The sequence below is a fragment of the Gambusia affinis genome, linkage group LG06, assembly GCF_019740435.1.
Source record: "Gambusia affinis linkage group LG06, SWU_Gaff_1.0, whole genome shotgun sequence".
Taxonomy (NCBI): Eukaryota; Metazoa; Chordata; class Actinopteri; order Cyprinodontiformes; family Poeciliidae; genus Gambusia; species Gambusia affinis.
In genome coordinates, this window is record NC_057873.1 from 22066897 (window position 1) to 22118104 (window position 51208).

Consider the following 51208-nt stretch of genomic DNA (forward strand, 5'->3'; position numbering starts at 1 on the left):
TATCTTGGTATTATCCGACTTTAACCGCATGAATAAAAACACGTCTGGGAAATTATTTGAGTCCAATACTTGTTGCGATGAAGATCTTAAATTGACTGTGCAAAAAGACACGTTTAAATTTAAACCTGAATTAAGTGTAAGACTTCTTCCTCAAATAGATTACACTTGTTTTGTTGGCCTTGACGTGACGCCTGTATTACTGGAATGTAATTTCACATTACATCACACAACCTCCTTCCAGACCAACGTGAACTTTCTCTCCCATCTCCTATTTCTCATGCAGCTGTTTGATAACCACACAGAAACTCTGCCCTTTCGCCCTTTTTGTCCGCTTCAACGCGTCGGTGACATAACTCGCCACCACGGAGTTATAAAAGAGAAACTGACATCTTAAACATATTTCTGCAAGCAGATTTGAGTCAAGAATAATGAATTCTGCTCAATCTGTGTGGATGTATTTTAATCAGGGCCTCAGACGTATTGCATCACATTACAAGAGCTTGGGGAGCACTTAATCCGTGAGACAATGTACAAAGTGGACCAAGGCCCGCTGGTTGGATCCCTTCGCGACCCGCAGGTCGGCTTAATATGTTTAATGTTCATCTGTAATCCTGCCCCCAGGGCTGAGCTCAAGTCATTGCTCTGGTAATTACCCAAGGTGTACCAGAAAGCTCCGTCATCAGCTTCGAGACATCAAAACTGACTGCAGCAGGGCTCTTTCATGTGGAGTCAAAGTTCACTTGTTACCTAAATGTTTCCCAGAAGTTGCGCAACCGAGTGTTTGTAGGCCTGAAAGGTTCAACGACTACTTGAGATTTTGCAGCTACTCCCGACTTGGTGGCATTCTTTGGAAAGCCGAAGCGGCATTCTGTGACAGCTCTCTCTGTTAAAGTCCTGCACCATCACTTTGAGCATACCTGAACGTCTGTTAAACAAATTTTTTTACCTTGGGCTATTTTGAATGTTAGCTACTTACTGAAGGAAGAGTTACAAATCTCATGAACAGTGATTTGCCTGCATTTGAATCAACCCAAATGGGGAAATGGTTACTACCCAAGCAGACAAAGAATATTAGTACCCCTTTTAACCATATGTTGCAAATCTTACAGATTTTAACCAAAATAAGTAGGATTTCTTGGTCTCTAATTTGTCTTTTATATACAGTGTCAAAGGAGTAGGAAAGACATCACAAGTCAAACAAATCACCGAAAAAACAAAAACAAAGGAAAAACACCAAAATCTACAATTGCATGTCTTCATCAAAAGTAAATATAAAGGTCTTTTGGCCTTTTCTACTGTAAATCAACAGAAAATGTACCTTGGATTGATATAAACCCAAATATACACCAGTTTACTACACTTTTGCCAGTATATCCAAGGGGACATAATATATTTGAGTCATATAATCATACATTTAACATGTTGTTTTGATTCAATATGTTGTGTTTATTTTATTTTATTTTTTCTAGACCTGCTTTGGTTGAATCGCAAATTCACAATATCTGATGATGGAAAGTACAAATGTTTTTTTTTTTTTTTATGTCAAATCTGAAACATTCTCTTAATGTTTCTTTTTCACAGGTTCCCTGTTTGTTGCCTCCATGGCTGACTGATAGAGATATTTTAACAGACAATAACCTTCCAGCAGACAGGCAGGAATTACAGTCGATCACAGAAGCCGTAAAGTTTAACCACAGGATACTTCACAGATGGCAGCTTCGTCAAGACACAACAATGGGGGATTCTTGCTAAAATATTGCTGGAAAGTGGAGCCATCCAGACTATGACAATTAAACCACTTGGCAATACTCCTACTTTAGTTTTATCCACTTTGAAGCTGGACAAAGTACTCATCTGCAGCCTGCCAGACAAAAGCTCTCTTTTGGTTGTCTAACCTATTATTTGGACTTATAAACAGGAGCAAGAGCCGACTGTCATTCTCTGAAAATTGTTGTATATTGTGGTGGAGACACACAGTTATGAAAAGAAGAAAATGTCTATTTTAGGGAGTTATAATCATCTGAATTGGCATAGTTAGAGGTCTTGATGCCACTGAAATACTCGAGGTTAAATCTTTGAAGTCAGATAAGTTTGATCAAATGTAAATTTATATATTTCTTAAGAGAAAACATTTCACTTACACCCTACACTATTGTGAATTTAGCAGCAATAGTGAACAGCATTATTCTTTTTGTTCCTCACATCATTTCATTGACCAGTGATTGTGAATTATGGACATGTCCGCTTTTGCATCTTTTCAATGTCCTTGCTAAAATGTGTAATCTTGACCAAATTACCAAAGACTCATCGGGAATGAGTCACAAATCAGTTCTCAACACGTATCTGAGTTCAGAAGTACAGCTTTCCACCGCTGTGAAAAGGTCATTTAGGAAATAATTTATACTCAAATACTATCAAAGCATGCAGAGCTCATGCTACGCCGCAGACAAAATCAAACGATGCCAAAAAATTAAAAATGATGCCAAATTAAATCATGCAAATTTTAAAAGGTGTTCTCTAAAGCGTCCATAGTGTACCCCTCCATTCTTCTCAATGACCATGAACTTTGAGAGATTAGTTTATTGTTTTGAGGCTTTTTTTTTTTTGTCTAAATGTGTTCATGATGTCAAAAATGTTGATGCTGCACACAAGATTTGGAGATTTGCCCTTTAACTCATGTTGTCATATTTGTGAAATCAAAGTTGTGTTGGAACTGTTTTCTTGGAGAGGAAAAAGAGATTATGCCTTTATAAGAAAATGCAACATTTTTAATTTATTTGATATTTATTTCATATGTGATACTTTCATTCGCTCTTTTATTTCATTTGCAAGGCCTGGATATCTCTGAACACTTAATTGAATAAAACAAATATCCTGATATTGTTGAAAAGGTTGAGTTGTGGAAATTATTGCAATAGATGTGCTCTCATCATGAACTAAATCAACACTGTGAAGCAACGCTTACCTGCTCTGAGTTGGAGATATTTCAGGAAAACACAGTAAATTAAAAAGGCTTTACAGAAAGCGAGTTACTTTAGACTCAACATGTAAGATTATAATTACATAATTTGATAAAAAATAGGCCAGTATCTAATTTGAATCGAAACTCTTGTTTCCTGTAAACGAGCCCCACTCCAGTTCTGATCCATCGGTTAAAGACAAATGGGACTCTGTCGCTGATCAAACATTAAAAACACAACAGAGATAATCATTGACTACAGGAGCTGTCATGGCAGCCACCGGAGGATAATATTAGGACCTGTTGCAGCCACAGTTCCTGGCAGACTCCGCCCCGACTAGACTAGCAGCTGACGTCCAGGAAAGCTCTGCAAACTTGCACTTTCAGATTGTACAATGACCTTTGACCCAAAGCTATTCCCGAGAACACAAAGAAAGAACACATTATTGTTACTACTTTACATCACTGTGAGGGAGTTGAGGATGAATGCTACTTTGAGTTGTGTTGCACATTTTAATGGTTTGTGTTTTCTGCCCAAGGTAGGAGCTAATCTCATTGTTGTTCTCTCGTGTAATGAAACTGTACCGTATGCTAAATAGGTTTGTCATAACTTAGTGCAAAAGACAACTTCTTTATTTTTGATGTGTTCCTGCCTATTGCTTCAAGTCATCTGGTTACTACATTTAAATAAACCACATTTTCAGCATGGATGTAAGTCGGCAAGACCAAAAATAATCCAGATGTCTTTGTGCTACGTGGCTTTGCAAACACATTAAATCCAGGTCAGGCAGGAATGCAGCGAGGCTGCAAAAGTTAAAGTTGAAGCCTGTGAGGCTGTTTATGGAAATGGGTCAGCGTTCGCACTGGCTGGATTTAAAGTTTTTTTTTTGTTTGTTGTCCCATGAGGCGAGGGGGAACTGTAATCCAGTAAAATGCAAGGAACACAATATAGAAGCAGCACAAATGGCCCAGCTTAATGAAAAAGTAAGGCTCTTACACCTCATGTCAGTTTCTTTTTATTGTATTTAACCAGGAAGTCACCATTGAGATCAAGAATTTCTTCTGGCAAAACATTCAATAACAATGGAGGATGTCTTCCTCTTTTGGGATTACAGCAGAGCGTTGTGATAGATACACGTTTCAGGCGTATGCTGGTGGTGTCTGAAGCATTAGAGTGTGTGTTCGGTCACCTTTTCTAGCAAAAGAACACGCACTAGTGTTTTTTGGATTAGCACACGCAGTTCATCTTACTCATGTTTGTCAGAGACAAGATGTTAATACTTGACCCACCGAGGTTTTTAGTCTCATTTCTAAATAATTTATTAGTTTACCTTTACACACACACACACTTTTCAAACATAACTTGACCTTGAGCAGGTTCTGCACCGCATGTTGCCACGGCGACCTTAAAACATCGGCATAAACATCTATTCATTTAACCTTCTACAAACATTTACTTTAGCAGCGGGCATACGCCCACCCATCAACTCCTGCAAAGACACTTCCAATAAGGAAGCAAAAAGGAAAAAAACCCAACAAAAAACAAGATGATATATTTCACATTTTATTTGGTTCCACTCATTCAGCTTTAACCTCTCTAGTATCAGACGGGAACTCATTCCATTTAGAGTCGTACAGCACGGCCTGTGAATGAGTCACTTGCTGTCTACATCCACACAGTTTTATTACACACATGGCAAATACTATCTACGCAACACTCTCAAGGATGTAAGTTTTTCGTGTGTCGAGGTTGTTCAGTTGTTGTTAGCCTGGAGGGAACAGATAAATAGACACAACAGATCGGATGGGCTTCTGAAAAATAAGAAGCGAACCAAGAATCAGTCTCTTTGGTCATTTTACCTCATTTATTCGATTTCGAAAGAGGAAACTTAGCTTACAATGAAAACACGCAGTGATCTTCTAAATCAGACTTGCTTTGCAGTGAACATGACTCTGTTCTTGAAATTGCATCCAACGGCTGGTCTCCAGACCACTGCATGGCCAGCTGTCGGTCATCTTTGTGAATTGCATACAAGTGCAAATTACCTATAGATTTCTGCGGTTGTGTAACAGGAACGAATTACATTAAAAACAAGCTCAGTAAACTTTTTCAGTCAGATTACAGAACTGGAGCTTTCAAAAATCTAAAATGAGTCATCTGTTGCACGTTGCCTGGATAACCGTCATTGGTTAGATTTTAAATAGAGTTGTAATTTTGAGTTCTTGAGGCATTAATGTACAAAGTTTACACAACAGATCTCTTAAAAAAAAAGGCACGATGTCTGCATCAGCATCTTAAATTATAACTGTCTATGTTCAATTTCATAGTATAAAATGAATTTTTAAAAAATCTGTCTATTTTTATAAAATGTACACTAATAATAAGTTTGATTGTAATCTGATACACATTAGCTATCCGGATATTTGAAGGAAAACAACAAACCGACTTGTTTGTGATTTACCAGACTAAACAATTGCATTTTAAACTTGGTTCCATTAGCTGAACAGTTCACATTGACCCATTTAACTTCTTGTTTTATGGTCATTTGGAAATCATCCCATAAAAAGCCACGGTGTCTGAAACAGGGTGGACAACACATAAAAACACAAATGATCTCATAAAAAAGGAACTAAATTACAGAAAAACAAAAAAAGAAGAAAATGAGGAGCATAATTATCATCGCCACCTTATCATTAGCTTCCCTCCAAGTCACATTTCTTTGAATAAGTCCAGTATACAAACTCCATGTGATGTTGGCACTGTTACTTTTGGTTGACTGCTGGTTATTTTTAGTTTTTTTTTCTTTTCTTTTTTCTCGGCGAAATGAAACCATCCGCAACCTACAGAGTTCAGCTCAGCACCGTCTGCTCCTGTCCTTCGGACCAGCTCGTCCATTCGAATGCGTCCGGATCGTCCTTACATTCAACAGTCTCTCTTTAGAAACCACAGCAGATCCAGTTTCGTGTCAAAAAACTAAACAAACAACAACAACAACAACAAAAAAACCTCCATCACTCGCCCTTCCTACTGGACGCACACGTACTTCTTCCACCACGACTTGGACAGCGTCTTCATTTTATCGGCGGTGCTGCGGACCTTCCTCTCCCGGCGTGCCCTCCTGTCGGAGTGCCGCAGCCCCACGGAGATCGCCGCGTCGAACACCTCCTTTAGGTTCTTCTGAGTCAGCGCCGAGCACTCCACGTACATGACGGCGCCCATTTTTTCCGCGAGCGCTCTGGCGTCCTCTTCTGCCACGGGCCTCTCTCTCCGCCGCGCCAGCTCGATCAGCACTTTGACGTCCTGCCGCAGGTCGCACTGCGTGCCTACGAGGAGGATCGGGGTGAGGGGGCAGCGGCGGCGGATCTCGGGGACCCACTTCTCCCAGACGTTCTGGAATGAAGCAGGGCTGACCACGCTGAAGCAGAGCAGCAGGGCGTCGGTGCGACTGTAACAGAAGTGGCGGAGTTTGTCAAACTCATCCTGTTGGACACACAGAGAGAAAAAGAAAGAGGAAATGAGTAATGTTTTGAGATCTCAATGTGGAATAAAAATATTTCTTGTCAGACCAAGACGTCCACATGTGCTATACACATGCAACTTAGTCTGGTAAAATTAATCTAAACTACACTGCAGGACCCAGATTAAGAAGGTGAGTGCTTAAAGTATCACACGCTTTTACTTGCTTTTAAGAAAGAATGGAAGTAGTTCTTGCTAGCGTAACTAGCCAATCGTGAACTGCTAATGAAGCTAATGTTAGCATTTGCTTCAATAGTTTTTTGGTTGTTTTTTTTTTTTTTTAAATGCTCTGTTTTGTATTTATTTAAAACAGAAACTCATGACACATTCACTCCATTTCTTCAAATAAAAAACCACTACGTTAGATCAAGAAAACTTAATTTACGGACCAGTCAGACACAGACTGACTAAACTGATGACATATTTATAACGCCTTCATTTGTGAAACTAAAAAGATTCGCCACTTTTATATTATTTGTCAGGCAGCCTTTTGGGTTCTCGCTGTGACAAAGTGAGGGAAAAGGTACGAAACATTTGCTAACGGAGTGAGAGAGCGGTCACCACAGGCTAACTGCTACCGGGTCTAAAGCTAGCATTTGCTTAGCAGCTTCCAATTGTGGTCGGACTAAAGGTCTATTTCCGTTTTTGAACCCGCTTGTACTGCGGTTAAAATTTAATTAATTTCATACTGACACTACATCAAACCCTCTCATCTGCAAACAGACAGAATTTCAGTTTTTTATTTTTATTTTTGTTACAAGTACCAATTTTCTTTAAAGATTTTATATAAAAAATATATTTGAAAGCGTTAGATAAAAGTTTTACAGAGAGAATTTAAATACCTATGACTGAAGTTTTTTTGTCTCCCCTATTCTGACCACACACAGCTGTGATTAAAACACACAGTACAGAGAATGAGGAATTGTGCCAATGGCTGTGCTAAAACAGACTGTCTGAACGGTGTTTATAATGTGGTAATTTACAGTATAGACAAGTCGTACCCATTCATTTAACTCATCTGCAGTAAATCTCCTATGTTAACACATTGGAGCTTTGACAGACACGGCCCTCCCACAGTCATGAGCTCAAGGATTAAAGTTGGCAGAAACCTGAAGCAAAACCGCTTCCTTCTTTGGGGTTTAACCCTCGCCTTCCCTGGACTAACTCTTGGACCTCTAAAGTCTAAAAAAGGCACTCTCTCTGGTCTAAAAAACCTCAACTTTTCAAAGATGAACAGAGTGAAGCAGCAAACAAGCAAGACGTGGTAAAGATATCACTGAGTGTGGAGCAGCTATGATCATCACCCTGGCTCCCCCTTTCATCTCTGTTCTTTCTGGCAGATTCTCCCCTATTGCATCAGTTCAGCAGTTGTTGGGACGATTTTTATCTAGCTATGTTTGCCCAAGCTTGTCCGTATGGGTGTGAAGTGGAAACACAGAGTACAGCTTGCAGCGAACTGCAAGGTTTTACACATATATAGGGTTTATCGAAAGGTGCTGTTCCAAAAGTCAAAACCCTTTAGGATGCGGGGATAGAACCAGGGCGCCTTTTTTGCTTTTATTGAATGTCAAACATTGCTGCTTCCACAGCAGGGTGCCACACTCTTGAGCTGGATTATTAAGTAAGCCCCTAGCATCCACCATGAAAATAATACTGGATTAATACATAAATAATAAATATATGTATCTGGCAAATTGTTTCCCTATCGTGTCTGTTAGAGAACTGGACAACTGCAATAAATATACGACAAACGCTGCTCTTGTTTACAGAAAATAGCAAAACTACATTTGAGTGGTACTGGAAATCCACGAAGATGACATCTTTGCTACACGTGAATATGTCTGATTTAAAACAGCAAATCCTGACACGGGAAAGCTGGAAGAGGCAAAAACTCTTCTCTCAGATTGAGCTTAATCCATTAAGACTAAATGCAGCGTACACTGTCAGACCAGATGCTCTGCTTGCATGCCAAAGCTTGGACCTGCTTGATCAGTTTCAGACCACGGTCAACACTTGTGTGTAGAGTCAAAATATCACACAGATTTGAGGTGAAGCCTTGAAATTTGGAGATTTAAAATGTATTCTAATACACACACCTGGCTCAGGAGATTAAACCAAAGCGGGATGAAAATTTCACAGTACTTTTTTGGAGGCTAAAATTTTCCATTTTTTGGTTCAATGTAGGTCGCTGAATTTCTCGCTCAAGTCTCCTTTCTTCTTCCACTTTATGTTGGTTAAATTTTATTTTTTGGTACAAGATGAACATCAGTTGAACAACTAGTTCAATCCACTTTTTGAGTTTATCCATTTGGTTCGGCATTTTCCTTGTTCACAAACTTTGTTTATTAAGTACACTTTTTCTTGTTTTCAAAAAAATTTAATTGGAAGGTAATCGTAGGGGGAAGTCTTGAATCCCCACGGGGAGAGGTCCCAATATTTTAATTAGATTGGCCTCCCTCTTCGTTTTAAATCAACACAATAAATAATGCGATATTAATTGTATTAATCGTAATACTAATAGTATAAAATATCAATAATGTTGTAGCTTGCTTTTCCTTTTTCAATAAATTAGCTCAAGGGTGAAACTATTGGTTCTCGAACTTTATATTAAGATTTTATATATATATATTTCTCACCCTCCCCTCTTTCTTTTAAAATATGTCTTTCTTTAGAAAAATTTCTGAAACAACACTTTCTTAATAGTAGAAATGAACAGAGTTAGTAATAATAACAGTTAATAAAAGATTAGTAGTAAATGTCAATCGGTTGTATCTAAAGAAATCAAACAATCCAAGTTAATGAATTAGTAATATGATACAACGTGTTGACAAAATCACGGTTAATCAGTATTATATATGTTACATGCAGTGGAGGCTGCATGTGGGAGTTCCCCCCCAATAGGTTGCTGCTGAGCTCCGGCGGGTTAAGCAGGCCCAGCTGGTTTCACTCTGCCTCCTGATCAGCAGAGTATAAGGCTAGCTGGGAAACTGAGGTTCAGGGCCTCTTGGCCAATTGGGCAGCATGTGTGCTGCAGCTTTGTGATGCCTGTGTTGGAGGATTTTTCTGCTGGAAACCCTGGTTTTGTTGTCATTCTCCCTCTTATTTTTCCTTTTAGGGTCTCTTTCTTTCACCTTTGAGATGTCTTCCCATCCCCCTTAAACAATAAACCTTTAACCTTACCCTCCTTGTTTTATCTCCTCATTTTAGACTGCCTAGGGATGTAACAATATACAACAATAAAAGATATGTATCGTGAAGAGTTTATTGTGAACTTTATCAAGAAGGAGTTTCTTACACAAGGATTAATAGCAGAATATTATTCAACAGAGATAGAAAATTATTCAAAAGAGATAAAAAATTAAACAATTAAACACATTCCTTTCAGGTTTATCTTCTAAAAAATTGTATAGTGAAGTCACATAAATAACAAGGAATATTTCATTCATATATTACAGGGTAATAGAAAAGACATTTTTAGTAATTTTTCTTCAATGAAACAACCATAGGTAAACCAACAAACAGTCACAGTAAACATGGAAAAATGGGGGAGAAAGAAGAGTTTATGACCGTTTTAATGGGTTTAATGGTCGTTATTAAAAAAAAAAAAAAAACTAATTATTTTTAGTTCAAGTCTTTTTGTAGAAGAATCTTTCCAATTTACCTATTTTGATTGTATTTTAATAGCGTATTTAACAACGGTTCAGCGGGACCGTGCCGGTGTTAAACCGTAACTAAGTGTCTAAATTTTTAGAATCCGCTCTTCAGTGGTGTACCGCTGGATCAACGGGTGTTTCTGCCGGGGATAACACCATACACCCTCACCAGCGGCTGCAAATCTTGACTTAAACAACCATATTTGAAGTACTACTCAGCATGTCTATGCTAATAACAATGCGAGATATAATGAAGTGGAGTCTAGATTTCTTATAAAACCGCAATAGCGAGGTGTGTAACACAAACTTCTGCAATTAGATGCTAACAATTAGCCAGGCGCTGTATTCTGATATCACGTACTAACCGTTACGATTTTGTCTCGTATTCTGTCGACGTTTCACTTCTTTTCCCAAGTCGCACAGTTTTGTGGACGTGAAGCATTTTTCAGTGCTGATGTAAGAAAGTGTAGTCAAGCCAGAATAAGGAAAACTCAGCTAACTGGGTCAATGAAACAACTCCAACAAGAAATGCTTTCTTTCATACTTCAAAAAAAAGAGCTGCTCACTACGTTACATGGTGTCAAGTGCCACATCTAAAGTTAATAATATAGCTTAAGTGGTTGGAGCAACTAGGCGATGATTTGCAAGACAAACTGTAGTCTTTTAGATGATAAAACTTTCATTTGTTTCAATCAAGGGAGACAAAGATACATCAAATGGACAAACAGCTAACTAACATTAATATAATATGCTACTCATTTGTAGCACTTAAACGCTTGTGGACTTATGCCTTATCAAAGATGATGCCATATGCATCGGTGGGTGAACAGTTCTCACCTGTCCTGCAGTGTCACACAGCTGTAGTCTCACTGGGCTCCCGTCCACCTGAACCACGGCTGTAGACAGAAAGACAACAAATGTCAAAACTAAAAGTGCATGTAGAATTACAACCTTAAATGCAGTAAGAGTTTGTTCTGGGGTCAATAATATGGAGTTCAAATTTCTTGACAACACCTGGTGATACTTATTGGCAGTGACGTAAGTAACAAGTTAGTTGGTAACGCCTTACTGTTGTGGGACCACTTCAGTAACGAGTAATCTAACGCGTTGCTATTTCAAATCCAGTAGTCAGACTATCGAAATCACTTTGCGTTACTATCATCTTTTGTAATTAAATTTTATTTCCTCTACGCGCCTTGGGGAGTAACCGCCGTTTCAAAACAGGAACTATTTTTAGTTTCGCTCGCCAAGTCCGATTGTTATAAGCAGCTTTGAGCTTGTTTTTTTCTAAAGTCGCTTGCAGATTTAATGAGTCTCGTGTTGCAGTTTTTGGGCTTGGAAATAAGCAGACATAAACCCCAGAATTTGTCTGACATCCAGTTAGTTTTAGTTTCTCCCTGTCCATCATTTCCCGGATGATTCGTCCCGCTGTCTTTGTTAATGTCAAGTTAATGTATTACCTCTGAATGATGTCGAGCTTTGCTTTGCGCTCCAGAAAACTGCAAACATCAAGACTAATATGAACAGCGCAATAAACGTGAAAACAGCCACGAATGAACGTGTCCGTAAAGTTGTGCAACTAAAAGTCTTTATGATTATTAATATTAAGATAAGTGACACAACTCTGTGCAGCCATCTGAGTAGTGGAGCGGCAGGATGAGCGCTGTGCGCTGCGCTCTGACACCAACCGCAGGGCCGTAACGTCCTGGGAGAAACGGGGGGCCTTCCAGTAGAATAGTGGAACACACAAAAACACACACAAATTACTCAAGTTTTTTTGTACTGTTGTAACCATTATACAATCTCCCCTTCAATTCAACCTTAAAAAGTAGATATACATTGTTGATGTTACAATAATAAAATAACTTGCAATTAAGTATTGGTAAAGATCAATGTAATTTTCGCGGGTGGCGGTGCGTTGTTGTCAGCCGCTGCTGAAAGTTACTAAACAAGTTGCTTTTAATGTAACTTAGTTACTTTCCAAATCAAGTAATCAGTAATCTAACTAAGTTACTTTTTCAAGGAGTAATTAGTAATCTGATTAAAGTTACTTTTTCAAAGAAACTATGCCAACACTGCTTATTGGGACATTGATGAAAGTAGCAGTATATAAAATGTGATGAGTGTTTTTGGCAATATATCTGGTAACCCGAAGCGTCAGAGCTCCATAATGCAAACATATACCTGATCATGGCCTTGGGAAGCAGAACCATACTCCTTAACAGTACAACACATGCACTTGGTCATATTTTCAAATAGATTTATATGGGGATACTCCAATGAAAGCCAAAAGTAGGAAAAATTATTTGCACAACAGCGCGAACGATCCCAGTGAGCCTTGTTCTTTGCAGTAGCCTCTCTACTTAGGCTGACTACAAAAAGACAATAAAGTAGATTTTCCTTATCTAGTAACTTTCTCTTTAAATAGGCCTAATTTTCAGATTTGGGGGGAAAAAAAGAAGTGGATGAGTCACCTCACAGCCAGTTTCATCACAGGATCTTTTTGTTCTTTTCAGCCGACTGAACACACAGCAAAGCAGCGGGCACATGGAAACGTTTCCAGCACGCCTGCAGTATGTGTGGTCGGCCATGCCACTTGATCAAAAAACGTTTTGCTGACACATTTAATGCACCGGGGCAGCTATTGCAGCTTTCACAGAAGTGAAGAGAAAACAGTTGGCGGACATGAAAGAAGGAAAACGAGGGAGGGAGTCCCACTGGGTAATCATTTTCTAATATCCAACATATGATACTCTTGATTTTCTGGAGAAAACAAAACAAAACAAAAAAAATAATAAAATAAACTCCTCCCTCTCTCCCACCTGCGGCGTTGCGTAACTGCTCAGAAGGTCAGTTTTCCAAGACGGCGTGAGTTCGTGCTGAATCTGGGCGCTGGGGAAGTGACATCACTGCTAAGGCCCCCTCACCCCAGACAGCACAATCGCTCTCTGTCAGTTAAAAGGCGAAAGACAATCTCTGCCTCAGAGCCGTTGCAACAGATGTGCCCATTCCAGTGTAGAGAAGAGGGCTCACGGGTCAAGGCCGACAACAATAGGCAGAGTTGTGCAATTCGAAACCCCTGAACCAGAGACACTTTCTGTTCTCTGAGGCGGGATTGAGCCAGCACTTGTCTAAGGGCGGCGTGTGTTCTCACTCGGTGATTGCATGGGCTTGGTTAGAGCCAAGCTGTTAATTTATCTCCTCGCTCTGAGAATAAACTGGGTTTGGAGGGAGGAAAAAAATGATCATAATAAAAAAGTACTCGGAACAGTTGTTTTGCAGAAATGTCACTGATTTCTGCAAAAAAAAAAAGAAAAATTCTTAAATTTATATACACAAATTTCAGTGTATATAATTTAAGTACTACTTTAATGTAACTGCAGCAGAAAATATTTTTGGGGTACGCATCAACCAGCTTTGCACAACTAGACTGAAGCAATTCCCACAGTCTATTTTGCATGAAGGCAAAGCTCAGTCAGGATGAATTAAGAACTTCTGGGAAGATTTTTTTTTATTTTTACAAGGGATTTTAAATGTGGACTTTGACTAGGCTGTATGTTTATGGTCATCATTACACAGCTGGAAAATGTACCTCTGTCTTTAGGCCACCTTTCACTACCACCCTGTTAGTTCCATGCATCTCATCGACACAGACTATTTGTCCCAGCACTAGAAAAGCATCTCCACGGCATGGTGCTGCCACCACCATGTTTCACTACAGAGACGGTGTGTTCTCTGCAATTTGCAGTGTTTTAAGGTTAAATTTTATAGTAATAATAATAATTAAAAATTTTTTTCCAAGTCCCACACATTGATGATGTGATTGTCAGAAAGCAAAAGGATAAGGGGGGAAAAAAGAGTTTGTTTCCATGACAGCGCTGATTTCAGGTGTAGGACAAATGTTTCCAAGCACAAACAATGCCTGCAGGGGCTAGTTCAGTCAGCCTGGAAAATGGAGGCGAGCCAAATGGAAACCTGGCCACATCAGGGAGGATACCTCTTGAGTTCTTACCTCCGATGGAGGACAGATAACAGGAAGAGCAAATACATCCATCACGCCAAGGAAGAATATGAGGAAACAGGAGGATTTGGGTGCGGTTGGGGAGAATCTGTGCACCCAAGCAAGAGCAGCCACTGAAACTGACTTTATTCTAAGGTGCAAAATTTAATATGTTAAAAGTGTTTCATCAGTTCAGTTCTACGTCAACCGTATATTGCTGTTTCAGCCGAGACAGGACAATGAAAATATGAACATAAAGCTTTCTCTTACCCGAAAAGTTATCAAAAGCAGTCGGGACGTATTTGGTCGGGTATCCATTGGTCGTGTAGCTGACCACCAGGCTGGTCTTCCCCACCGCTCCGTCTCCGAGGAGGACGCACTTCAGCAGCCGCTCCTGTCCCGACCCCTGTCCCGACCGGGCGGGTTGGGGTTTGTGCGGCGGCACCGGAGGGGCCATAGTCCGTCCGTAATCCATTGCGTCTGCAGGTGACATTCAATGTCCCGGCGATTCACCGCGATCTCATCCACAGCTCGAGACAGAAAACACCCAGCATGGGAGCCAATTTCTGTCCTCCCAAAAACAGAGCCGGGAGTCGCTTCTGATCGGGACTCAGGGCGTCAAAAAAAAAAAAAAAAAAAAAAAAAAAGCTCCCCAGTCTTCCAGCGCGCTGTCAGATGAGCCACTGAGACGGCAGGACGCCGAACCATCACCGCGACAATCTCACGCTCCGCAGCTCTCAGCAGCAGGGCGGGTCGCCTGCTCTTTTTGTGGCGAGTAATCTGACTAATCCCACCCACTAGGGCCGGGCCCAGGGCGAGGGGGGCCCGAAGCACAAGTTCATTTGGGAGCCCACCTGCAGTTAGCACTTTTAACCACAAGCCACCAGTTTTTTTGTTTTGTTTTGCACAATATGAACAACTTGTGTTGGAGTTCCTCTAACACGCGTCTGCATCACTGTTTGACAATCATATTGGCTTTATTTATTAAATTAAAAAAAGAAACAGTTTCCGGAAACTATTTTATGCCCACAGAGTCTTATGATTATATCTTATTAATGTCTAAAAATTTAGCAGGCTTTGAGCCCCCCTGTCATCTTAGTGGCTCTAAGTAGCAGTTTAGTTTGCTTATAACACAGGCAGGCTCTGCTACCTACCTTACCTTTTTTCCACTTTAAAACTTTTCCTAACTTATCTGAGTAGTTTGTCTCAAGTAGTTAAACTACAAGCTAGCAACACAACTGATGTGAGGTCACTGTTTTATCCGGAGCGGGCATGTCCAGACTAGTCTTCAGCGACATGCTACAAACCACCTGGATGTTAATTTTCAACATGTCATATGAACTGAAACCTTATCCTGACTCAGACTCCCTGCCCTATTTTAAAGCATCTGAGACTGTATAAAAAAAAAAACTGCCTATCGACTAACTGATAGACGGATCTAAACGGACTGGCCCTCTGATTGGGTCTTTTCAAACCCTGCCATGTAGCTCAGGTGATCATGTTTCACCTCCTCAGATCTCAACAGACAGAGAGGTTGAGTTTAGAAGTAAAACGTTTGGACCTTTGCTGCCACCTGGTGGGTACAACATGTACATTGCCCTTTTAGCAGTTTTCAAATTCACATTACACTTACAGCTCTTCTGTCAGATTATTTGTCACAAAACTGCAGTGTGGTGGCAAGTAACCATCAAGACCTCTGCAAATCTTTTAGTTCCCCATTCATATTAAAAGTTAAAGGGCTCTGAATGAAACATTGCATCCTCCCATTCATCACTCCAAAATGCTTGTGAGACTATAGAGACTGAGGAGCATTGTGCTAACCTGTTTAAGTAAATCATTTGTAACATAATTGGGACTTCTCACAGTTAAATAAACGAAAATGAAGCCGGTTTTAAAATTGACAGGTCTCAGTTTGTAATCCGAGAAGTTCAACTAGAACTGGAATAGAACAAGGTTGATTGGGTTTATTTTGCACCCACATATAAAGAGGAGGAGCATGTAAGGATGAGCATATGTTACAGGGCTCAGTGTTTACATGATGCTTGAATATCAAAATATCTGTATTTATGGGATTTTTCTAAAATGCACAAAATGCAGCTTACACAGTAAACGTCAGATATGTGGTTCTGTTCTGGGTGGTCTTTGCCACTGGCCCTTTATCCTCAGGAATTCTGTATCTGCACATAAAAAAGCTGGGAGGTCCAAGAAAAGTGCCACACCTGCAAATTTAATCTACTTTAAACTGTCACTGTGATGAGCGATTGTTGTATTTCGGCTAAAACGGGTCTGACTGAAGCGCAGGTTTGTTCAATTATGTGACACATCAAACAGTTTCTTCTGAGGATTTCCCCTTATGTAACATCTGAAAAAGTCAGACAAAGAGAGAGTTTTATGTGTTTATTCTTCAAAGCATAAAAGTCTGGTGATCCAGAATACAAAATAATTGGTGTACAACTACAATGCATACCATCATTGGTTTTAAAAGGACTAAATGTCACTTCAGGTTTGGACTTACAACCCTGTATCCAGAGGGGTTGAGATGCTGGGTGAAACGTAAATAACAGAGCACAAGATGAAGACAATATTTGCAATATTCCTACAATATTGCAAATTGTAGGAATAGATCAAGTGACTGAACCAGGACGTATTAGAGTTGCTTTCGGAGAAATGCTGATTTTAATTCCAGAAACACAAACATGTTTATAGGCATAATCGCAGGAAAACCATTCTCAGTAAACTTGGCTTGTACTAGTTATACTGTATGTGCAGGAGCTGATATTAATTCATCCAGAGAAAAATGTTAGGAAAGCGGAAAACCAATGTTTAATGCTAATATCTAAAAAGCTAGCAAAAGAGGCATATAGTGGGGCAATATGGTAGAGGCTGGATTTGATCATATTATAACTACACTTTATTATGTAATTTGTTGAGATTTTATGTGACAGACCAATGCAAAGCAGTCTATGATTTGAGAAAGAAAACAAACAGCATCATAAAGACCAAGGAGCACAGCAGGCCGGTCAGGGACCAAAGTGAAGAGGAGCTACAAGCAGGTTTAGCTTACAAAATAACCTTTGCACTTTTCTCTTACGATGCACTATTTAGCTCAGAGACTGAAAAATGTAAAGAGGATGGCATGACTGCAAAACCAGCAAAACATGGAGGATCACTTTCACTGGCAGGTCAGACAAGGAGAAAATTAATCAGAAGCAGCCATGACAACTTTGGACCTCAGCTCTGGAAAATCTGTTAACGGAAAAGTTATCCTTGCTACCTTCACCCTTAAGACGGAAGCTGCTGAGAGTTGATAACGGGTAAATACAGAAGAATCTCAGTAAATGTCATGTTAATACTGCAAAACACTGTGCTGCTGGGGCAGATGTTCACCTTCTGACTCCAAACATACAGCCAGGGCCACAATAAAATGGTTCAGATTAAAAAATAGCCACACGTTAGGATGGCCCAGAAAACATTCAAACCTAAATCCATCCATCCATTTTCTGTTCACCCTTGTCGTCCCTAATGGGGTCAGGAGGGTTGCTGGTGTTTATCTCCAGCTACGTTCCAGGCGAGAGGCGGGTTCACCCTGGTCAGGTTGCCAGTCTGTCGCAGGGCAACACAGAGACATACAGGACACACAACCATTCACACACACACTCACACCTAGGGAGAATTTAGAGAGACCAATTAACCTGACAGTCATGTTTTTGGACTGTGGGAGGAAGCCGGAGAACCCGGAGAGAACCCACCATGCACAGGGAGAACATGCAAACTCCATGCAGAAAGACCCCGGGCTGGGAATCGAACCCAGGACCTTCTTGCTGCAAGGCAACAGCTCTACCAACTGCGCCACTGTGCAGCCCATCAAACCTACATCCAGTGGAGAATTTGTAGCAAACAGATGTTCACAGACACTCTATCCAATCAAACTGAGCTTGAGTTGGTCTATTTCATAAAATCCCAATCAAACATTGAAGTTTCTGATTGCAGCATGGCAAAAATGTGAATAGGTCCAGTGGATATATATGATTTTGCAAGGCGCCATACATCTAGACGCCATTGCAGAGTAACACATTGAGCACATTTTGGAATAATGCTGTAATGATCCTAACTCTAAGCCAAAAACACAAAGGGAGAGATGTGTTTTCAACTAGTCAGGGTCATTTATAGGCATCAGCATGTCTGAGGCTTACAGGCCATCATGCTGGAGTTTACATCTCCTAACATGTCTTTGCTTCTCTTGAGGATGCATGAGCTGGGCAACAGTAAGGCATAGGAGTAACGTTACGCTTTGAAGCATTAGCTGAAAGAAAGTTTGGATTTATATAGCTGAGCATCCTGAATACTTTTGAGATTCCTGAAACTGATTTTGTTACAATTCCGTTTAAGATCCCGCGTACACGCGCATATATAATAAGGTAATCGCACAAAACAGCATTCTGTGTGAGGTGATGGTCAGAGACACGGTCGCTGTAAGTATTGTGATGATATCATGCACCTGCAGTCAGAAAGGCACCTGTATGTCGCTTACTCAGTTTTTTCAGAGTTCATCTATAGCTGGAGAAGAGCACAATAAGAGCACTGGGAGGACTGTTTAAAATCTTAAACCTTTCACTAAACACACAGCAACTAAAACGTCACATCAGAACTTATGAGCACATGATTTTGCTTCCACTTCAGGTGCATCGCATTAAGCAAAATTATTGCAAATCTCTTCTATCTTTCTGCTATTTTTCTGCGCTTATAAAGGGCGAAGCAAAAACCAAAGTCCCAGAAGTGTAAAGGAAAGCGAATGACAGCTGGGGTGACAACAAAAAGAACATTTTAGAAAATAAAGAAGAAATTTGTTTTAATTGGGGCCAACAGATTCATATTCGGTAAAATTTGTCAGAGCAGACGCACACATTCAAAACAATACGCTGGCATTCATGCAGATTAACAGTCGTGAGGATGAAAATGTATCTGAAAGAAGAAGAAGAAGTAGATGTGGTCATTTTATGCTGCCATGATGATCCCTGTTTTTGTCCTCTCATATACGTTAAATCACCTGATGACCGAGTCGGGGTGAGAAATTCCTACTCACAATCTTTAGCACATTAGTACAACAGCTCTAACTGATATGCTCATCGGTTCTCCTATATAACGCTAAAATGATGTTTCCAAAAATGATGTTACCAGATTGTTTTCACCCAGAATCCACTAACTCTTACGTCACCTTAAGAGCATCTGAGAGCCATCCTCCAACCTCTGGAAATGAGACACAGTCTTAGTACACAGAACATCATTGCTCTTTTCTTCAGGTTCCCAGTTTCTGCAGCGCCATCTGCTGGAGGTCTAAGGGACAGACTACTGAGTAAGACATTGAGTGGCAACCTGCAACTCTGGTAGTTTCTCCTAGAGCCGCTGTCCATGAGATTTCACTGGGTTTTAGGCTTGGCACCACCAGGAGTTGTATCAGGAGGAGGGCCGCCGCCTTGGGCAAGTCTTCTTAGACTGAGAGAGAGAGGACGGGTTAGTGCTCCCGGAATCACAGCCTGCTTAAAAAACACAATACTGCAACTTTAGCTCTAGAGACTGACGTAAAAATGGCTCCCCTACAGAGCCGTGTTCTGGTCACATTTACATTTTCAAGAGCAACAAAGTAAATGTGATATCTGATAAAGATATCCTATGCAAAGGCAAACTACAACTTTAAAACGAGAATATTAGGTGGAAAAATTAATTCTTCTTTTGTTAAATCACTAATTTGCTGTGATTAACCTAATTCTGCTTGGGGGAAAAAAACAACTCAGTTATTTTACTAGCATGTCTGGATAATACCAGAATCAAGAAATTACTTAACTAGAACCTGCCTTGTAAAAAGGAAACACATGCTTCTGATCTGGAGACATTCAAGAAGATTAGAAATAACATAATTGATTTCTATCAATTTGGAAATTGTTACAAAGCCATTTCTAGCTGTTTGGGACTCCAGTGAACATGATCAGAGCAATTATACAGGTACAGAGAAAGCATGGCTTAGCGCTAAACACTATTTAAAAATGATATCCAATGATTTCCACAAATGAAACAAGCAGCTGATCAAAATGCACGCAGATGTCTTCACATTTCCCTCAAAAACCCTTGTTATTCACCCCGACGTCTGGAAAGGTATTCTATGGACTGATGAGAAAAATTATGTAAGTATGAACAATATCACTAAGTCTATATATTGGTTTATTTACAAACATTCAATAAAATAAAGCAAAACATCTAAAGTTCAAGTACATTTGTGGGAAATCCTGCCCTCTCTCCCCAATTTAAAAAACAAACTAAACAAGTGTGTATTTAAGCTTTACTGTGAACTACGGTCATAAGACAACAGTTGTGTGGCTGTGCTAGAAGCAACAGAGTGTCAAAAGATGGCGCCATACTCACAAGTCCTTCATGCTGTCAATTTGGGCCTGAATTTTTCCAATAAAGCCATCCACTTGCTCCTATAAACACACACAAAAAAATATGAATCTGTTGTGTTGAAACTCATATTTATGTTGTTGTATGAAAAAATGTATTACCTGCCGTCTCTCATAGAAAAGGGGCAAAGAAAAGAGAGCAATCACACCTGAGAGGAAAGGAAGAAACAGTTCATGCGTGAGCCACAGGGTTTACTGATGCATTTTATGTCTCTAGTGAGGATTTCAGTTTCTTACTGATGATGAGGATGGTAAGGCCATTGCAAAGGCCTCCCAGATATGTGACAAGGTACATCAGAAACAGGAACTAGAGATTTAAGAAAGATAAAACAGAATAAAAATAAATAAATGAAGACATTTTATTCAACTTCCATCAAAGACATGCAAACAGGTTTAGCTAACATTTATTCAAACTGACTTCTAGTTTTAGAACGTCATCCAACTTTCTCCAGTCTAGCCTGGTTCAGTATCTTCCATAATGCTACGTTCACAGTATCTAATGGCTGCCGGTTTCTCAGTCTTGGTTACAGGATCCGGTTCATCGGATATGGGACACCCCCGTCTAAAATGGAAAAAGGGCTCCATCTTATCCCGGGGGTCTCTGTGTGCTGACTGGTGTGTGTCATTTAGCATACCAGCAGGGTCACAGCTGGCCAGGAGGTTCTGGGATTAAGGGGCTCAGCCAACTCACATGGGTTGTCATTTGCTATAAATATTTCTATTCTGTCCAAAATTAATGACGAAAATTAGAAAATGAGGTGTTCACTTTCTACCACACTAAAGGTGAATGTAAAAGGGACCATTTTTGTCATATTTGAGAGCCAGAACTCTTAAAATGTCTGTTTGAAGATGTATGGACAATAAAACATCTCAACATGCAAGTACAGCTAAAAACAGTTTGTTTTTTTTCTCCAGAAATTAAAAGAAGTAGTTAACAAGATTACATTAAATAAAAGCTTAAAATACTTCATCCTTTGTGAAATAAATCTATATATTAAAGATCTTTTGTTTATTGAAATGTGGCAAAAAAACATTTTTTTTAATTTTTCTACAATATGAAATTTATTTAAGCTGTACATGTGAATAAAAAACATTATTCTCGTGCTAAAACCCCACATTTTAATTTTGTGCTTTTTGTGAAACACCAGTGTCTTTGTAAGTGTAAAACATGAACAGGTTACATGGAGAATGTTATCAGATTTTAGTTTCACAGCCACTGCACAGCTCGCTGCCATAGAATAAAGTATTTGCGTTCTAAAGTTGTCAGCAAAAATAAGAATGGTGGACGTTGTGCAACGTTTTGTCAAAAATGGTTATCTATAACGACGGCCACGCGTAGTTGGACTTGGCTACAGCACTTTTAAATCAATGAGTAGGGTGCCGGTAAGTGAGGTTTCCAACTTGTCACTCTCAGACAACACTTCTCCTGTCTTATTAAATTGTTACATTACAAACTCAGCCTTGAGGTGAGTTGGTAACTACACTACATCATTCCTGCTCCAGTGTTGTGTTGCTAATGGTAGTTAGCTGGTCCTTAAGTGAAGTTGTCAATCAAGTTTGGCTACAAGTTAAGCTACCTGGAGGTCCTATCATCCTGACAGGTATGGGATAGGTGGTGAGATACGAGGTAGTAACTGGGAAGGAAGTTACGCCAACACACTTTCCTTGCTGAAACAAATGGATGCAGTAAACAAGAGACCTGAATCCATTTGACTGGTTTTGTACCAATACCAATTAGAAACTAAATACTAAAAATAGGGGATGGGAACACATGAGTCACTACTACGCTTTAGGAATAACATGAGAACTTAAACAAGTTCATGATTTACACTTTAGTTGTTATGCAGTCAACAGGCGTGTGTTTGTTTTGAGTATGCGTAACAATGCTGTGACCAGGGAACCACGGAGCTGGAATGATGGAATATGACTGATAATAAGAGCAAAATGACAGAACATGGAGCCATGGAGATGCTTAGGTTAATGAGTCCTAGAGGTTCTAAACAAAGCAAAACAACACGGGTTCATTAAAATAGTTCCTCGTACTAAAAGACTAAACAGCCATGCACAAACAACGGCCAATATAAACAAAACTACATAGACAAATAGAGTGAATGCAATTAAATCAGCATGCTTAGCTTACCTTGAGGGATTCAAAAAGATTTTCTACAAAAAACAGCCTCCTCAGGGTATCAACAGCAGACAGGGCCACAACAATGGCTTTTTGCATGTAGATGTCAGCCTGCTCTCCACTTAAACTGATGTCAAGATCCAAGTATGACCTGATAGAAACACACACTCATTAAGCCAATAAATTAACTCAAATATAATTAAAATACTAATCTGTTGAGCTAATTGTTAAGGAGGCAGTATCGGCCTCAAGAGTCCTCAGTCAACTCAATATTATTGTAAAAATAATTAATTAACAAAGCTCAAAGTTGTAATCTACACAGTAAATATTTATTATGCAGTATCCTGTCTGTTTTAGGTGCAATAAAAAAAAAAATCATTAATAAGTTTGTGCATATCGTGCACATTTAAAACAGGAAGGTGTCCAACTCCAGGGAATCTGTATTTCCTGTGTGTCTCAATATTTGATCCAGTGGAGGACTCAGGGAAAAAAATCAGAGTATTAAAACTGCATGAACGTCTCAAGGAAATCATCTTACTTGAAAGGATGTTCTCCGTCCCCCCAGCTGAGGAGGTGGAGCAACTGGTAGTAGATGCGTACAGAGATGGTGAAGCACATGACTGCCAGGGAGACGGTGGAGACCACAGAGATGATGCTGAGCTGGAACAGGGAAAGTAAGCCCACCACCAAGGCTGTGAGCACCATGCCACTTCTCTCTGTGTCCTTCCAGTAGATGAGGTCCATTACTGATAGACAGGTAAATGAAAACAGTGGTCAAAGAAATGATAGTTGACAGACAAAAGTGGTTCTGTACTCTAAATGTAATCAAATATTTTAGTGTGATTACATTTTGAAATTATTTATAGGGTCGGAATACAAGTACTCGATGAATTGCCAAACCTAAGAACCTCTAACATCCAACGTTGTTTATAAATTAAGACAAAATATTACATAGTCTTTCATTTCTCTGTCTTAAAATGGGTGTAATATTGAGAAGAAAGAATAAGGAGGGAAAAACATTAAGAAAAAAAAAGGTATTTTTGTCATCAACCCTGAGATAGCACCCAGCAGCTACAGGCTCAAGCCTTGGCTGAATTTAGCCTTCAGAGAAAAAAAAAAAAAGCCAGCAGTTGAAGGGAATTTCAATTCCCACCACCTGTTGTCACATGTCAGGCCGTCTGCACCCGATAATCTGAACCCTGATGGTTTCATTGTCTGCCAGGAACTGTTGGATCAGACATCTCTAATATATACAGTTTTAACTTGAACTTTTTGGTCTCTGTTTATTTCATATTAAAGCAATTCTGCCTTGTTTTAGTCTTGGAGGCTAAATATAACAAACTGGGTCTTGTTGGAGATTTGAACCCCCAGGCCCGCTCACACTGCTGGAGACAATTATATCCATGTTCTGTGCAAAAGCTTTGAGCCAGGCCTTGTTTCTTTATACTTTCCTTCCAGTAAGGCAAATTTTAATTTAACAATTAAGAGTGACCTTGATCAATAATTCCTCGAGCTTTCTGAGAGCCTGCTGCAGTTTTTCATTGAACTTAAGCTGCTTTTCGTGTCCCATAGGGGGGGAATTCTTTTGTTCAATCTTTGAACTAAATAATTTCAAAATTTTCTTGCAGTTTAGGGATTATGCACTCATGGATATTAATCAACCTAGTAAACATACTATTTTTACAATTTACATACTGAGGGTTTTTCCATATGCATATACACACACAACCAATTATAAGAGGGATTTTATGTGATAGTGTGTTGTGTAAACATAGACTTCTGGGTGTCTGTCAAACAGACGGGATGAAAAGCTAAGTATTCATGGAAGCCTCTTTGAAGAGAGAGCATTGTCAGTGGGTGGGTTATTTATAACACCTCAATTCATTTAACTTTTACAGTGGCCTACTGCTGAATCTGGCAACTGAAATAGCACCTGCCCGACACCATGAAGTAGGCCAAAAGATATGAAAATCACTACATCATGCCCCAGTCTTATGAATGTGTGACAACATAACTGACATCAAGCCATTTTTAAGTAATCTACAATGGCAACCATTACCCACAAACGTAGAAAACATGGAACAGTAGCCAGCCGACAAAAGATTGAAAAAGCATGTTACCAGCTCATCCAAGAGGTCACAAAAATCCCAGAACAATATTTAAGGCACCGTAGGCTTCGTTTACTTCTGTAATGAACATGATCCTAAGACGGAGGCAGAATGGGAAAGTCCCAATAACAAAATAAAAAACAAAAACTGACCAAAAATAACTCAAAGGTTTGTATCTCATTGGCTAAAAAAACATCTTGAGTAATGGATGGAACCAGAGAATCCTGTAGAAGAATGTCCTGCAACCAATTTGTGACCTAAGAGCTCAAGTGGACTTGGATAATGCAGACTGACAATAATCTGCGACACCAGCGGGCAAGTCCACCTCTGAACGACTCCCAAAAAGAGAGGAAAGTTTGATTTGACCTAAAGCGTAACAGAAATAATAGGGGAAGATGCTTTTTGATGGCAGCGTAGATCCTTTAAAACAAGTGTGAGTAGATTAACAGGGACAAGTAGGAAGTAAAAAATAAATATATATATATATATATAAAATGAAAACATGACAAATGTGATTTAGAATATCACATCAGACCAATTAAAAATAACATTTTACACAGAAATGTGAGCTTAATGAAACTCATGTTTAAAATCTAGTTAAAGGTTATTTTTTTTTTAAAAGGAATGTTTAATCTGATCAAACAAGCCTCAGTGGAACATCTATTTTAATTTATTTAATACGACTGTAAATATACAATTGTATCTGATTGCCTGAAGGAAGCAAATATTATAAAGAAAATAACTGCAACCAGCAATCAATAAAGAAATAGTCAGTATAACAATGTGAACAAAGAGGTTAAATGGGTTTATTTTTAACTTTGGGTGAAAATAAAATAAACTTCAAGGCAATGTCTGCTCAAAGCAACCATCCATAAATTTATTTTCACTCAGATCATGTCTGCCTGTTCACTGAAATCTCTGTGCATGTCCCAGCTGTTCAGCCGAAAGCAGTAAAATCAAGCCAGCCAGGAGATAGATGTCTAATACCATGAAAGCACCGTTTTAACTCATTTGAATGGCAAACACTTATTTTGAATTGAAACCACTGATGCAGATTCCAGCTAGTAATTCCAAGCAGCTCATCAGCCTAAAGTCAAACACACCGGTAGCTTGTCTTACTCTGTTTCAAAAGAACTGGCCTGTAAACTGATCTAAGGGAGATGAGAGATCTCTGCTTCGTTCAACTACCTTTTCTTTTGTTTTATATTCACTTAAATCAAATATAATGTCTTCTTCTGATTTTGGCTTAACACTTCAAACCCTGCACTTTAACTATAAAGGTATAAAAAAATTTGAATTTCTTTAAAATGTCTCACCTTTACTGGCCATGATTTGTCGCTGTTCCAGTCTCTCCCTCTCCTAAATCCCCCTGCCTCTTTCTGTCTCCCCCACTGAACGAACTCCCTTCTCCTCCCTGAGCTGTTTTTGGCCGTCCAATGCTCACTCAGCGCTGCAAAGGCCTAACAGCCCAAAATAATCTGCTGGTCCACAGAATCACCCTCCACTATTCAAGCCTCCCTGTCAGAGAACATAAGAGCTGATTTCGTTCCCCATTTTGAAATTTTACAGCTTTTAAAATCAGCTTTTAAAGCAAAGTCCAATGAGAGTAAATCATAATTGCCATTTAGCTGTCATTTACCAGAGAAGAGTTAATTCTGTTATTTTCTTTTAAAGCCAAAGTTTCAAAGTTTGCTTCTCTTCACATCCAAGAGAAACTGAAAAGACTTCCACCATATTTTCATTTTTTTTAAAGAAATCTTCCAAAATATGTTCTTGAAAGTCTCATAATCAGACAGTTTTGAATCTAGATTGCTGCAAATAGATTTATAGATTGATTTATTTTTTTTTACTTACATTTCTAAAAAGCTGTTTTTTTATTTTGACTTATTTTACCTGAAGTAACAGAATAAAAAGAAGGACAATTCTCATGCGGTCACTCTGCGTGTGACCTATTTATTTAAGACTACACTACACTATCTGTCTGACCACAACATTATCAGCAGGCTTTAAATCCCTCCCTCACTTAAATGAGACAGAGCCCTTGTCTGACCACTGCAATAGTCCACTTGAAAATCCATCAAGCGTGATGACTGAATCTTATCTCTAATGATCCCCTTCTCTGCCTCACTCACTCAAGAACTTCCAACTTGCGCCAACGAATCTGCATACAAAGAAACTGCATACAAACACACACACACACTCGCCCTAGTTTCTTAGACAGACGACACACACCGATAGCGGTTTCATTGGTGTGCCTGCCTGAAAAAGTCAGCCAAAGCCTGGAATGTTTCCTCTGCAATCAGCCCATCATTCCTGAAACCTCGAGAGAGTTGGTTACTATGGAGACAGTGGACAGCCAGGATCTCTTGCCCGCCTGCCCCTGAAGGTACATGCTGAGAGGGAAACCTGAGCGTATCTCTGATTAAAGCACTGACTTATGAGCTGCGAGGAAGAATCTGAGCAAAATAACGTAAAACACAAAAGATCTGTGGAGGCAGATGTGAAAAAAAAAAGTAAGTAAAACGTAGTGATACAATCCTGTACCTGCTATGTGGATGCATATGGTCAGATCCTCTGCTAGGTCCGGTGCTGAAAACCAATGATCTCTGAGCAGCTGTTCCTGAGAGTTGAGGCCTACGGAAGCCGCGGACGAACGCACTGGGTCTGTGGGTCGCACAGAGGTGAGCAGCTTGACTGAAATGGTTTCCAAGGTGACGGGAGACTCGGGCTCTGAGGTTGGTGAATCCTCTGCTGCCGGGAAACAGAAGCTGATGTCACCATGGTGATAAAGTAAGCAAATTACAGGCACCGTTATAAAAATGCAGCTCTTTCTTTGGGTCTCCTAAACTCTGCAGAATCATCTTTTCTGTTGTGTGACATCAGCTCCAGTAACGAGAAAATCTCACAATCTGATGATGTAATGCCTTACCATTTGCACTCACCAGGCACTTTATTAGGTACACGTCTTTAAATTATTATAAACACTTACATCACATGACAGGGGCTAAATGTATTGAGACATCTAGACATGGTGAAAATGACATGGTGTTCAAACCGAGCACCAGAACGGGGAAGAAAGGAGATTTGAGTGACTATGAAGGGGGCATGAAACTTTGGCTACAAAATCTAAATTGGACAACAACTGTTTGAACAATTGAGTATTGATTTCATGTAATATTGAGACATCTAGACATGGTGAAAATGACATGGTGTTCAAACCGAGCACCAGAACGGGGAAGAAAGGAGATTTGAGTGACTATGAAGGGGGCATGAAACTTTGGCTACAAAATCTAAATTGGACAACAACTGTTTGAACAATTGGAGTATTGATTTCATGTGTAATAATCAGACAGCACGGTCTCGCATTTGGGGTAAGCAACTCTAAAGCATTGATCCTTGCCTTGAATCAATGCGTAGTGGTGGAAGTGTAACGGTGCATGCCTGCTTTCGGCTCCTTTGTAGCAATTCAACTTCATCGTAATGCAGCAGCCTGCTTGAATATTGTTTCTGAACATGCTTAACCATTTACGACCACAGTCTACCCATCTTCTCATGGCTATTTCCAATAGGATAACGCTTCATGGCGTAAAGCGCAGGTCTTAAATGGTTTTAAATATGATGTTTTAAAGGTCACTGGAAACCAATGGCCTCTTCAGTCGACTAATTTCAATGCAAAAGAGCATCTCTGGGATGAGATGGAGCAAGAGATCTGCAAGATAGAAGTTGATGTCAATGTGGACCAAAATCTCTAAGGTAGCCAACACTTTTTTGAATCTATACCAAAGAACATTAAGGCGGTTCTTAAGGTAAACAGGGGGTCCAACCTCGTACGAGTAAGGTGTGCCTAATAAAGTGGCCAGTGAGTGTGTTGGTATGTAAAAAATAACAAGCATTCAATTCATGTGAGGGCTTTCTGACATCTGGCTTGAAGTCATACTCTGCTTGTCTGTGCCACATGAAATGAAGACTCCCTTGAAGAAAAGGTCATCGAGTGTCAGACTTTATAATTAGCTTGGAGTTCATGAACGTTTGATACTAACGGCTGCAGACAGGAGGGATGAGCTGAACGCTGACAGCGCCAGGAGTAAACATATACAGCATTTGTGAAGCAAAAACGAATTTCTCAAAACAAAAACAAAAGTAAAAAAAAATAAAATCTTTCATCTAATCATTTTTAAAAGGTTGAAAGATGAATTGGGGAAAAAATTTATGCATCTGATGGTCAAAGACACATCCAAGTCTTTATGGCTTCTACTTCTTACCCTGAGCTATCTGTGAGAAACTGTGTTGCTGGATCTCAGAAGTCCGTTGACCAATCTGACTTGCGCTCTCTTCTCGTCCATCTCCCACAGATGTCCTTCCACTTTTTGAGTCCAGAGTTTCAGGAGCGGGCTGCACTGGAAGAGTTTCCCTTTGTTCCCCTTCCCTTCTTCCCACAGGGCTTGCTGTCCTTGGTTCCTCTGACTCCCGCGCTCTAGTCTCTGATGTTGTCTCTTCTTCATCTTGACTGAGAAATCCCTGTGGCTCCCAGTCCACATCAGGGGAGTCTAACAGCATTTCCAGCGTGTCAGTTCGAATCAAAGGACTGCGTCCCAGCCGGGGGACACCCCTGCGTCGCTCACGATGGTGGCGTGAGCTCCCAACCGCTTCGGCCTCTGCGATGGCGATGTAAGAGAAGGTCAGCTCGAAGGAGTGCTGGCGAGGAGTCCCCCAGATGGACGGGGAGGAAGCTTGTCCTTCGTCGTCGTCCGGATCTCCTGTCTCCACTTCCTCATCGTCATCATCGGACCACTCTCTGGCTGTTTGCAGATCGCACATCTCTGACTCCTCGTTGCCGCCTGGATACAAATCAAGACAGGCAGTCACTGATTTACAAAGACAACGATGAAAATGTCTTCAAGTAGTCCTAACAGTACGCAGTTTATTTGATCAGCAAGAGCCATTTCTATTTTTTTTTTTCTGACAGATGAAAGATAGGAATAGATGAGGTTTTCAGATGAAACTTGTTTTGATGTTGCTATCAAAGTAATTGGTAATTGAGACATTGTTATTGTGACGTAAATAAAAACTAAAAGAAGTACAGAGGAGAGGTGAGAGCTTTTTACCATCGGTGCATGGAGGTGTTGAGTCTGGGGTGGATGCCACAGAGCCATATTCCTCTGGAAGAAAGCAATTACATGTTACATCAACAAGCAGCTTCGGTTATTACAGCTAGAAAATAGAGCAGTAATATCTTCTATCTCTAGAAAATATTACAGAGTACTGTATCTGGGAGTAGTGGTGGACTCAGACCTGAACCTCCAGAGACATATAAAACAGTTACAAAGTCAGCCTTCTGTCACTTAAAGAACATTTCTAGCAAAATCCTGTTTTCACTAAAACTAGGAAGATACCAACATCATCCCGGTTCTGAAGTCTATACTGACTCCCTGTAGAATACTTAAAATACTGTTGCTAGTTTATAAATCACTCTACAGTTTAGCGCCACAATACATTAAAGATCTGCTGCTGTTGTGTCAACCTTCCAGGCCACTCAGGTATTGCAGGTTCTGCTGTGCATCACCAGAACCAGATGGCTACTGTAACCAAATATGGAAACGTAGCACTCAGTTTTACCTGGAACAAACTTGCAGCAAGCTACAAAACATCTGAAACACTGAGTTCCTTTAAAACCTAAAATAGAGTTGCCTTTGATTTATAATAACATAATAATTGCTGTTCCGTTATTGGTTGCTGTAATATGTTTTTTTTTTCCTTTCTGGTGTGAAGCAGTTTGAACTGCCTTGTTACTGAAATGTGCTACACAAATAAACTTGTCTTGAGATATCTAAAAAAATATCTCAAGATAAACTGAGATAAACTGTTCCATTATAAAGCTCAGCACAGATGTACTGCAGATGAGCAGGAAGACACAAACCCCATAAACACTGCAGTACCACACAAGAACTAACTGTAAGAGCACTATAATTGTTTCCTTGCCTGCATTTCATGTGAAAAGATGCTGCTAAGGCTAACAAATATTAATGCGGGTAGAAAATATCAGACTAAGGGAACACAGTGTGTTCATCAGTCCTAAGTGCAAACTCTAGGTCATTGAATATTGAGTGGTTCTGGCAGAAGTAAAAGGCTTTCACTGCATTAGTTTGCCAGCATGACACCAGTGTATAAATCAAGCAGGCAGCCATTGCACTGCATGCAGCATATTCTGTGCAGTAGTGTGAGCATAGGAAAATACTCGGCTACTGTAACTTAGCTTTAGATTAGATTGGGGGGGAGACAGAAATTCAAAGCACAACAGAAGCATTCAGAAGGAATAATTTACGATCTGAACATGACTCCATGCAAAGGCTTTCTGCACACAACCTGCAAACTGAGACATGAAAACAATAAGAGTGTGCCTCTGCACTGCAGCGATCCATTTATTGTTTATTCAAGGTAAAAGCAGGAGAGAGGACGACGGGATGAGCTAACACATACGATGATGTGAGAAAAAGATGCTGAGGTGGGTTATGCACGTCTACGAGCTCGCCGCTGTGCAAGCACGCACAGAAACAAACACAAACAAGACTTACGGCAGTGGGAGAATCCTAAAACCTGGCCCATACTCCATCAAGGCATTGCTGGGCCCGTCCAGTCTGGAAGCCCCCCTCCCTCATCCACTGCCGGCACTCACGTTGTGTGGATTCACTCTCTTCATCCGTCTCCTGTGAAAGCAGCTTCTTCCCTCCCCTGCCTCTGTTACTCAGCAACCCCGCCCTGCCTCACTCCACTCAAACATCCTCCCCTCTGCCGCCTCCACTCGTCATCTAATTTTGCGTCGGTGTGACTGCAGCCGTAGGAACGTACGCTACAGGAAAGGGAAAGGAGCGTGAACGCCTGTTGTCGTCGTTTCATTCACAGCCAGTCTATGCCTATCTGTTTCTAATCACGTGGCTCCAGCGTTCGGAGCAGGAGACAGGGAGGGATAAGTCATTAATAATGCAGCACGCACGCACATAATGAATCAGGCTTCATCATAATGCAAATATAAACCTGCATGGGAACTTTGCTTCAACGAGTCACGTATTTATCTTAAAGACTCTGATATGAAATGATTAAAGAAATTAAAGCATAGCTATGAAAAAGATGTCAAGTATGGGGCAGTGAAGTGCCACAATAAACCTGATCCTGATAGAAACGTTTAAGAGTTGGGAGGGCAAAACCCATAACAGGAAAAGTGTTCATAATTCTTTTGTTTCTTTTTTATATTTATGCTATACAAAGAGGAAAGTTTAAACGGTGACATGGAATTTTAAACTTTTAAAACTTAACAGAAAGAAGTATTCATAGACAACCCCAAACTTTAGTATACTTTGTTTATATTTTATGTAATTGACCATTTTATGCTACATTTTCTTCACAAATAACTATTTGTGGCTATTTTATTTTATATTAATGGTTTGCTGTCACTACCACACACAGCAATCAAGCACCAAACTTGTGAAATTTTTTCCACAGATTTTGAGAAGTCATTTCACACCTGACTGAGATTATAGTAGCAGAGTGCAAATGCGATCACTGTGTGCGTGTTTACTCGAGGCAAACGAACACAAATAAAGTGATGACCTGCAGCCAGAGATCAGGGTAAGTTAATAAAAGGTTTAGTTGTATTTATAACTGGATGAGAAGAGTGTCACATAAAGTCTTTAGCAGCACTTAACCAGGTCAGGAGCTGAAAATACACTAAAGAAAACAAAGAAAGGAGATAAGTCAATTAAATCTCAAAGAATTTTTTTTCTCCTTAACTTAAATAAGTTGAATAAATTTACAATATACTCTTCCATAAGGATTTAGAAGTTATAATGCAAATTTATTCCTGTCACAATATCAGAGTTTGTGATATTCATGTCATGTCAACAAAATTTTCCTGGATTCAGGCGGTTTCGAATATGACAATTTATAGCATTTGACTGTGATGTATGTTTTTTTTGTTGTTGTTGTTGTTTTTTTAATTACATTTAATTATAGAACCTTCCACCTTTCTTGACAGCCCTGGTAAAGATGTGTAAAAGGTCTGCAGTAGTCACAATGACAATTCAGAAACATCAAACCTTTCATTGAAATACATTTATTCTATACGAAAAAAAAAAAACAACAAAAAAACTTGTTCCTAAGGTTAAGATTTTTGGAACAGAATTAGTAGGTGCATTATTACTGCTATGCTTCTACTGTTGACATGGCACAGCCATGATTTCCTCTACATCCAGCCATCCACAAGCTCAATTCATGTGTACTATATGTCAATTTCTTCCTTAATAGCATCTTCCCTACCACAGGAAAGGCCAAACAGCTGTTAAAGAACATCAGAGACCAGACCAAATCTGCACAGAGCTGGAATAGACAACAAGACCATCAGCAACAAGATGGGGAGAAAGAGACACTGTTGTTGAGACTAACTCAATAAGAATGAAACACAGGATGGTCATTAACTATCCTATCAACATGTTGCCTCATAGGGTCAAGCTAATCATGAAAAAGGGATCGGAGATCAGCTTACAGTGCATGACAGTAGTTTGTTAATGACCAGATCAGGGCTTAACTCCATACCTTTCTTCAGTTCCTAAGATAATACCTAAATTATTCAGAAAAAGTCTTGAGAAATTGTGGTGGTCAAATATGACCAAAATCAAGATGTTTGGAATCAGCTTGACCCGCTGTGTTTAGAGGAAGAGAAACGCTAATTATTACCCAAAGAAAACATTCTTTATGGTCTAACATGGGGGTGGAGATAAGATGCTTTGGGGCAGTTTTTTCTGTGTGGGATAAATGATAACTTCACTGCATTAAGAAGCCAAATATCCTTTGTGACAATAGCATATCAGTGGAGCAACAAGTAAGCGGCTAAAGAAAGAGCACAAAAAGGTCAAGGAGTGGATGCGGCAAACTCAAGATCTCAAGTCTGCAGAAATCTGTTAAGGAAGCTACATCTTTGAGTTGTGAAGTAGCAGCCAAGAAATCTGGGTCTGGTTAGCAGTTTCTAAAAAGCAGAGCAGGCCAAAGTCCCTCGGGACGCATAGAGCATATAAACATTTAAACTAGAGCCAGTGGGTAAATGGAAGATATTTGTGTTTCAGATCTACAACAAATCATTTATATCTACATCATAAATCAAAAACATATTTATGCTGAACATGTTATATTTTTATATGTTCTTTTCCTGTGGAGTTCAGATGTTATTGTTTATAGTAGCAGCAATACTACTGCATCTGCTAAACCATAAAACCTTCACACGTCCAATAATATCCTAAGCGTCTTCAGATGAATCGTGTTTACAGTAACAGAATGTCCCTAAACAGAGCAGCAAGGTGCTTAGTGAGTAACATACAAAATAAGATAAAACAAATCACTCATGCAATCCCTTTGCTGAGTCTGATAATGGGATTCCTTTATCAGACTCATTGCGTAAAATGTACTCTTAATAATCCAGGGGATGTGTGCACACGCAGGTCATCTGTTGTGCCTCACTGGCCAGGTGATTATCCATTAGAGCTTCATAGGAAAGAAAGGGAGATGAGTGGGTGGAGCAGAGAAGATGGATAACTAAACAGATTAACTGATAGAGGAGTGACCGTCAGAACAAGGTGGAGAGAGGAGTGAGATTAAGACGGACTGTGACTCATACCGAAGGACCTTGGACACTGAAAATTGTACAAGTCAGCTTAGGGATGAGCAAATGGGACTCTCGTTTTTAAATTAAAAACCCTAATTTTTTGTTTGTTTTTTATTTTTTGTACTAAAAGCTATTAGTTTATCTGGTAGGGCTGGCACAGCTTAAGTGTTGCCCTGGACCTGTTGAGGAAAACACAAGGCCGGCGGAGGAGCACCAGGAGGAGACGGGCTGCCGGCAGGTCGAGCAGGAAGCTTGAGCAAAGGCTCTGCTGCGTGATGAGGACGGCCAGGCGTGCCAGCAATGTGGAGGTGCCCTCCTTTCTCCGGCAGCTGGTTAAAGAAACGGAAAAAATGGTAACGTTCTTCTTCAAAGGGGGATCCAGAGAAAGGGGCTGTGAGGAGGAGGACAATTTAGAAGATGAAGACGCAATGCCAAGCCCCTACTTGGACCACCCCAACTTGGAGAAACATGTTGCAGAAGGGGGTTCAAATTTGGGGTTGAACTACGCTGTGGCCAGCATGCAGGGCTGGAGGGCTCAAATGGAAGATGCCCACACCTGTATGCCCCAGCTGAAGGGAGACCTGGAGGACTGGGCGTACTTTGCTGTTTTTGATGGACATGCAGGCGTTACAGTGGCCCAGTACTGCTCCAGAAACCTGCTGGATCATATCCTAACAACAGGTACACAATTAATGTTGATAATACCTTCAATATGGTTGAATATAGATGCAAAATGTGCAGTTTACTGGGATTGCATGTTTATACGGACTAGAAACACAACAAAACAGGTAAATGAGACCTTTAGAACAGAGTTGAGACATCTTGGAAGAATTTGAAAACATGCTTTGGGAATTCCATGAATTAATAAATCTTAACACAAAAGGCTTATAGAGGAGATCATCCACTGTGCCAAACAGAGAGCCTCGAGTGCTTCTCTATCAACTCTTTGTTTTATGCCCAACCCACCATTAGATTCACAGTACAATATTTTAAAACCTACAAGTAGGTCCCAAGCAACCAGTTAAAAAGTAGACAGCTAAAATCTAATGGATATTATAAAGTCTTGTTGACCCCTAGACTTAATCATTGCTCCCATATGCGGAGCATACATTTATCTGAATGCCAAAGTATTGTTTTCAACAGGTGGGATCAAAGCAAACGAGGACCCTGACCAGGTGAAGGAGGGAATCCGTGACGGATTCCTGGAGATCGATCGCCACATGCACAAAATGGCTCGCAAGGACAATTGGGACAGAAGCGGCTCTACCGCAGCAGCTGTTATGATTTCTCCACAGTATATTTACTTCATCAACTGCGGGGACTCGCGCACCTTCCTCTGCCACAATGGCCAGGTGGTCTTCTACACAGAGGACCACAAGCCGTTTAATCCTAGGGAAAAGGAGAGGATCCAGAACGCCGGCGGCTCGGTTACCCTGCAGAGGATTAACGGCTCACTAGCCGTTTCCAGAGCACTGGGAGACTTTGACTTCAAGGAGGTGGACTGGAGACCACAAACGGAGCAACTGGTGTCACCAGAACCAGAAGTGTACGAACTGGAAAGGACAACCCAAGATGAGTTCCTCGTGCTGGCATGCGACGGCGTGTGGGACGCCATCGGTAACGAGGAACTGTGCGCATTCATACGCAACCGTCTCCAGGTGTGCGATGACCTGAGAGACATCTGTGCCCAAGTCATTGACCTCTGCCTCTATAAGGTGAGACGTGAAACCAAAGTAAATTACACAAGGACCAAGAAATGTCAATACAAATATTTATTTTGTGATTAAGATGTAGATTTAATATTTCAGTCGGAGCTTCTAAAGGAGTAGATAAAAGGAAGAAAAGTCAACAAATTTAGGAATCACACCGTAGAATACATCTAGAAATAAATATGAATAATTCAGCAAATCCTTCATTTCCTGTTGGCTTCTTGTACTAAATATTGTGTAGTACATTTATTTCTGTCATGTGTTATTATGAATTAAAAGGGCATATATAAAAGAAAAGCTTAAATCAGTATCAGAGAGAATCTCTAAATAAAATGCTTAGCAGTTTGATAAATGTAAACATTTATCTGCAAGAGTGTTGTGATGTCAGATAGGCTCATTTGTGGATTAGAAGGCCAATAATTTAGACATTTGTTTTTGTACATTTTACATAAAAGGAAAGGAATATGGTTTACTTTTTGCCACCTCTAAACACACAATTCACTATAGTTTATTTTTTCTTCGTCCTGATGCTAATCATAACAACAAAGCAATAAATGGCTAAATAGTAAGTATTCAAGATAACAAATCTAATATCCAATCTAACCACACGACAACAGACTTGATTATTTCACCCATTTTGTCCGTTCATTCCCTTTTACTAGATTATTGCAATCATTTAGCAGCTGCCAAAACTAATAAAAGACTTTACTGTCCTATACTATTGTCAGTCCAATACCATAACACAGATTATTTCAACAGGCAAATTCAGAATCAAGTGTGTTTTTCAGTATTTTGCTCTGAAGTGAACTTGCAGCAACTCACCAAAACGTCTACAGACTCCACTAGAACTCAACTAGTGGTTGTTTATCGTCTCACTAAATGCTACGGCAGGCAGATTTATGAGTCAGTAGCCTCACACTGGCACAAAGGTGAGCTAAGCAGGCTCTCAGTGACGCACCTAATTGTTACATAAGTGGATTCTACTCCTGGTTGATCAAAAATACCGCTTTGCCTGACCTATATATAGATGCACTAAGAGATCCTTAAACATTAGGTTGGAGCAGGAAAAGCTGCACATGGTTGGGATTAACATTGAATGTGAGCGTGTTGACGAGAGCTCAGCAGAACAGTGGAAGACACTCCCCCTCTGAGTTTTAATCCTTCCCTCTCTGTGTTGCTACTTATTTCACCTGAAAAGGCTTTAGAGGATCTATAACACTTCCGGTTCCAGTAGATTGACCCTCAGTGCTCACAGCTCTGCAGCTATAACACAGTCATGATGTAACCTGAATTTTATAAAAGCTACATGCCGCAGACGATTAACATCACCAATTATATTATGTGTTATTACTGTAGATTTAAAACACTGCAAATGCAACAAATGACTATAAAGCCAATGGCCTAAATTACTCAGATCTCACCATCTACTTATAGTTATTGATCCATTCTTTTACCATATTTGACTAATATTTGATCTATCATTCAGCCCTTATGTAAAGTAACAGAAACACATAAAATGAATGTAATTAAAATATAATGCTGTAAATATTTGATTAAAAGAGTAGCAAAGCTACTAGATTATTGATGTATTGTATTTATTGTTTTTTTAGGTTTACCACTGTTAATAATAATAATAATAACTTATATTATTGTTATTATTAATATTATCATCATTATTCATCCATCCATCCATTTTCTGTTCACCCTTGTCCCTAATGGGGTCAGGAGGGTTGCTGGTGTTTATCCCCTGCTAACGTTCTGGGCGAGAGGCGGGTTCACCCTGGACAGGTCGCCAGTCTGTCGCAGGGCAACACAGAGACAGACAGGACACACAACCATTCACACACACACTCACACCTAGGGAGAATTTAGAGAGACCAATAAACCTGACAGTCATGTTTTTGGACTGTGGGAGGAGAGAACCCACCATGCACAGGGAGAACATGCAAACTCCATGCAGAAAGACCCCGGGCCGGGAATCGAACCCAGGACCTTCTTGCTGCAAGGCAACTGCGCCACTGTGCAGCCCACTATTATTATTCTTATTATTATTATTATTATTAAGGTGCCAACTAGTTTTTCATGCCTCTTAGTCACAATATAAATGCTATTTAATACAGTTATTAAGATCTTAATGTGAATAGAAAACCTAGAAATGACTTGTTATTTTTCAAACAAAGAAAATCCCACTGGAACATAGTAAAGCAAGACCAAATATAGGAAAAAGCTCGTCTTGTTTATGTGTTAAAATGATTTGTTCAATGGCTAAAGTTATTATTATTTTTATTTTATGTTTTTTATTTAATTCGTCAAAAACTTTACTTTTCAAAACCTATACCAACACCTTTTACATCATTTTCATCATTATATTTTGTCTCATTTCCTCTCAGGGAATAATGTTTTTGCTGAAAGGAAGCTAATTTAATTCTACATCCTCTTGGTGTATGAATAATTTTGGACTTACCTGTTTAGATAACCCTCTGCTTCCCTCTGCAGGGCAGCTTGGATAACATCAGCATCATCATCGTGTGCTTCCCCGGTGCCCCCCAGGTGTCGCAGGAGGCACTGCAGCGCGAGGCAGACCTGGAGCAGCACATTGACATGAAAGTGGAAGGTGATTGGATGGCTTTGCAGAGGTTTACACTAACTTTTATCAGACTGCTTTCATCTTCCTTGCATTTTTCATCTCAAATTGTTGCCTCTGCAGAAATCATTCAGATGATGCGATCCAAAGATGAAGACCCCGACCTTCTGTATGTGATCAAATTCCTGGCTGCAGAGGAGATACCGGGGCTCCCACCAGGGGGAGGCATCACCAGCAAGTGAGTTCAATAACGTTGTGATTAAAAATCCAGAACACCGTCAGCTTTAATAGATGAAAGCAGAAATGTGTGGACTGAACCACTTTTACATCTGTGTTTGCAGGAGAGACTGCATCATAGGAGCTTATCAGAAACACATCATGAATCTCAGGACGCAGGAACCTATGGTGAGGAATTCACGCATTTCATTCAGTCATCACTGCAATTTGGAACACAATTACTGCTTTTCAATGTGTTCACCGTTTTGTCCAGTCGAAAATAAAAAATTTTGAGTAGCAGAGAGAAAGAAATTCCAAAAATCGAACGTGAGAATTTTTGCCCTTGACAAGAATTAGAGGAATAATTAAAATCAACTAATTGTATTGGAAATTTGTGCAGGATTGGAACCATTTTGCAATTTAGAAATGATTGATAACGTTTAGACGTTCCAACTGGACTAACTCATTGAATTGCAACTTTACAGGACATTGTCGGATCAGAGGAGGACTCAAGCTAACGTCATAACCACAGAGTCAACACTGGCTTCAAGTTTTACATTTTAGTTGAGCATTTAACCAAGAGGACAATGCTTCCTGTGATGTATATCCTGAATTTTCTGGTCAATTAAAAGAATATGTGAATCAGACGCTGTGTTGATTTTTGACGCTGTGTTTTTCTGTATTCAAAGTATGTTTGTTATGGTAAAGGTTTTCTAATTTTCAGGCTAACACTCAACTTAATAAGCAGGGCGGCAATCAAAACTATACACACCTCAAAATAGAAACTCTTCATATGAGGAGCAAAATGACAAATGATGGGACACTGCTGATTTTCAAACCACACAGAAAAAAGAAAAAAAAAAACAGACTGCAAAACAGAAACACATTTTCTGTGTATTATGTTACTCTTTTGATCTCTGGAAACAAATAGTTTTCTTGAAGTCTTGAGAAACAGAGGTAAATGAATAAAGAGAAAATGTTGAAGACACATTAACCATGACTGAAGAAAGTGAGAAATGGAGACACAAGAGGAGAAAGAGAGCAGGTTCTTTCCAGGAATCAGCATTTCTGTAGCAGGTCACAACCGTGAACTCTTTTTGTTTTGTGTAAACAAGTCCATAACAGACAGCAACTTTCAGCAAAACAAGTTCTCCCTCTTTACTCCCTTCAGTGATGTTTGTCAAATCTTAACTGTGAATAATTTAGTTAGGCTTGCATTTTTATCAGCTTATACTGAGACGGTGATCATTTTTTCCCAATCTATAACCAACAGGTGAGGGGGTGTGGGGGGGCGGTGTCTTTGACTGATATTTAAATTGGTTTCATGTTCTGAAACATATAAGTGTAAGAGTAACATGCAAAGAAAATAGGAAATCACGAAGGGACCAAACACTTTTTCATACCACTGTATATATAATTTTTTTTATATAAATAACTCTATTCGGATTACAAAATATCCACAATAAAAGCAAACTTGTGCAATCAAGCCTTGCTTTAAAAATTCCTGAAAGTAATGGTGTATAATTATCCCTCCTTGACGAAGAACTGTTCAATCATTAGAAGTCCAAAACCAGTCGTTGCCCACGCCGAGGCCAACTACTAAACATTAACTACATATATAACTGCCTGGACTACAATGTGAAAGCTGAAAGCCAGATGGTGGAAAGAAAAATCTGCTTTTTTCCTAATTTTACCTCTAGAAAACATACCGTGCCCATTTAAAGCCATCTTCAGCCTCCGATGGTCTTCAAGGAGCTGTCATGTTTAGCAGTCATGGGGTTTTCAGAATGTGTGGCAGTGGTGTGGGGACGATTCACACCTCTGTATTAATTAACTGAGCAGAGTTTGTATTTGACAGTCCGTCCTCTTGCCAAACAAAATCCTGACAAGTCAGACCATAAAATAATTAGACGCCAACATTTTGCTATACCAGAAACACTGGTGGACAACAGAAAGCAGGAAGGTAAATGAAACACTGGATCTTTCTGGAGGAAAAACAGTGAGTATTGGTTGAGTTTTCCGGCGTAAGACAATATAAACCTCTTGGTGTTGCAGCTCACCAAAATTGTTAATATTTCTGAGTCTTGCAAGTGTGACATTTGAGATTAAATTTTCCTTCTGCTGAACTGAGAAACTGTTTTTAAAGACTAAGACTGAATAAGTCCAGCTAATGTTTTCAGGAAATGTCTGTAGATACCAATACGTGTATTTTTCTTATTAAGAAAGAGATCCTATTATCCTATTTTGTAGTATTTTCTGATTTATACCATTTGTGTTAGTACTGGCAAATATTTCTAAACTTCCAGTCAGTTTTTCCAGTAAAGTTGGTCAATTTTAGCAGAAATTAAGTTCAAAGGGAAGAGAGGTTGTCAATTAATAATTTCCAGTACACATTCATGTAAAACAACCAAAGATAACTGTCTAGTTTAAAAACTAGTTGCTATATTGTATTCAGACTGAAGTAAAAATTATTAATCCTATGAAATGCTTAAAAAAAAGATGAAAAATGAATAAAAACATACAAAGATGAAAAGCATACATTTTAACAACACAGGACTGTCCTGGGGAGGCAAAACGTTTTTGAAACTTTCTAAGACAGGAATGTCGGCATGCATAGCAAAGAGGCGGGAAAGCTGATGCTCTTTATTGAATATTACAGTTATGCAAGTTTTGGAGCAACAGTCAATCACAATTACAGGTACTTCTCAAAAACTAGAATAATGTGCAAAAGCACAGTATCACCACAGGCTGGCAGTGACGGTCAGGTAGACAACTCTAAAGTAACCAGTCTTTCCCATAACTGTGTGGGCCACAACACGGCTGTAACACATTTCTGACAATTCTCAGAGTCTGGTTGATTTTAAACCATGCTATTAAACCTTTATTTACTTTATATATTTATAAGCTTTGTTAAATTTTATTTATATTTTAATTACTAGCTCTTTTAGCAAGCTTATATTATTCATATAATAGCATAGTTGTTGTTTTTTTATATGGAGATTTTTATCAAATACACATTAATTGCATCATTTTTATTATCTATATTTAAATATTTGATATGAAGCTTGATTGATTTTTGTATAGGAAATTCCTCTTCTATTTTACGCCTAAAAAAGGAATACCTGACCTAAAATGTGGTATACATGAGACTCTGTTGTCTTGGAAACATAAAATGTTGTGGAAAACGTTCACAGTGTTGCCATAATGGACCTTACCAAGCTCCGCCCACAACCGACCACACGTGACCGCAATCTCACAAACAAAGCCTCGCAGCGTTGTTTCTATGTAAACATGACTCGATTAGTGCATCATTTTTACCGGATTTTCATAATGTATCAGCTTCTACAACGGACAGAGGAACTATCAAGTTCATGTCATCATCTGGGAGGAGGTTACTGGTTTCTCAGTCACAAGCTGGTTGCAAACCTGAGGCCAGCAGGTGTCAGTCAGTCAGTAATGGTAGATCTGAAATTTGGTTTGATGACCTCAATATGAGAAGCTACAGACTGTTAAGAGGAACCAAAGAGCTCTGTTAAGGTAAAGAAGCCATTTGTTTGTTAAAGGTTTATGAAATCTATTTGTTCTATTTGATGTTTGTTGTGAATGACGTATACTTACAAACGAACAAGGTAATTAGCCGCAAACGAACAAGGTAATTCTAAACTACAGCCGCTGTAGTTTAGAAACTACAGCGGCTGTAATGCGCCACAGCAAAGGTAAACAAAGGTAAAATAGCCCGAACAGGTGATCAACTCAAAACCACTCGTACCTTTTTACTCTCTCTCTCTTTGTAGTTTAAGCACACCTGTTACCGTGGCAACCGCCTGCGCCCGCAAGACGAGCAAAGATTACATTAAAAACATAACATTCAGTCCGTTACGATATCAAGTTTCCAGGCTTGATAAATATTTCTCGATTATTAATCAGCGCTTTCCTGAACACAGCGATGGTTGATTGACTAGCTGTACTTGGTGCTAGAGTGGCTAACACGAGTAACAGTTTAGTCCAAAGCCTTTTCTGCTAAAATAAAATCTTTAGTGTATGTCAGATACAGTACACGTTGCATATTGATCTGTTTAGCTAATGTAAGACTGTGTAGCAGACAGGCTTCAAGGTGTAGAAGTTGTATCAGTGCTGCCAATATGCTGTACTTAGCTAACGGGAAGCGTGTTTGTGAGACGGCCACGCACGTGACCACGTAGAATGGGCAGCAGCCAATGAAAAGCGGCCCCTGTGGTATAAAGTCCAAGGCAGCAGGACTGGTCCGAGTCACGTGACCAGCAACAAGCCAAAATAAGTAAATGAACCGCTTAAATCACCTGTGTAAAAGGTAGGAGCAGATCAAAGAAGCGTAATTGGGTTAATGTGACCAGAGGCAGTACTGTCTGTGCCCTTTAATCACATTCACTGATTTTTCTCCTGTTGGGTATTTTACTAACCTGCAGCCGGGTCCACATGCCTCTGAACGCGGGAGCAGAAGCCTGTTACGGCAGCGTGCCGGACGCAGGGCCGCCGGGTGGCGAGGGCGCCTCGGAGACAGCCCCTCTGCTCGGCTTGGAGCCGGTGTGTCAGTGGCAGCCAATGAACAGGCAGCAGCTGGAGGCCGCAGCTGGGGGCCCGGGCTGGCGGGCCGTACGCTGTTACCTGGTGGTGCTGTTCTGGCTGGCATGGATGACTATGCTCGCCGTTGCCGTCGCCATCGTTGTCATAAGCCCGAAACCGGTTCCGACGACGCTGAAGTGGTGGCAGAGGAGTCTGTTCTACCAGATCCAGCCAGAGCCGAGCCCGCACGTGCAGGACGAGAGGTCAGGGGGCATCAACGGTAAGAATAAGAGGAAATGTGACGGCAAATATGTTATTTTGAAACATGTTAAATTATGAAAAAAAAAATGACTCAGTAGAGTAGAAAAAAATTTTACGCTTTTTTTTATTCTAATTTATTGGATAGCAAAAGAGAAGGGTTTTTTAAAAATTATTTATTTGTACAGTTTTATGTAGCAGCATTTTCGTAAAATCGTTTAATCAAAAAATAAAAATGAAAACACCAATCTACTACTTGTGGAACAATGTCAAAACTTGAGATGTTTTCTGGGAAAAACAAAAGCCTCGTTAACTGTTGAGCTTGGTTGTGGAGAGTTTGCTGTATTTTTCCAAGTAGTTTTTCTCTCAACAGGTCAAAGAAGCGTGGCTGTGGCTGGTTTAGCTCCATTTTGACAGTTGTGAATCTGTCACTGACTGCATGCTCCCCTTATACATTTGAGTTGCTTTTCTTTCTCTTTAAACAATATTGATCTCAAGATTTGCGTCAATGAATAAAAATCAGCCAAAGGACCTGTTTACAATTACCTATCCCCATAATCATCTGGTTTGATACTTGATCATATTAAATAAATGCATATATATTGTAACCACAGAGTGGAACATTCATCAAAGATTAATTGCTGAAAGTCGTGTGGCAGAATTTTCTTCTCTCTTTTTTAAATGAATGACTGTTTTTGTGAGTAATTTTCTGTTTTGCGTCACAACTTTTCACACATTTCAATCTAAATTTAGGGCTAAGAGCTGATCCATAGTTTGGGATTTCCATTGGCTGCATGGATTTCTAACTTGCACGGAAAATCTTTGTCATTTTTAGGTTATTTTACTGCCTTTTAAAATGATATCTACAAATGTTGCATACCTACTGTGAGCTGTGAATTATTCCCTTTCAGTCCATTGTTGGGAAATGCCACACAATCATGTTCAGTCTTAATGCAGGCAAATTCCTATGGATCCAATATTTGACACAAATCAATTATTTTATTTGAAACACTTGTGTCACCTTCTAGTGGTCTGATTGAATGACATCATGTTGAAATTTTGCACCAGCTTGTCTTTGAGATGTGATAGCAAACCCACATAGAGGGTGGGTTGTACATAAACTTATTTGATCGATTTCAAAATTCTGTTTAGCATTAGCAGAATCGATAATCTACATAACTGAGAAAATTGCTGTCATGCACAAGTAAGCCTAATATAAATTGCACCCTACCTACATTTTGTAATCTATTGTTAAAATTAGCAACATCTGTCTAATTTGACAGATAAAACCCAGCATAATTATGTTTTATGTAATTGTAAAAAGAAAAAGAAAATTCAAGTAAATTCCAGCAGAGCTGCGCTGTCAGATTGGGGAAAAAAAAGAAAATCTAAAACAAACTGGCTAAGAAAAAGAACTGTTCAGTAAAGAATCGCATCCTAAATTAGTGAAATGTTAGCTGATCCAAGTGAAAACTGTACAACATGTCACAGTTCAGACATTTTACAGAACCAAAGCATTGTTTACAGAAGTGGGTCAAAGTTTCTTGAGTGACACGATGCAGGCCGATAAGGTCTGCACACAGAAGATGATTACTTCAAGATACTGCTAAATGTGCAGTTTCCTTCCTCTAATTCAGCATTTTAGGTTTGGTTTGGTACATAACATTTAAAATATTAAATGTTGCAGACAGTGCCCCTTTTTGCAGTGCACGAGGTGACTGTATCTTACATGATGGAAAAGATGACGCATGGCATGTTTTTGTTTTGGCTGAGGCTACTTATCTACCAACAATTCACAAAAACCCCTAATGCTGGCCCATCATTCAGATTGTAGGGGTGTATTTAGACAGAAAAGTTGTTGTATTTAAAGAAATTAGTTACCCTCTGGTTAAACTTGAATATTTTCTCTGCAGCGGTGTGCGAGCGCCTTCCCTACCTCAAGTCTTTGGGAGTTGGAGCTCTAATCCTGCAGGGTGTGTTTCATAAAAAGGCAACTCCAGATGACCTCAGTGAGGTCGCTGAGGCCCTGGAAACACAGGCTCAGATCCAACATCTGCTCGCAGAGAGCAACAAAGCGGGTAAGTAAAAGGATTTGCTGTTCCGTTTTTATTGGAGTTTTCCTGCACAAACACCAACAACATGTTTGGGAATTTGATCTTTCAGATCTAAGGGTGGTGTTGAGCATATGTGAAGTGAATCTGATGGGACGGGAGGAGATGCCCGGAAACAAACCGTCGAACCGTTCAGCTACTGTACGAGTGAAAACGACGGTCGTGGAACAGCTTGTCACACCAATGTGCTGATTAAGAGGCATTTTCTTTTCCCCAGGATGCATTAAGGTTCTGGTTGGAGCAAGGTGTGGCCGGATTTGTCATCTGTGACTCTGATCCAGCATATTCGGCGGAGGTAAATACGCTACTGATATCTTTTATCTTGGTGGAAGCGCTATTCTCATGAATTCCTGTTTTTTTTTTTTTGGGCATTAAACGTATCAGACTCTGCTGGAGTGGAGGAGAGTCTTTGAGGAATTTAGCACTCAGCAGGAGGAAAGGTGCAACTTACAATCAAAGTTTTTTTTGTTGTTGTTTTCTTTTTGCATTGCAAGATGTGCAAATAAATATGCAAGTCCATGTTTACTACAGGATTTTGTTGGTAGAACAGACCTCAGATGTTCTGCGCCGGCTGAACGCCTCGACTCAGAACCTTACGTTGGTAAATGTGGTCATGAGATCCATGTTACCAAAGTCGGAGCAGCCTCTCTCTGCTGAAGAAGTAGCTGAAGCTGTAGAGACGCTGCTGCAAACACGACAGGAAGACGTATGGACCAGCTGGACAGTAAGATATTTTCATGCACGCTTATTTAATCTAACTAGGTTTGTCTAGGTCAGGGGTTTCCAACCCCAGGTCTTGAAAGCTGCTGTCCAATGACTTTTAGATTATTCCCCTCCACAATACCTTTTTTAAGGCAAGAGATGAAATGTAGCTTATTAATGGAAGGGCAAATTGTTTAACTTGGAAATATATTGCTGTATAATTGCTGTATTTATGGATGCTGGAAGATTCGAGTTATTTACTTGCAACTTTGGTATTTTCCTTTCGTTTCAAGGATGCTAGGAGAATGTTATAACAACTTTATATCAGGTCCTGCAAAAATGCAAAATGTTTTTCCCCTCCCCTTTTAAACTGTAAATTTATTTGCACTCACACAAGACTTTAACCCTGAAATCTGGAAAGAAATTTAGTTGCCATATGTTTTTATTACATTTCCACAAAGACTGGTTCTAAAAGTACTTGTTATATATTTATATATTTTCCTTGTCATTAGGTTGCTTTTCTTTTATTTACAAGTATCAGATTTCTGTGGTAATAAATGCATTCATCCTCTTTGCAAAGGTTTTTCTTCTTCTTTTTAAAACTTGAAAACAGAAATAAAATTGTGAGTATTAGGAAATAATTTTTCTTATAGTAGATATTTTTAAAAATCTTTTTATTTTCTTTTAGAAGGGGATTTAACATGCAACCCCTTAAATCTGGTTGTAAATTATGTTTGAAAAACTTGGATTCCTCCTCACTCATTTTAATTGGTGTTGACTGTATTCCAGTAATATTTTGTAACATCTGCAGGTTGGAGGCGAGGTGCCTGTTGAGCTGAAGAGATTATTCCTGGTGCTGATGATGACTCTGCCAGGGTCACCTGCTTTCAGATACGGGGAAGAAATCGACCACACATGGGTAAAATCTTAGCAGTCCAGACGTTATCGGATTTAAACCCCAAGCATGGAAAGAAATAAACCGCTGTTTCCCCACAGAGTAATGAGATAAATGTGTGGCCAGATTTCTGAAGGATTATTCTCACTATTTGCTGCCAACTGTTTTTAAAAAAAAAAAAAAGTATTTTTTTTCCTGTGCCCTCCACCTTTTAGGACAAAGAGTCAAAGCACTCGGAAGTTGCTCTCTTCTCCACTCTCGGCCACTCCAAATCCAGAGAAGAAGCTCTCCTCTACGGCAGCTTGACGCTCCTCCCCTTCAACGCCACCTACAACTTTTCCTCGCGTTCGTTTTCCAACTCCTCCGCTCCTCCTCGTCCCTTCCTGGCCTTCCTGCGCTCCTGGGGTTGCGTGCAGTTCCTCGTTCTGCTCAACATGTGGCCCGAGCCGCTCTCCCTGGACCCGGCCTGGGCTCCCGGCCTGCCTGAAAGGGGCGTGTTTGTGGCCAGCACAGGAATGAACCACATGGGTTCGACGTATCTGTACTCTCTCCAACTGCAGCCTTACGAAGCCGTCGTCATCAAGCTGTTTAACCCAGGAGGCTACTCGTAGAGATTCAGCTGTGTTGATTTAATTATCAGGATATGTTGTCATAGCAGCAGGATTTTAAACATCTGGCACCTGTGCTGTGAATACCTGCTACATTTAAACTTTCTGTGCTTCTCCAAGTTTAATCTGTTGGATGATGATTTAGTCATAGAAAACGGCCTGCAGAGTTAAATAGAAGTTAATTATTTAATGCAGTTCAGATATTTGGGGTATCTGAATTGCACTGTACAGATACAGTACAGTGCACAGTCAGTCTGCATTAGTGTAGATCAAAAGAACGTTTTAGAAATAAAACAAATTTCTCTTGGTTATTTCACCCAGATAGTTTAAACATAAATCAAGAGCCACATCCTCCTTATGTAACTGAAGTATTTTTGCTTCAAGCCCTTCATGTGACGTTTGTTTGCCAAATAAATTTGGGGTAATTTGCCAACTTTTTCCTTTTTTTTTCTAACAGTTTTGTCTCTAGAAAACAACATGCAGGACAAATATTCATACCCCTTTAATTCAGTTTGAGATTCAACCATGGACTTGGTTGAACTTTGTGATCTGAAAGAAAAAATCTGAACGTTATTTTTTTTTACTTTTACAAAAATCTGAAAATTGTCTATGATGTCAGCCTCCCTGACCCTTCAGAAGAATGGTGCTGCCAGGGTGGATTTTGAAATATTGTACAGGTTTTTTGCAGCTATTTTATAATTATGTGATACTTTAGTCTTTTACATACAGATCGAACAAAATGCACTACAGTTTATGGTTATGATGTAGAAAGTACAATAAGTATAAACAGTTTGCAGTGGACGGTATTATAGATGACACCATTTCACTATTTTTAGTTTTTGATTACCACTAGGTGGTGCTACAGCTTTACTCAGCTCCATGGGCTGCATTATAACTCAATACGTTTAAATTAGATGCTATCAACGTTTTTCTTTTTCTGGCTCTGTTACACCGCGGTGGAGTTTTGGAAAAGTTGGCATCAATCAACATATGAAGAGTTTGCTGTTTTGCTTTCTAAGAATTCCTGAAGACATCACTGCCCTCGTTAAATAAGCGGAAAGTTGATGTACTTGGATTGACAAGGTATATTGCTTTACAGCTCTTATAAATCTGTAAACATAAAAAATGCTTCTTGCAATACTGCGACATTCCCAGTATTCTCAAAGACGAACTCGGCATCACGTTCTAAATGGAAATGATTTCCGCTGAAAATGCCACCGACTCTTAATTTGTACGCTTATACCTCCTGCTAAAGAAGATCTCGCACATTTTTATTTATAGTGGAAATATTTTATTGAATTACTCCATTTTTACAGCTCAAACAGCTACTTACGCTTCACAAAGAAAATGTGCAAGAAGAAACGTGTACAAATTGCACTGGTCATGCATATAAACAAAAAGTGACTGTATACAGTAAAATGTAAAAAAATAAAACTTCACCATGCCTGTTGCATTCCATCAAAAATAGATGATCTTATAACAAAGAGCACAGTGACTGACCTTAAATAAAAATAGTCTACATAAATCTACTAAGAGTTTACTCTCACAGTGCACGTTGAAGCAGCAGACGTTTCCAAAAGCGGAAAGCTCTCAACACAAATCACTCCAGGTAGCTTTGAAGTCAGCGACAGAGAGATGGAAAAGTGAAATTGTGCATTTAATACAATAACTTGGCTAAACTATAATGACAAAATGTCATCTTGGGGCATCTTTCTACTTTACTGTGGGTCTAAAAAAAACAACTTGAATGTTGTTAAAACAAAGGACTGTAGATTACATTAAAGGAATACTACGATATTTGTTTGGTTTGGTTTTAATCTTGCATTCAGTATGTAAGATTAAAACCATCAAGTGAACATGCAAACTCTGCACATAGATTAAACCCACAACCTTCAGGCAACAGATTCAAACAATACGTCGGATTTTCTTTAACTTTTCTTACTACAATCATTTGCTGCAGGTGGAACAGTGTTTACAAAAATACTAACGATTTTTTATTTTATTTTAAGAATTAACCAATACTTTAAGTAGAGTTGTCAGTTTGGCATTCAGGACTTTGTTGTTCCATCAGTCAAAATCCAGTCTAAAATTAGGCGTAAAGCTTTACACCTTATAACATTCACAAGAGAAATTCTACACGCTTGCAGACGTGTCTTTAAGAGGATGTGCACATTTGACTAATTTAGCCTGAGAGGTTTCTGCTACTTTACTATAGAAACTCTGTAAAATGGAAAAGACCAGACAAAGTGAGGCAAAAGTGTACTGATCTCCCAATGTCAGGAAATGACTACCAGGTGTCATCAACACCTGCTGATATAAATAGTTAAAGCAGGAAGTGAAAATACTAACATAAGTAAAACCAGGACAGGACTGGTTGGGGGCCGGTGTCTACAATGTATTGCATTTCCTGAGATGGACAAGGTTTTAGTAGGATTCAGAGCTTGATTTACTGACGTTGTTTGATAATTGTTTGCTCAGCATGTTATTGAACTTGACCATGATCATATTTGATTAACTTACATTGTCATGAATATGGCTGTGCATAACTGGACCAGCTTGATTTCCTGAAAATTTGACAGCAAATTAGAATGGAAGAGCATCTTCCGACGTCACGCGGGTCATATATCCATGAAAATGACACAAAGTTAAATAATTTACAGAAATTCTAGTGGGGGAAAAAAACAACATTTTTTTACATTAAAAAACTTTTATAGCCATTGTTAGTCAGTCATTTAAAAACAATTGAAGTTTTGAAACGGTTCACAAGCACAAATAATGACACTGAAGGAAGTCCAATGAACACACCTTTTGAGATGAACACAATGATGATTACACAGGATTTTACAGAACTTTTACGATGCATTACATGGAACACAGACATCCAATAAACATTTAGTCAGTGTTTCGTCACCTCTGTCATGATCAAAACTTGGAAGAGGTAAATCTACTGATCACGTATCTGTAAACAGCACAAGCCCCACCTGAACCTGCAGAACAATAAGATTAACACTCGACTCCATATTGTTACCGCAGCCCACACCGATATCAATATTGAACAAGAAGCACATATGAATTAAAGTAGTTTATCTCTAAACTGCCCATTGTGATTCCTTTAGA

General features: G+C 39.6%; 4 protein-coding genes across 7 annotated transcripts; 2 read left to right on the top strand and 2 right to left on the bottom strand.

The window, feature by feature from the left end:
- Window positions 1-4510: 4510 nt before the first annotated feature.
- On the bottom strand, window positions 4511-14868 carry rhoub (ras homolog family member Ub). The gene is made up of 3 exons (XM_044120685.1): window positions 14400-14868; window positions 10967-11025; window positions 4511-6440 (listed from the first exon to the last, which is right to left on the bottom strand). Exons 1-3 carry the CDS (start codon window positions 14620-14622, stop codon window positions 5985-5987), a joined length of 738 nt encoding a protein of 245 aa, XP_043976620.1. The 5' UTR covers window positions 14623-14868; the 3' UTR covers window positions 4511-5984.
- Window positions 14869-18961: 4093 nt separating this feature from the next.
- On the bottom strand, window positions 18962-38761 carry rtn2a (reticulon 2a). Of its 4 annotated transcripts, none has more exons than XM_044120688.1 (10): window positions 38640-38761; window positions 29923-29976; window positions 29080-29655; window positions 27362-27568; window positions 23248-23455; window positions 22722-22860; window positions 20819-20888; window positions 20684-20730; window positions 20547-20605; window positions 18962-19622 (listed from the first exon to the last, which is right to left on the bottom strand). In XM_044120688.1, exons 3-10 carry the CDS (start codon window positions 29633-29635, stop codon window positions 19547-19549), a joined length of 1362 nt encoding a protein of 453 aa, XP_043976623.1. In that variant the 5' UTR covers window positions 29636-29655; window positions 29923-29976; window positions 38640-38761; the 3' UTR covers window positions 18962-19546. The 4 variants fall into 4 exon arrangements, with proteins under 4 accessions (XP_043976623.1, XP_043976621.1, XP_043976622.1 ...); XM_044120686.1 differs by lacking the exon at window positions 38640-38761 and adding an exon at window positions 31390-31546; XM_044120687.1 differs by lacking the exon at window positions 38640-38761 and adding an exon at window positions 31390-31534 and having other exon boundaries at window positions 27362-27565.
- On the top strand, window positions 34369-39568 carry ppm1na (protein phosphatase, Mg2+/Mn2+ dependent, 1Na (putative)). Its single transcript, XM_044120690.1, has 6 exons — window positions 34369-35147; window positions 35610-36181; window positions 38672-38789; window positions 38883-38997; window positions 39101-39164; window positions 39461-39568. The coding sequence occupies exons 1-6, from the start codon at window positions 34742-34744 to the stop codon at window positions 39491-39493; spliced, it is 1308 nt and encodes a 435-aa protein (XP_043976625.1). The 5' UTR covers window positions 34369-34741; the 3' UTR covers window positions 39494-39568.
- Window positions 39569-43205: 3637 nt separating this feature from the next.
- Window positions 43206-48521, top strand: si:dkey-202g17.3 (4F2 cell-surface antigen heavy chain). The gene is made up of 9 exons (XM_044120691.1): window positions 43206-43305; window positions 43421-43797; window positions 45689-45853; window positions 45939-46027; window positions 46104-46181; window positions 46271-46326; window positions 46418-46610; window positions 47400-47507; window positions 47699-48521. The coding sequence occupies exons 1-9, from the start codon at window positions 43277-43279 to the stop codon at window positions 48092-48094; spliced, it is 1491 nt and encodes a 496-aa protein (XP_043976626.1). The 5' UTR covers window positions 43206-43276; the 3' UTR covers window positions 48095-48521.
- Window positions 48522-51208: the final 2687 nt, after the last annotated feature.

Excerpts from the sequence above, each read along its gene's own strand:
- rhoub (XM_044120685.1), bottom strand. The coding sequence starts at position 14,622 with ATGTCACCTGCAGACGCAATGGATTACGGACGGACTATGGCCCCTCCG. Across the intron at positions 11,026-14,399 it reads TGCTTTTGATAACTTTTCGG|CCGTGGTTCAGGTGGACGGG; the intron begins GTAAGAGAAAGC and ends TTCTGTCTACAG. Across the intron at positions 6,441-10,966 it reads TGTGTGACACTGCAGGACAG|GATGAGTTTGACAAACTCCG; the intron begins GTGAGAACTGTT and ends TGTGTCCAACAG.
- rtn2a (XM_044120686.1), bottom strand. The coding sequence starts at position 31,420 with ATGGGCCAGGTTTTAGGATTCTCCCACTGCC. Across the intron at positions 27,569-29,079 it reads TTTCTCACAGATAGCTCAGG|CAGAGGATTCACCAACCTCA; the intron begins GTAAGAAGTAGA and ends GTTTCCCGGCAG. Across the intron at positions 19,623-20,546 it reads ATTGACAGCATGAAGGACTT|TCTAAGAAGACTTGCCCAAG; the intron begins GTGAGTATGGCG and ends TCTCTCTCTCAG.
- ppm1na (XM_044120690.1), top strand. The coding sequence starts at position 34,742 with ATGAGGACGGCCAGGCGTGCCAGCAATGTGGAGGTGCCCTCCTTTCTC. Across the intron at positions 38,998-39,100 it reads GGGGGAGGCATCACCAGCAA|GAGAGACTGCATCATAGGAG; the intron begins GTGAGTTCAATA and ends CTGTGTTTGCAG. Across the intron at positions 39,165-39,460 it reads TCAGGACGCAGGAACCTATG|GACATTGTCGGATCAGAGGA; the intron begins GTGAGGAATTCA and ends GCAACTTTACAG.
- si:dkey-202g17.3 (XM_044120691.1), top strand. The coding sequence starts at position 43,277 with ATGAACCGCTTAAATCACCTGTGTAAAAG. Across the intron at positions 43,306-43,420 it reads TTAAATCACCTGTGTAAAAG|CCGGGTCCACATGCCTCTGA; the intron begins GTAGGAGCAGAT and ends ACTAACCTGCAG. Across the intron at positions 46,028-46,103 it reads CGTCGAACCGTTCAGCTACT|GATGCATTAAGGTTCTGGTT; the intron begins GTACGAGTGAAA and ends TCTTTTCCCCAG.